Here is a 72089-nt window from a genome sequence, read left to right as displayed (position 1 = left end):
CCGCTTGCGGTACTAGTTATTAGGGTTCGAGCAACTTGGTTGCAAGAACCCTATTGTAATTGTAAAGATTATTCTTCTTCTTCCTCTTCACCAAAGTAAATCGCGTTTTAGAGGCCCTGAACACGCTCCAAAACTCACCAATTTTTGCAAGCGCATCAGACCTGGTGTAAATTTACGTTTATTAGTGTTTCGGGAAATGTGCGTCAAAAAATGAAAGTGGGCGGGGCAAATAACTGCTCCACCCCCGAAAACGCGTAGGCCTGAGAAGCACGTTTAATGTACATGCACGAAACTTGGTACACGCGTTCCTTAGGTCGGGCTGGTCAAAAAAGTCAGCGTAGCCGAAGCTCTAAAACAAACAGGAAAGCCGCCATCTTGGAGTGAAAGTTCATTTTTTGATGATTTTGGCCATATCGCACCATCGGTATTTGAACGAACTTGTCCTAGAGCTTTCATGGGATCACCTTTAAACTTGCTGAGGTCACTATGGACAAGTTGAGGATCTAAAGTTCCTAAAAACTTTTTAATAAGTATCATGGCGTACGAGAAAGGGGCCGGCAAAGTTGATGAAAATTTTAATTTTTCGCCACAGGCAACAAAACTCTAATAACTTTGCGATAGAAGGTCACATCCCAACCAAATTACCTAGGGTTGATGATGGACTATTGCTGAAGAAGTCTGTGAAAAAAACGTACATTTTTAGCACAGCGCCTCCTTGTGGTAACAGAAAATACAAAAAGTACACAATTTCGGTAATAACTTTTACATAGTTAATCGTATCAAACCCAAAATTTGTGAAAACAGTCAAAACACATGATAGATGATGCGTGCTTAATATGATAACAAATCGTTCAACGGTGTTGCCATGGCAACACTGCAAAGTCAGATATTTGTGACAAATAAACAAACTGCTACAACTTTGCGAATCCGAGTCCAATCTGAACCAAACTTGCTAGGATTGATGATAGTCCAGCCCTGAAGACGCCTATATGAAAATATTCACTTTCAAAAACAGCGCCCCCTGGTGACAGCAGACACTATGACACCTGATATTTGAATGAACTTGTCCTAGAGTTTTTGTGCGATCACCTTGAAAGTTGGTTAGGTCACTGTGAACAAGTTGCCGAGCATAAGTTCCTGAAAGCTTTTTAAAATGTCGCTCGGTGTACGAGATGGGGGCGCCAAAGTTGGCGTTGATCCATATTTTTCACAACAAGAGGCGAAACTCTTACAACCCGTAAAACTTGTCCTCCTGAGGAGCACGTTGAATGTACATGCACGAAGCTTGGTACTCACGCGTTCCTTAGGGCCAGACGGTCAAAAAAGTCAGCGTAGCCGAAGCTCTAAAACTAACAGGAAAGCCGCCATCTTGGATTGAAAGTACATTTTTGGCAGATTTTGGCCATTTTGCACCAATGGTATGTGAACGCACTTGTCATAGAGCTTTTATGGGATCACCTTCAAACTAGGTGAGGTCACTGTGGACAAGTTGAGGATCTAAAGTTATTAAAAGTTTTTCAAAATGTCGCATGGTTTTCGAGATAGGGGGCGCCAAAGTTGGTGTTCATTCATATTTTTCTCAACAAAAGGCAAAACTCTTATAACCCCTAACACTTGTCCTCCTGAGGAGCACGTTGAATGTACATGCACTAAACCTGGTACTCACGCGTTCCTTAGGTCGGGACGGTCAAAAAATTCAAAGCAGCCTATGCTCTAAAACTAACAGGAAAGCCGCCATCTTGGATTGAAAGTAAATGTATTGCAGATTTTGGCCATTTCGCACCAATGGTATGTGAACGCACTTGTCATAGAGCTTTAATGGGATCACCTTCAAACTTTGTGAGGTCACTGTGGACAAGTTGAGGATCCAAAGGTATCAAAATCTTTTCATTAAGTATCACGGCGAACAAGAAGAAGGGCGGCAAAGTTGGCGAAAATCACGATTCCTCGCAACACACATCAATTTCTTATAACTTTGCCATGGAAGGTCATATATTAACCAAACTAGTGACAATCGATGATGGGCCCTTGCTAAAGATGTCTATGCAAAAACTGTAAATTTTGAAAACATCGCCTCCTGGTGGTAACAGAAAATACAACACATGTCACAATTTCAATCACAATTTCGCATATAACTTTTACATAATTTATTGTAGCAAACTCAAGATAGGTGAAAACATTTAAAACACATGGTAGATGATGTGTGCATAATATGATAACAAATCCTTCAACGGTGTTGCCATGTCAACACTGCAAAGGTTTTACTCAAAACTCTTATAACTTTGCGATAGAAGGTCCTTTTCCAACCAAATGTGCTAGGGGTTCAAGATGGACCATGGCTGACGAAGTCTATGCAAAAACTGTACATTTTAAAAACAGCGCCTCCTGGTAGTAACAGAAAATATAACAAATTCACAATTCCCTTATAACTTTTACAGACTTCTTTGTATCATACTCAAAATTTCTGAAAAAAAACAAAACACATTGTAGATGATGCGTGCCTAATATGAGAAGAAATCGTTTAACGGTGTTGCCATGGCAAAATGCAGTAGTTTTTTCATGCAATACCCTTTTTCGCCACATGATGGAGGCATTTGCCTACAAATCTGTCAAATCTAACATAAACAGTTTTTCAGTCAAATACAGGGGGGGGCCAAAAAAATTAAATGGTACAAGTGGAGGGCCGGGCTGGTTCTATGTTTATTAAAACTTGCAATTATTGCACATATTGAACCAATACCAATACCACAGCCTATATTGCACTTAATCATTAAATTAAATTAAGCAAAACATAAATAAAATCAGTTGCAATATTTTCTCAAGGCTCTTAACAAATTGAAAACATTTTTCCTTCTTCTTTTTTTTTTAACAGGTAAACAGCAAAATGTAATTTTCCTTCAAAGCTCAATGGCAAGATAAATGCACAAATGAAACAGCTTGCATTATAAAAACAAATCAATGTGCTGCTCTGATCCTCACCAATGTCTGTCTTTTACAATGTCCGATCCACATGAAACTTGATATGTGAGTCAAGGGACCTACCCTGAACAAGTTTACGGACACAGCTTTCACCCAACAGGAAGTTGGTCATTTTAAACAGGAAGTGCCCTTTTAACTGGGCTGTACAATGTCTGATCCGCACGAAACTTGATAAGTGAGTCGAGGGACCTTCCCTGAACACGTTTACGGACACGCCTTTCACCCAACAGGAAGTTGGCCATTTTAAACAGGAAGTGCCCTTTTAACTGGGCTGTACAATGTCCAATCCGCACGAAACTTGATATGTGAGTCGAGGGACCTTCCATGAACACGTTTACAGACACGCCTTTCACCCAACAGGAAGTTGGCTATTTAAACAGGAAGTGCCCTTTTAACTGGGCTGTACAATGTCCGATCCGCACGAAACTTGATATGTGAGTCAAGGGACCTACCCTGAACACGTTTACGGACACGCCTTTCACCCAACAGGAAGTTGGCCATTTTAAACAGGAAGTGCCCTTTAACTGGGCTGTACATTGTCCGATCCGCACGAAACTTGATGTGTGAGTCAAGGGACCTTCCATGAACACGTTTACGGACACAACTTTCACCCAACAGGAAGTTGGTCATTTTAAACAGGAAGTGCCCTTTTAATTGGGCTGTACAATGTCTGATCTGCACGAAACTTGATATGTGAGTCAAGGGACTTTCCATGAACAGTTTACGGACACGCTTTTCACCCAACAGGAAGTTGGCCATCTTAAACAGAAAGTGGCCTTTAACTGGGCTGTACATTGTCCAATCCGCACAAAACTTGCTATGTGAGTCAAGGGACCTTCCTTGAACACGTTTACGGCACACCTTTCACCCAACAGGAAGTGCTCTCTGACTTTGCTGGTGGGGACATTGAGCAAAGACTTAAGACTTTAGTACATCTGTTTGACATAACAGATTGTACAAAACTCATTTAATATAACGCTCTTATGATGAGTGTGCATAATTATCATGTATGAAATATGAATATAAAAACACTTTTGCAACACAAACATGCAGAACACTGATTTTGCTACACTTCAAGAAAATGTATGCATTAGGACAACTTTACAACTGCAGCTTACATGACATAGCCAAAAAAAAACAACCAGGAAATTGAAAGGAGTACAAACTTTTATTTAGATTGCCAAATAAAAACAGCCATAATTTCTGACATACTTAATACTTCAGTAAGTGTAATACACATAGTAGAGAATTCCAACAGTTCACACATTGAGCAACAGTGGAGAGAACTCCACTGTTTAAAAAGTTGAAGAACTTTTAAAAACACGAAGATATCTCAGATAGAACCAGAAACAAACATATGTAGCCATCTGCCTTGAATGGTTGGGGTGGAAAAGTGAAAGAGGTTACAGGGGAGAAGTGGGGGGGCAAAAAGAGGGGAAGACAAAGTTATAATGGAGGAGCAGGGTAGAAAGAAGAGAGATAGACATAGACATACATAGACAAACAGCAAATGCATGACAGTGTTGGACATACATGTCATTTATTCAAACAGTAACATAATTGTTTTATTACATTGTCTTCATGATGTGACATAAATACAAATTTAAATACATTTATACACAAACACAACCTACAACCCTGAATACACAGGAATCTGCACAGCAAAACAAATAGGTAATTTACACTAACAACAATATCATTACATAACAACAATATAATTACACTAACAACAATATCAATACAACACAACAACACATCTCATACAAAAGCAATTTCATAGTGTATTAACACATTTTATACAAAAAACACAACAGCAATTCATGTATAGCAATAACACATTTCATACCACAAATACAACAGCAATTTCATAAACAGCAATGACACACTACATACAACAAATACAACAGCAATTTCATATACAGCCATAACATATCTCATACATTTCACACATTTAAATTCATAATGTAGCAACACATGCCCACAAACTATTCATCAAAGAGACTGAAAACAACTAAAACATTGATTATTCCAGTTGTCATGTTGAGTCAAGCAACCACAATGTGGAGGGATAAACTGCAATCACTTCAATAAACATAAGACTGCCTCATGATCACTAAAGTATGTAGGCAGCACTAATGATTCTGCCCCATTATCTGCTCTTTTAACATAAATGTGATCAATTAAAGTGCCCTTCTCTGTTGTAGCTTTTGTTACAATTTGCAAATATCCTTTTGCTGTTAAAAGTGGACAAGTTGCTGATGATTTCAAAATATCATCATTAAAGTCTCCCATGACTGCAATGGTTCCATTTACTGAATCCAGCCAATCAAGAAAGTTGCCTAAATGTTTCTTAAATAATGTCATGGGATAACATGGTGGTCGATATATAACTGCAATAACTAGATTATGTGAAGTAAATTTGGACACTATGCACTCCAAATTAAAAGGAGGAACTTCTTTTATCTCAAATTCTGTGTTTGGTGCAATATAAATGCCAACACCACCATGTAGTTGATCTTTTAATGTAACAAGTCTGGGGTCATCACTACTGTAAGATGAACTGCGTGAACAACCATAAAAACTATAACCCTCAATATTTATTGATTCCATTGAAAAATCTGCTGCTAACCATGTCTCAGTGACAGCAATACAGTTCAGCTGTAACTGCTGTGTACACAACACCAAATCTGGCACATGTCGAGTCAATCCCTGCACATTCATCAAAAAAACACCAAACCTGCTTGCCCTCAATTGCTGCCCTAATAAACTATCAACTAAGAATGGAGACATTGTTTGGATTGCATCTTTAATGTCACCCCTACAATAAATCTTCTTCTCGTCAAACTGTTCAATGATCAAACCTGACAAACTCCTGACTCGACTTAGAGCAACATACGCCTGTCCAGCTGCAAATATCTTGTCAAAACAAACAACAACATTATTTACTGTGATGCCCTGAACTTTGTGTATTGTACACGCCCATGCTAACTTAAGTGGGTATTGACGTCTCAAACCACCTTTCTTACAAGCTCTCTCCTCCTCTGGAGCAATAGCTGTAGAACCTGCTAAATCAGCTGAAACACTTGGTGATTGTCGTCTCCTCTCTGCACCTACTTTCTCATCATCAAATTTAACATAAACCTTTATTGGAAACTGAACACCCTCTGATTTGACGATACGTGTTACAACACCACAAGCTCCATTCACCAGGCCATCACTCACATCAACATTTTGGCACAACATCACACGTGCACCCTCACCTAACAACAACTGTTCAGCCAAATAAGTATTCTTAGCTTTAGCATGATGGCCTTGAATTAACTCCAACTTCCCTGTTCTCCGGTTGTTCTGAAAATCCTGAGCTTCAATAGTGACATAGTCACGACACACATCATACAAACGCTGAATATTATGTGCATTGACTTGTTGATTTGTCGCATAAATGTGTAAAGCTAAGCTGACTTCACCAGTTTCACAATGTTTTAAAGTGTCAACATCACTTCTTAACATTGGTGTCCCTTTGCTATGAGTCCTGACCCTGTTCAACAATTCCGCAAACGCACTATCTTTCTGCCTGATTACTTTTGTTAAATGCACAACTGAAAACAAAGACCACAAGTCAATATTCAAATCCTCCACATACAGGGGTTTTCCTCTTACTGGAGGTAACTGGTAAAAATCTCCGACAGCAATGACACAAATGTTTCCAAATGGGAGGTTACCACTCTGTTTCATTTGCCGTAATCTACCGTGAATGTATGCCAAAAGATTGGGATTTACCATTGAGATTTCATCTATTATCAAAATTTGCAAATCAGTGAATTTTGCACGGAGAGAATTGATCTTTTCTTCACCTAGTGGACTGTACGGTAAGCGTACATCTACTCCAATACTGAATGTGTGGTGAATTGTTGCTGCATTCAGATTGTATGCAGCAATACCTGTTGGTGCAGTTATTAAAACACTCACATTGTCAGGATTACTGCACAACGGTGATAATAACCTCATTGACTCGTACTGAATAGCTTTGATTAAATGACTTTTACCAGTTCCAGCACCACCTGTAATAAAGACATGTAGAGGAGGTGGATTTTTCCCTGAACACTTATCTAAACACCACTGCCGAGTTTGATAAAAAACATGCATTTGTGTATCATTCAAAGACCTAACCAATGACAAGCCATCACTCCTACACATTACATTGTTCCTTTTTTCTAAATGTTGTACCTGTTCACGATCAACAGCTAAATCTGGAATATGCTCATGCTGATCGACCTCTGCTTCCTGTCTCTCTGCCATTTCCTCCACAGCCTCTAAACGTTCCAACTCCTGTTCTGGACACAACTGACACCACGCATCTTCTTCCACACCATCTAAATTAATCCTATTTTGAATATCGTCTAACATGTCTGCATCAACTTCAAACCTGCTCCTATTATCATCAACCACTGTTTTTACTTGATGTACAGATCCGTCACACAACACAACATTACCATTGTTATAAAACTGTTGGAACATTTCAAAACCCTCTGGTTTTAACTGATCATCAACACGATATGGCATGAACAACTGCAATCTACTCAAATGAAACAATTCTGGATTTTTTGTTACTGAGAACCGAGCATAACGCACGACAGCAGGTTCTGTTCTGACTCTCTTTGTAACAAAACCACAATTGTTGCTCAACGCAATTTTTGTTTTACAGTTTTCGTTTTTACTTAATACCCGATACTCTGAAGCAAATGTTGCAATACACATGTCATTAAATATGCTATCATTGGGCCTGTTCTTATACCTGTCAACCAAACTGGTCATCCACATCTCTTCTGTGTTAATATCATTTGTAGCTGCCCTTTGTTTTAACACATTTAAAGGCAAACTCATCTTAACTACATTCTCCCCTGTTGGTACAAACATGACCTTCCTAGAACACTCCTTCAAATGCATGTTAGTCAACCTATACACTGCTTCCTGAGCACACACATCCCTGTTGTGTAAATAAACACCACCTAGTTTTTTCAAAGCCTCTTTAGCACTAACATTACCATCTTTAGCTGCTTCCCTTTGGGCATTTGATAACAACAACCCCATTTCCTTTTCTGCCTTTGAAATGTATGAAATTATATACACAACACATGCATAGGCATCCACCACATACTGAATGTCCAAGTTTGCATTCCAACACTTCAAAAGTTGCTTACTGTACTGGTTAACCCAAGCCTCTTTCACCTGCCTCTTTAACACTACTTTGGTACCTGTAGTCGTCCGATTGAATGCATCTTCAAATGCTTCCTGAGTTATATTTAAATTTTCAAACAACTGCTCCACTGTATCAAAGCTCTGATTTTCATCTGACAGTGCTTCCTTAATTTTTTCCAAAATTTCATGAGCCCTTACTTTACGCGCCTTTCTTTCTTCAAAATCACGCTCTTTACATTTAAGGCACAAAGTCTCTGTTGAATCAATTTTTTCACAATTACATTCTACTATCTCCTCATCAACTTTAACACGACTAATAAATGTTTGTGCAGATGCTGGTCTCGGAAAATTAAAACGGCACACTGTGTTTTTCTTTTTACATGTTTTAGAGTGGCGCTTTGAATGCACCTGCACAGACGACACAATGTCCAATAATGTGTCATCATCAGAGGGTAGTTCACTTGTAACATATTGGTCAATAAACTCAACTACCTCTTCATCTGAGTTTTGGTCAATTAAGGGGGCATTCTCAATCCAAAACAGGCAATGTACATGTGGAGACCCGCGCTGCTGAAATTCAACACGATAAAAATAGTCCTTAATTTTACCTATAGGGTTTGAAGGAGACATAAGGACTTCCCTCAAAAAACAATGCCATCGAAAATCAAACATTCTAGCTGCAGTTACAGGATTACGACGCAACAACTCACATTTTTCTGCCCACTCTAACTCCTCAGCTGTCTGTTTTCTCCCTTCCTGTTTCAAAATACTACCAAGTAAGTTAGTCCAGCGCATGTCCGCTGCAGAAAATGAACAGAACCAAGTGGGTACACCAAGCTGACGCACACACGCAAGTAGATCCCGCTGTGCTGCCTGCCAAAATGAAGGAGTGCCTCTAATAGGCTTAAGGAAACGATAACCATCATCAAACTCTAACAACTTCCTTAAAGACTCCTCATTATTCACCACATCTCTAACTCTTTTAGGAACATGACTTCCTTTGCCTTTCCTCAAAGCTATGGACACATTCGACACAACCTGCTCCAACTCTGACATGTACTGTGCAAAAAAAATATACTCCACATTCTGGGCAAACCTGCCATCAGCATGAAGAATGCGGTTATTGAAATAGCGCGACAATGTCAACCGATGCTCTCTATTGTCATGAAACACAGAATGTCCCTGTGGAAACAACACTGGAAAACATTTAGCTTCATTTTCACGATTAGAAAGCAATTTCACAGGATTATTACCTTCTGCTGGAGCCACATTAAAAACACCCTCAACATACTGATCAAGCGTTTCCTGACCAATATCTACAGGCATGAGACAAGTGTCTTGGAACATACAATGTTGCTGCCTGTCATGCAACAGTTCATCCTCACCATCATCCACCTCAGCAGGTGTTCCATCCCTTTCCACACTACCATCACCTCCCTGTACTACACTGTCATTGTCTTGTTCCCGACAAAACTCATTCAACCATTCCTCATTAAAAACAACATCTTTATAGTACATGTTATTCTGTTTTAAATACGACAAAGCCTGCCTTATGTGCATTGTGTCAACAAACTGATACTCATAATGTCCTTTATACGTTAACTTACGCTTCAGTTTAACACGCAACAAAGACCCCTCCATATTGGAACGAGGAAGCAAATTATTGGTCTCCACAATATTTGCAGGCACACACGTCACTGGTCCATGAACACCATTTTGTCCTCCTTTAGGCAATGCCAACACTTTCATAAAGGGAATGTGCAATGCAATCAAATGTTGCTCTAAACTATTTAAACAAGCCAATTCAGGCGGAACAGGATGAACACTTAAATTATTAACAACACATTCAGCAGGAATCATTTTTCTCTTTATCTTGGAATTGCAATTGTAACAAATCCACAAGTGTCCTCTAGGTGAATCCAACAACTGACATGAACTTGCACAATTGTCATTACATTTATGTAAATACTCCTCTGAAATACATTTTGCTGCAATTAAAGTCATGTCTGCACTCTTGTTATAGTGACTTTTATTACAGTTTAACACCTGATATTTAAACAACAACCTTTGACAAACACAACACACAAAATCTGGTCCATCTTTCACTTTAGACAAGAACTGCTCCATGACAAAATCAAAATCTACTGCCTTGTCTTTCAATAGCTGTTTTTTCAATTTGTTCCCTGCTCTAACACTCTCCTGAAAATCTGGATTACTATTGTACTTTCTTACACTACTCCTTCTTTTATTCTGTCTGTAGCTCACATTTAAACAGTACCTATTTTTGCTCATCTGTTTCTTTTTATCTCTATGGCTGACATCTTGTGTATACTTAACTTTATTTAAATGCTTCTTTTTTTCTCTATAACTAACATCTTGTGTGTACTTTACTTTATTTGAATTCTTCTTCTTCTCTCTAAGGCTGACATCTTCTGTATATTTTAATTTACTTAAGTCATTCTTTTTCCTTCTATAGGTGAAATCTTGCATGTATTTTACATTAGACCATTCCCGACGTTTCAACTTCTCTAGCATATTTTCTCTATAATGAATTTTCTTTTTGAAAACATATGTACTTTTCAGATATTTGGAAAACTGATAGTTTACATTAGAAGTACACATCTTGCCTGTTGCCTGTGCCTGTACTTCACTGTGCGGTCTAAGATTGTAGCCTGTTGTAGTCTCACCTACTTTGCAGTAACCATAACAAAACTGTGACTGTGGCTGATGAACACAAACAACAGTCTCATAGTGGTTACCATTGACATGTTCTAAGTACACTGCCTGACTGGAAAATTGGCTATTCTTACAACTATATTCAAGCCAGCGATCACCCATGTAAGTGAAAATAGAAACTCCTAAACAATCTGCTGCTGCTTGAATCTCAACCTCTGTCGCCCAACTGCCGACATAACGCATCCTTGACTTAATGACATAATCTGACACTGACGAGAACTCACTTCTCAAAATGCTCTCATAAGCTACAGCATTACCTTCTAATTGTTTAACTACAGCTAATCTAATTTTCCTGTGATTCTTTTGTGAACCACACACAGCTTGACTGACTGATCTAAAAAAACAGTTGCCATCACCAACTATTGTGTCCTTTTTGCACGGAGCCCCCAACACACCAACTATTGAAAACACATCATCGACTTTCTCTGACTCAACATGTAATTTGTCACATAAAGTTCGAGCTACATCATTGCGAACAGGGTTAAACACCAACTCCTTAACTGTAACCTCACTAACAAATGCTACATCTGAATCAATTGGATCACTCCTTTTAACCCTCTTTGAAGTACGAGTAGGCATTGTAGTAGCCTTGCGCTTTGCACCAATCTTACATGAAGATGACTGGCTAGCACCACCATCTACTTTGACAGTGACACGAACACCAGCAATCTCAAACAACTTCTGTGTCCCTCTGAATCCTGCAGCAAAACAGCTAACATGCTGAATCAAGTGTTCAAGACTACTAAAATACACAACAACACTCTTTCCGTTGGGATGCACCATCCCATCTGCACTGCATGCATGAGAGTCAACAACAGCAAACTGTTCTCCTTCCCTAATAATCCCACAAGTACGGGATAACAATGTGAAAAAGCATGTGTCATATTCCATACACATCTTTTTCAAACCGTCCTTGAGAGTTGTGCACACACCTGCATCAATAAACTCTCCCTCAACCACATTGACATCCCCAGTCACAAAGTCACCATACTCAAACTCATAACTATGGCCACGTCTATCTAACTGCTTTGGTAACTCTGGAATACATGGGATATTGTGCCCACCACAAATCAAGTTATTGTCACGCAAAGATGTGTAGATCTTGTCACCACAAACAACAGCATCGTCCAGATGTCTCGTATGCCAAGAAAACACACTCTTGGTCTTATGCATTGCCATGGCAGCCAAACTTACTGCCATACACTGTACACCTCTATATTTAAAACGCTGATCCCCCTGATGAAAGGATCCCCTCACAGAACGCACCCCAAAACTTCGCGGCACAGTATCAAGGCACCCAAAAGAAATGGAACCCTCACTGTCTGTATCAGAGATCACTGTGACCTCATCTATACCTGCCCCAACAGACCGTGAACCTTGCGCTAATGGCAATGTATCAGTCCACCCAAAAGAAATGGAACCCTCACTGTCTGTATCAGAGACCACTATGATCTCCTCTTCACCTGAACTAACAGACCCAGCATCAAACGTTACCGGCAAAGTATCAACATTAGCAGCAACCTTACTTTGGATGAGGTCTGGGGAGCTGTGCATAGGGGGACAGTCTTCAATGGTCACAGGTGATGGTCCACTCATCACCTCCACAACATCTGCAGCTGCAACCTGCTACAAAACACACTGAATGTTAGACTCACCATGACTTCACAATAACTTCATCACTATGTTACAGCTGCCACAATGTTTGAGCACTATCAACACTAACTAAATTCTTTATAAAATCATAATCTAAATAATGACAAACCTGCTGAGAAGTACACCTCTTCTTGAAGACAATGCGTCTGCGGGGACGCTCCACAGGGACCTCCTGATGAAAAAAAAAAAAAAAAATCTTGTTACACATTGTAACACAGCTGTATCTGTACATTTATAACAGCCCGGACTTGTGATACTTTTCAGGGAATCAAATATTGGAAAATTCAACATTTGCATATGCAAGTCAATCTTGACCATCAACTACTAATATAAACAGTGACATTTGTTTAACAGAATACATTTATATACATTCACACAATCTGCCCTTACCTCCACAGCCTTGGGCACTCCAGGCCAATCCCCCACCTCCACCTGAGACAAAAACAAAAAAGAACACAGCAAACACATTAACTGCATGCTCTTCCACAATTTACTGCCCAACACCAGAAATAAAATGTAACACGCTCAACCAGCTGGTTCCCACAGCCCTTCCAATTTACAGTATGAATAAAATAACAAGGTGTTGCATAATCCATTCATAAAATTATACAACTTTCACACAATGTGCATTTACCGACACAGCCTTGGGAAGTTCAGGCCACTCCTCCACCTTGACCTTAGAAAAAAAAACAGCAAACAAATTACTTCCATGTTCTTACACAATTTACTGCCAAACACTAGAAAACAAATACAACGTCTCAAACCTTCTGTTTCCCACAGCTCTTCTTTGAAGCAAAAGGGCTCCTAGGACGCTTGACCCCCTAAAAGAATAATAACAAAATGCTTAAATTGCAACAACTTCAAATAATGACATCAGTCTTGACAGTTCATTTTTCCAAATTGAATCATTGGCTAATAAACACTCTTGCATGCACATTACCGTTGGTCCCTTGGCAGAAGTACTGGGCTCCTTCTGATCAAGATTGCCCGGACGGACACTGTCCATCATCTCCAACATTGGTGGGCTGAACCACACAGGAGTGAGAGGGATGTAACAATCCTTGTGAGACAAAAAAGAAAGAATTTTAGTCACAACTTCCGTTGAGAAAACATACAGATAGATACATCAATCAATAAACATAGATATCAAAAGGTGAATTAAAAAACAAAACATACCCTGAGCTGAACCTTCCCTCCCTTAGGGGGCGAGCTGCTCCCCTGTAATGAAAAATATAATTTTATACATGTACATTTTGACCATTTGTGCAGTGAATTGCTTGGAAATGTTTCTGTTTCTCCTAAAACACAAAGTGTGCAACTCATTTACCGTCCTGCGTGGTTCAACCACCTTCCAATCCAATGGGTTGTGCAACGGACGTGGAGAGCGGGCCTCTCCAACCACAACCAACCTCGGAGCCAGACGAGGAGCAGGAGCAGGAACAGCTGGCAACATGCTACGCGACTCCTCCTGTGCAACAGCCATCGCTAGCTCCAGACTGGATTTGTCGCATAGCAATGTCACCAGCGTCCTCATCCCAGATCCATCACTCAGGTGCACCTGCAAAAATATGAGATCAAACTCAAATTAACAGCACTGTCAATACTGTTGCTAATCTGCAAAACAAACTTTGTCTGATCAACTTATTAATAATGATGATAATAATAATAACACATTTCATTTATACAGTGCTTTAACAAACTCTGAAAAAAAAAATAGTATATATGTAAAGGTAAGAAAGGACAATAAACAAATAATTTCCACTTACCCCATCCCAACTCCACAGGTCACGCTGGCTGAGAGGAAAGAACTCTGCAATAGAGTAGTACCTCACACCTAAACAAACAAATATAATGTTTGTTTAAATAAAATAAAATCTGTTTGCATCATATTAATTTAAAAACATTCTGAATGTGACAGAAATGATCTTTCTCCATATGCCATAAAAGCCAATGACACGTACAACTTGAATTAGACTGAACTAAATATTTTTGGTCCATACCCTTGCGTGCAGCCACACGGTGAAACTCCTGGCGAAAAAGTTCCTGCAAGTCCTGATCCACGTTCCGGCGCGGAGGGAAGTCCAGGACAAACAACTATAACAACACATAACATTATTTAAAAACAAGCAATATAATAATCACAAACATGCATTGAAATAAAAAGAAATTATCTACAACAGCCTATAAAGCCACATTAATTATGATTGGAAAGACGTGAACATATTAAAATAATCTTGCCTTCGGCCACCGAGACAAGGCACTGGTGAGAAGCTCCTCAAAGTCCACTGCAGCCTGATCCAAAGTCCCCTTAGTCAAGTTGTTGCTGGGCGCAAGAACACAAACAAGGTCAGGTGTCCTGGGAAGGACTGCACTCACCATCTCAGTCCTCAGGTCCTTGGCGTCAGCCCCTGGCGTTGACATGAGACCAAAAGAAAGCTGCTTGTGCGAAATCTTCACATGGCCATCAACAATGGCGCGCAGGTGGGAATCACCGACAAAAAGAACAAACTATAACAATAGAAAAGATTTATTTAAGAACATTAATAACTACGCCTCACATAAATAATTATGTTTGTAAATTCAAAATCAATACCTTCTTGTCAGGTGACTCGGCTGGGATGATCATCTTGTGACTCCTGCCAGTCAGGGGTGAAACTGGCCAGGTGCTCACACGGTGGCGACGACCAGTACCATGACCTAGATAAAAAGACAAAACATTAAAATAGAAGAACACATCACCCAAATACATTGTGCACGTACAAAATACATTAAAGACACTGACCACATGCACTCTCCAAAGAATTTAAAGAAAACAGGTGAACACATACGTGAGGGACCACGTGTTGGTGGTGGGAAGCAAGTGGTGGGGACCAGAGGCACAGATGCCACCACTGCTGCCAGGCGTTCCTCCATGCTCTTCTTGGCCGCGATGGAACGGTTGTGCTTCTTCAGGCGAGGCATCTTCACCTAACCAATAGAAATACAAAAACTCACACAGAAACAGTAAAATATATACCAGAAAACAGTTGTATTAAATGAACGAAATAATTTAAACCAATTCCTGTTCCTCTGTAACTTTGTGACGTCCCTGGAAATTCAATCCACTGTAAAAAAAACAAAAAAACACATACAATTGTAAAAAGCACAATTACAACATCACTCCCTTTACTCCCTTTTGTGAGATTCCCATACAAGCACTCAAACACACAGTTACAGACTGTTACACTTCCAGCATGTTGTTATTGTTCCTCATAATATGATCATAACTGTGTTGGATTACTATGTCAAGTGTACTTTAATAATAATTTATGGTTATAAAGCTTAGTATAAATATAGGACTTAATAACAATTACTTTTAACTGGCTACTGCCTAGGTGCAGTACCCAGAGTGAGTGTTTCCAGGGATTCCAAAATGTTTTTCTCATGCTGTAATAAGCCACTGTGTGTTTTCAGAACGTTATGTGACTACATTATTATTAGCTAGGTAACTCAGTATTGTTGTTTTAAAAAGCAAATGTTACACATATCCAAACCTGTATTCAATCAGAAGCTCGTATTATAAGCTGTAAGGGGAGCAATATGAATAACAAACCAGCCTGATGTGCAGGTCAATTGCTAAGCTGTTAAGGTCCTTAAGCATAATTGGTCAAGGTAAAGGGAACAATGACAAAGCTGATGTGCTTTAATAATGTGCGAATGACGCAGCTTTGTCTATGAAGCATTGACTGTGATGCTAATAATTTGGTAACTCCCTGAACACATCATCCTCATTCAGTTCAACAAGCGGAACCTATCTCTACACACACCATTTAAAGGTAGACAAGCTTTGTCTACTTTTGAGGCAATTCCCAACACTTACCTGACACCCCCCCCAAACACAGTCAGTACAGTTTTGCGAAATTCTCACACAAACAATCAAACAACCACAGTCCCACACTGTATCACCTTGTACACGTTCTTATTGTTCCTAATAATATGATCATGAATCTGCTGGTTTACTGTACCAACTGTACTTACTAATTTACAGCCATAATATACTATTTTTAATAAACTTAGTATAAATTTAGGACTAAACAACAGTTACAGCCAGAGTGAGTGTTTTCACACATACTGGTGGTATACAGTAATATGTTGTTTTGATTTCTGGTCGTTGTTTTCACCCTGATCCACAAACACCACAGCACTGGCAGAACTTCATGTTTCCAGGACAACTAACCCGGAAAAAACACACGTGACATCATGATTACATGACCACCGATTGTCAAAATAAGTTTCAGACGTAATGCTACGCCTTAAAAACAGATTGTCACCCACGAGATCCTCGCTCGTGGGCTATGGAAAAGTCTACAGCTGTGGAATGGAATAACTAGTTCTTTTGGTGTGTGACTGTGGTGGACTCAAATGAAACTTGGGCATGATGATGGGTAACATCACTGCCCCTGCCCAAGGGCTATGCTCTATGCAGAGCATAAAATACATCCATGCGACACCGCAAAAATATTGTTCAAACATAAAAACTGAAACAAAAACCGACAAAAACACACATCCCACAAACGGTATTTGTGATACAAATAATGAGACTTATATAAATTACTCCCATCTGCTTTGAACCGTGTATAAAGACAAACTGCATCTAACATGTTAACCATTTCTAAAGCCATGCTAGATGCAAACAAAGACAAGGTCACCGGAAAGCAAAAACAGTGATTACATTCTTTTAAATTAATCTATTCATTGGCATCGTTCTCTCTGGCCATGTAAACAAAGAGCTATTTGAACTGATATGCCAACAGCACTTACCTAAAATTATCCGCTGGTTCTGCTGATGAAGTCCAGGACACACAAAGAAGAAAGACCTTTTAACCGTTAAAGAGACTTTGAAAAAGATGAAATTCGCTCAAGTGCAGTCCACTGAAAGCCAAGGCCAAGTAGAACCACGTGCTGTGTAGAAACTACACAACTGAAGGGCACTGTCCTAACAGAGCTGAGTTTTACCTGACAGACGTGGTTATAGACGAATCACAGACAAGTTAGGGGAAAAGAGGCGTGGTTTAAAATGCACCAATCAAAAACTGGTTATAAGAATTGAACACAAGTGTAAGTCATTTCCAGTCTGTAGCATTTATTGTCATGACTTTTTTTCCTCCAAATGTGAAAATAAGAAAATCATTTTCCAATTCCTTTACTTTAGCATGGTTTTCATTTGTGACCGGCCAAAACAAAACCAGTAACTACTTGATGATCAGACTCCTATGGTTATCTATAAAACAAAACAAACTATACTCATTCTCACTTCATTGCTTAATATTTGTATATTGTTTCCATTTCCAGATTGTCTACTTGATTATTGTATTATTTTATTTAATATTTTATTTCATTCCATCTCATTGCCTATTTACCTGTTTATTTATATCCTTATCTTATGCCTTGTTTCCACTGCTGTATAACTATTTTTCTTTGCATGGAGCATTTAGACGACAAAAAAAAATTCACCCAAGGAAAATAAAGTGTTCTGATTCTGATTGGCCCACAAAAAGTTGGGGTTTTATCATGCTGGACACTGTATTTAATAGTCCACTGTGCGTTTCGAAACATTATGGCTACATTATTATTAGCAAGCTCAGTATTGTTGTTTTAAAACAAGGTTACACACATTGAAACTTGTGTTCAGTCAGAACACTGCATTACAACCTGTAACAGGAGCATGTGAGCATCTGCTGTTCATATGAATAACAAACCAACCTGATGTGCAGGGCGGCTCACAGGTAAAGGGAACAATGGCAAAGCTGATGTGCTTGAATAATGTGTGAAAAACACAGCTTTGTATATAAAGCATTGACTGTGATGCTAATGATTCAGAAACTCTCTGAACACATCATCCTCAATCAGCTCATTCAGCAACAGACTGAACCAGCACACCAACAATGACACACTTTAATGTATTTTTTATGATATTAGAAATGTGTATCTAAATTTGATCCTTCTAACTATGATTATACTACATATCTTGTTTCCCATTTTTATGACAAATATACTCATGTTTTATTTCACTTTAGTTTTTTCTCTGAAAATCCTCTGGGGTCTCTTCATAGAACCATTGGGATCCCAAGACCGTCAGGACGAACAAGGTTAGGTGAAGGGTGCCAATGGTGAGGGGTTAAGATTGTGTGTTGTAGGCGTTGGTGGCAGATATTGACGCCGTCAGAACAAAGGTAGGGGGATGACATCTTTGAAATAGTCAAATGTGACTCGCGTAGCGACGTGGACGCACGGACACTCGCGAGCCCTCAAGCTCGAACCCGTTCATTACCGCTTGCGGTACTAGTTATTATTATTATTCCTCTAAATGAATCGCCTTTTTGAGGCCTTTCCCATACACGAAAACTCACCAATTTTTGCAAGTGCATCAAACCTGGTGTAAATTTACGTCTGAAAGTAGTTCGGGCACAGTGCGTACAAAATTGGAAGAGGGCGGGGCTTACGAAAATGAAAAACAGCTTTCATCAGGCCGATTTTTCTCGTGTTTCACGTACATGCACGAAAGTTGGTACACATGTTAAGCATGTCAGGACGGTCCAAAAATGTCGTGCTGGCGCCGCTGTAAGTCCTACAGGAAGGCCGCCATCTTGGGTTGAACAGCCATTTTTGGCCTATTTTGGCCATTACGCACCATCGGTATTTGAACGAACTTGTCCCAGAGCTTACATGGGATCACGTTCAAACTTGGTGAGGTCACTGTGGACAAGTTGAGGATCTGAAGTTCCTGAAAACTTTTTAATAAGTATCATGGCGTACGAGAAAGTGGGCGTCAAAGTTGGTGAAAATTCACGATTTTCGCCACACGCAACAAAACTCTTATAACTTTGCGATAGAAGGTTTGATCTTAACCAAACTTGTGGCGATAGATGATGGGCCCTTGCTGAAGAGGCCTATGCAAAAACTGTCACGTTTGTAAACATCGCCTCCTGGTGGTGGCAGAAAATCTAAAAAAAAAAGTTACTTTTACAATTTCGGGAATAACTTTTACAGAAATGATTGTATCAAACTCAAAATTGGTTAAAAGATTCTAAACACAAGGTAGACAATGCGTGCTCAATATGATGGCGTATCGTTACATGATGTTGCAATGGTAATGATGCAAAGTCGGATTTTTGCGACAAAAAAACAAACTGCTACCACTTTGCGAATCCTAGTCCAATCTGAACCAAACTTGCTAGGATTGATGATACGCCGGCCCTGAAGACACCTATATGAAAATATTCACTTTCAAAAACAGCACCCCCTGGTGACGGAGACAATATGACCTCTGGTATTTGAATGAATTAATCCTAGAGTTCTTGTGCGATCACCTTTAAACTTGGTCAGGTCACTGTGAACCAGTTGAGGAACTTAAGTTATCAAAAGTTTTTTAAAATGTCTCATGGTGTACGAGATAGGGGGCGCCAAAGTGGGTGTAAATTCCTATTTTTCACAACAAAAAGCGAAACTCTAATAACTTTGCGATGGAAGATCCAATCCCAACCAAACTTCCTATGATTGATAATGGGTAGTTGCTGAAGGCGACTATATTGCCGAAAACAATACATTTTGAAAACAGCGCCTCCTGGTGGTGGTAGAAAATACAAAAAAAAAAAAACTGTCACAACTTTGCCAATCCTGGTCCAATCTGAACCAAACTTGCTAGGATTGTTGATAGTCTGGCCCTGAACAAACCTATGTGAAAATATTTCAAGTCAAAATCAGCGCCCCCTGGTGAAAGTGGACGGGCCAAAAACCTGCTCCACCCCCTAAAACTTGTGGTCCTGAGGAGCACGTTTAATGTACATGCACGAAACTTGGTACACGTGTTCCTTAGGTCGGGCCGGTCAAAAAAGTCAGCGTAGCCTATGCTCTAAAACTAACAGGAAAGCCGCCATCTTGGATTGAAAGTAAATGCTTTGCTGATTTTGGCCATTTCACACCAATGATATTTGAACAGATTTGTCCTAGATCTTTCATGGGATCACCTTCAAACTTGGTGAGGTCACTTTGGACAAGTTGAGGATCCAAAGGTATCAAAATCTTTTCAATAGGTATTATGGCGTAAGAGTAAGGGGCCGGCAAAGTTGGTGAACATTTTAATGTTTCGCCACAGGCAACAAAACTCTTATAACTTTGCGATAGAAGGTCACATCCCAACCAAATTACCTAGGGTTGAATATGGACCATTGCTGAAGAAGTGTGTGAAAAAAACGTAAATTTTGAGCACAGTGCCTCCTTGTGGTAACAGAAAATCCAAAAAATTAACATTTCGGTAATAACTTTTACAGAGTTAATCGTATCAAACTCAAAAATTGGGTTAACATTCAAAACACATGTTCGATGATGCGTGCCTAATATGATAACAAATCGTTCAACGGTGTTGCCACAGCAACACTGCAAAGTCAGATATTTGTGACAAAATACAAACTGCTACAACTTTACGAATCCAAGTCCGATCTGAACCAAACTTGCTTGAATTGATGATAGTCTGGCCCTGAAGACGCCTATATGAAAATATTCACTTTCAAAAACAGCGCCCCCTGGTGACAATAGACACTATGACACCTGATATTTGAATGAACAAATCCTAGAGTTTTTGTGCGATCACCTTGAAAATTGGTGAGGTCACTGTGAACAAGTTGCCGAGCATAAGTTCCTGAAAGCTTTTTAAAATGTCGCTCGGTGTACGAGATAGGGGGCGCCAAAGTTGGCGTTCATTCATATTTCTCACAACAAAAGGCAAAACTCTTACAACCCGTAAAACTTGTCCTCCTGAGGAGCACGTTGAATGTACATGCATGAAACTTGGTACTCACGCGTTCCTTAGGTCCAGACGGTCAAAAAAGTCAGCGTAGCCGAAGCTCTAAAACGAACAGGAAAGCCGCCATCTTGGATTGAAAGTAAATTTTTTGGAGATTTTGGCCATTTCGCATCAATGGTATGTGAACGCACTTGTCATAGAGCTTTAATGGGATCACCTTCAAACTTTGTGAGGTCACTGTGGACAAGTTGAGGATCCAAAGGTATCAAAATCTTTTCATTAAGTATCACGGCGAACAAGAAGAAGGGCGGCAAAGTTGGCGAAAATCACGATTCCTCGCAACACACATCAATTTCTTATAACTTTGCCATGGAAGGTCAGATATTGACCAAACTAGTGACAATCGATGATGGGCCCTTGCTAAAGATGTCTATGCAAAAATTGTAAATTTTGAAAACATCGCCTCCTGGTGGTAACAGAAAATACAACACATGTCACAATTTCAATCACAATTTCGCATATAACTTTTACAGAATTTATTGTAGCAAACTCAAGATAGGTGAAAAAATTTAAAACACATGGTAGATGATGTGTGCATAATATGATAACAAATCCTTCAACGGAGTGGCCATGTCAACACTGCAAAGGTTTTACTCAAAACTCTTATAACTTTGCGATAGAAGGTCCTTTTCCAACCAAATGTGCTAGGGGTTCAAGATGGACCATGGCTGACGAAGTCTATGCAAAAACTGTACATTTTAAAAACAGCGCCTCCTGGTAGTAACAGAAAATACAACAAATTCACAATTCCCTTATAACTTTTACAGACTTCTTTGTATCATACTCAAAATTTATGAAAAAAAACAAAACACATTGTAGATGATGCGTGCCTAATATGAGAAGAAATCGTTTAACGTGTTGCCTGGCAAAAATGCAAAGGATTACCTAAACTGAGCGATTCAATTATGCAATACCATTTTTCGCCACATGATGGAGGCATTTGCCTACAAATCTATCAAATCTAACATTTACAGTTTCTCATGCTGTTTTAACAGGGATTGGTGTATCCACTTGAAACTTGATATGTGAGACCTCAGACCCGTCAGGAACATGTCTATAAAGCAGTAATGCCAAAGTCAAATACACGGGGGGCAAAAATAAAAAAAAGTGGAGGGCTGGGCTGGTTCATTGTTTATTAAAACTTGCAATTATTGCACATATTGAACCAATACCAATACCAATACCACAGCCTATATTGCACTTAATCATTAAATTAAATTAAATTAAATTAAATTAAATTAAATTAAATTAAATTAAATTAAATTAAATTAAATTAAGCAAAACATAAATAAAATCAGTTGCAATATTTTCTCAAGGCTCTTTCAGTAACAAATTGAAAACATTTTTCCTTCTTTTTAACAGGTAAACAGCAAAATGTTATTTTCCTTCAAAGCTCAATGGCAAGATAAATGCAAAAATGAAACAGCATGTGTTACAAAACAAATCAGTGTGCTGCTCTGATCCTCACCAATGTCTGTCTAATAAAATTAGAAGTTAGTGCAAACTTGAAAAAGTGCAAAACAGTTACATGTTTCATAGTGCCTTCTTAAGTTATATTCTTTCATAACGACACACTGTCTCCACACACAAGACACACAGGCTTTCCATTTACTTCGGTGAACATTATTCTGCCTCCCACCTGTCTTGAAACCCCATGTTTTCAGCGTCTACCTTTCTATTTGCCTATTTGGGGGAGAGGGAGATGAAAATTGACGGCGATGTTTAGTCCTCCACTGTGACTGTGATGCTGTTCATGAAGGATGACACGGGATCGCGCTCGCTTGCGGGCACTCGCAGTGCATCTTGGGATTTGTAGTATGATGGTGCTGAGGGCACATAATACTGAAAGCCGGTTTTAATAGTAATTAAATATCATCCCGCGAGCCAGAGATAACTCATTCACGGGCCTTGATTCTGACATATGTGCTGTACAGGATAACCTCCCTACAGGAAGTAGAACTCCCGAAACAGGAAGTCAAGTCTAACATTGTCCAATCTTCACAAAACTTGATATGTGAGTCAAAGGAACGTCCCTGAACTGAACACGTTTACGGACACACCTTTCACAAAACAGGAAGTCAGCCATTTTAAACAGGAAGTGCCCTCTAACTTAGCACATGGACGCTGAAAATAGTCCAAGCTGAAAATAACTACTACCGCAAGCAATTAATGAACGGAAGATGAGCTAGAGGACTCGCACGGCGACGTGGGCGCAGGGAAACCCGCGAGCCGTCAAGCTCGAACCCGTTGATTACCGCTTGCGGTACTAGTTAGGGTTCGAGCAACTTGGTTGCAAGAACCCTATTGTAATCGCTAGAGTTATTCTTCTTCTTCTTCTTCTTCTTCTTCTTCCGCCCGCCAAATGAATCGCGTTTTTGAGGCCCTGAACATGCCCCAAAACTCACCAATTTTTGCAACCGCATCAGACCTGGTGTAAATTTACGTTTATTAGTGTTTCGGGGAATGTGCGTTAAAAAATGAAAGTGGGCGGGGCAAATAACTGCTCCACCCCCTAAAACGCGTAGGCCTGAGAAGCACGTTTAATGCACATGCACGAAACTTGGTACACGCGTTCCTTAGGTCGGGACGGTCAAAAAAGTCAGCGTAGCCTATGCTCTAAAACGAACAGGAAAGCCGCCATCTTGGATTGAAAGTTCATTTTTTGTTGATTTTGGCCATTTTGCACCATCGGTATTTGAACGAACTTGTCCTAGAGCTTACATGGGATCACGTTCAAACTTGGTGAGGTCACTGTGGACAAGTTCAGGAGCTTACGATGCTTATGGTTAGTTCAAATGTCGCATGGCGTACGAGAAAGGGGCCGGCAAAGTTGATGAAAATTTAAATTTTTCGCCACAGGCAACAAAACTCTTATAACTTTGTGATAGAAGGTCACATCCCAACCAAATTACCTAGGGTTGATGATTGCCCATTGCTGAAGAAGTCTGTGAAAAAACCGTACATTTTTAGGACAGCGCCTCCTTGTGGTAACAGAAAATACAAAAAGTACACAATTTCGGTAATAACTTTTACATAGTTAATCGTATCAAACCCAAAATTTGTGAAAACAATCAAAACACATGATAGATGATGCGTGCTTAATATGATAACAAATCGTTCAACGGTGTTGCCATGGTAACACTGCAAAGTCAGATATTTGTGACAAAAAAACAAACTGCTACAACTTTGCGAATCTGAGTCCAATCTGAACCAAACTTGCTAGGATTGATGATAGTCCGCCCGTGAAGACGCCTATATGAAAATATTCACTTTCAAAAACAGCGCCTCCTGGTGACAGCAGACACTATGACACCTGATATTTGAATGAACTAGTCCTAGAGTTTTTGTGCGATCACCTTGAAAGTTGGTGAGGTCACTGTGAACAAGTTGCCGAGCATAAGTTCCTGAAAGCTTTTTAAAATGTCGCTCGGTGTACGAGATAGGGGGCGCCAAAGTTGGCGTTCATCAATATTTTTTACAACAAGTGGCGAAACTCTTACAACCCGTAAAACTTGTCCTCCTGAGGAGCACGTTGAATGTACATGCACAAAGCTTGGTACTCACGCGTTCCTTAGGTCCAGACGGTCAAAAAAGTCAGCGTAGCCAAACCTCTAAAGCGAACAGGAAAGCCGCCATCTTGGATTGAAAGTACATTTTTGGCAGATTTTGGCCATTTCGCACCAATGGTATGTGAACGCACTTGTCATAGAGCTTTAATGGGATCCCCTTCAAACTTTGTGAGGTCACTGTGGACAAGTTGAGGATCTAAAGATATTAAAAGTTTTTCAAAATGTCGCATGGTTTTTGAGATAGGGGGCGCCAAAGTTGGCGTTCATTCATATTCTTCACAACAAAAGGCAAAACTCTTATAACCCCTAACACTTGTCCTCCTGAGGAGCACGTTTAATGTACATGCACTAAACTTGGTACTCACGCGTTCCTTAGGTCGGGACGGTCAAAAAATTCAAAGCAGCCTAAGCTCTAAAACGAACAAGAAAGCCGCCATCTTGGATTGAAAGTACATTTTTAGCAGATTTTGGCCATTTCGCACCTATGGTATGTGAACGCACTTGTCATAGAGCTTTGATGGGATCACCTTCAAACTTTGTGAGGTCACTGTGGACAAGTTGAGGATCCAAAGGTATCAAAATCTTTTCATTAAGTATCATGGCGAACAAGAAGAAGGGCGGCAAAGTTGGCGAAAATCACGATTCATCGCAACACACAACAATCTCTTATAACTTTGCCATGGAAGGTCAGATATTAACCAAACTAGTGACAATCGATGATGGGCCCCTTGCTAAAGATGTTTATGCAAAAACTGTACATTTTGAAAACATCGCCTCCTGGTGGTAACAGAAAATACAACACATTTCACAATTTCAATCACAATTTCGCATATAACTTTTACAGAATTTATTGTAGCAAACTCAAGATAGGAGAAAAAATTTAAAACACGTGGTAGAAGATGTGTGCAGAATATGATAACAAATCCTTCAACGGTGTTGCCATGACAACACTGCAAAGGTTTCAGTCAAAACTCTTATAACTTTGCGATAGAAGGTCCTTTTCCAACCAAATGTGCTAGGGTCTCAAGATGGACCATGGCTGATGAAGTCTATGCAAAAACTGTACATTTTAAAAACAGCGCCTCCTGGTAGAAACAGAAAATACAACAAATTCACAATTCCCTTATAACTTTTACACACTTCTTCACATCATACTCAAAATTTGTGAACAAAAACAAAACACATTGTAGATGATGCGTGCCTAATATGAGAAGAAATTGTTTAAAGGTGTAGCCTGGCAAAAATGCAAAGGATTACCTAAACTGAGCGATTCAATTATGCAATACCATTTTTCGCCACATGATGGAGGCATTTGCCTACAAATCTATCAAATCTAACATTTACAGTTTCTCATGCTGTTCTAACAGGGATTGGTGTATCCACTTGAAACTTGATATGTGAGACCTCAGACCCGTCAGGAACATGTCTATAAAGCAGTAATGCCAAAGTCAAATACACGGGGGGCAAAAATAACAAAGGGGAGGGCTGGGCTGGTTCAATGTTTATTAAAACTTGCAATTATTGCACATATTGAACCAATACCAATACCAATACCACAGCCTATATTGCACTTAATCATTAAATTAAATTAAATTAAATTAAATTAAATTAAATTAAGAAACAGGAAGTAAAGTCTGACATTCTCCGATCCACACGAAACTTGTTATGTAAGTCAAGGTACCTTCCCTAAACACGTTTACGGACACGCCTTTCACCCAACAGGAAGACGGCCATTTTAAAAGGACACGCCTGACATTGCGCGGGGATGCAGCTGAAAATAACCAGTACCACAAGCGGTGAATGAGCGGAAGATGAGGAAGAGGACTCGCGCTGCGACGTGGACGCACGGGGACTCGCGAGCCGTCAAGCTCGAACCCGTCAATTACCGCTTGCGGTACTAGTTAGGGTTCGAGCAACTTGGTTGCGCAAGAACCCTATTGTAATCGCTAAGATTATTCTTATTCTTATTATTATTATTCCCATAAATGAATCGCGTTTTTGAGGCCTTTCCCATGCCCCAAAACTCACCAAATTTTGCAACCCCATCAGACCTGGTGTAAAATTACGTATATCAGTGTTTCAAGAAATGTGCGTCAAAAAATGGAAGAGGGCGGGGCTAAAAACTGACGCAAAAAACTTCTATTAGGTCATCTGCTCTTGGGTTTAACGTACATGAACGAAACTTGGCACACATGTTCATGAGGTGGGGACGGTCAAAAAAGTCGATGACAACTTCCCTGTGAATCCTACAGGAAGGCCGCCATCTTGGATTGCACGCCAAAACAGAGGCGATTTTGGCCATTTCACACCATCGGTATTTGAACGAACTTGTCCCAGAGCTTACATGGGATCACGTTCAAATTTGGTGAGGTCACTGTGGACAAGTTGAGGATCTAAAGTTCCTGAAAACTTTTTTATAAGTATCATGGCGTACGAGAAAGGGGGCGTCAAAGTTGGTGAAAATTTAAGATTTTCGCCACAGGCAACAAAACTCTTATAACTTTGCGATAGAAGGTCCGATCTTAACCAAACTTGTGGCGATAGATGATGGGCCCTTGCTGAAGAGGCCTATGCAAAAACTGTCAAGTTTGTAAACATCGCCTCCTGGTGGTGGCAGAAAATGAAAAAAAAAAATTACTTTTACAATTTCGGGAATAACTTTTACAGAGATTATCGTATCAAACTCAAAATTGGTAAAAATCCCCCTAAACACAAGGTAGATGATGCATGCTCAATATGATGGCGTAGAGTTACATGATGTTGCCATGGTAACGATGCGAAGTCGGATTTTTGCGACAAAAAAACAAACTGCTACCACTTTGCGAATCCTAGTCCAATCTGAACCAAACTTGCTAGGATTGATGATAGTCCGGCCCTGAAGACACCTATATGAAAATATTCACTTTCAAAAACAGCACCCCCTGGTGACGGAGACAATATGACCTCTGGTATTTGAATGAATTAATCCTAGAGTTCTTGTGCGATCACCTTTAAACTTGGTCAGGTCACTGTGAACCAGTTGAGGAACTTAAGTTATCAAAAGTTTTTTAAAATGTCTCATGGTGTACGAGATAGGGGGCGCCAAAGTGGGTGTAAATTCCTATTTTTCACTACAAAAAGCGAAACTCTTATAACTTTGCGATGGAAGATCCAATCCCAACCAAACTTCCTATGATTGATAATGGGTAGTTGCTAAAGGCGACTATATTGCCGAAAACAATAAATTTTGAAAACAGCGCCTCCTGGTGGTGGTAGAAAATACAAAAAAAAAGAAACTGTCACAACTTTGCCAATCCTGGTCCAATCTGAGCCAAACTTGCTAGGATTGTTGATAGTCTGGCCCTGAACAAACCTATGTGAAAATATTTCAAGTCAAAATCAGCGCCCCCTGGTGAAAGTGGATGGGCCAAAAACCTGCTCCACCCCCTAAAACTTGTGGTCCTGAGGAGCACGTTTAATGAACATGCACGAAACTTGGTACACGTGTTCCTTAGGTCGGGCCGGTCAAAAAAGTCAGCGTAGCCTATGCTCTAAAACTAACAGGAAAGCCGCCATCTTGGATTGAAAGTAAATGCTTTGCTGATTTTGGCCATTTCACACCAATGATATTTGAACAGATTTGTCCTAGATCTTTCATGGGATCACCTTCAAACTTGGTGAGGTCACATTGGACAAGTTGAGGATCCAAAGGTATCAAAATCTTTTCAATAGGTATTATGGCGTAAGAGTAAGGGGCCGGCAAAGTTGGTGAGAATTTTAATGTTTCGCCACAGGCAACAAAACTCTTATAACTTTGCGATAGAAGGTCACATCCCAACCAAATTACCTAGGGTTGATGATGGACCATTGCTGAAGAAGTCTGTGAAAAAAACGTAAATTTTGAGCACAGTGCCTCCTTGTGGTAACAAAATATACAAAAAAAAACAATTTCGGTAATAACTTTTATAGAGTTAATCGTATCAAACTCAAAATTTGGGAAAACATTTAAAACACATGTTCGATGATGCGTGCTTAATATGATAACAAATCGTTCAACGGTGTTGCCACAGCAACACTGCAAAGTCAGATATTTGTGACAAAAAACAAACTGCTACAACTTTACGAATCCGAGTCCGATCTGAACCAAACTTGCTTGGATTGATGATAGTCTGGCCCTGAAGACGCCTATATGAAAATATTCACTTTAAAAAACAGCGCCCCCTGGTGACAGCAGACACTATGACGCCTGGTATTTGAATGAACTCGTCCTAGAGCTTTTGTGCGATCACCTTTAAACTTTGTGAGGTCACTGTGGACAAGTTGAGGATCTAAAGTTATTAAAAGTTTTTCAAAATGTCGCATGGTTTTCGAGATAGGGGGCGCCAAAGTTGGCGTTCATTCATATTTCTCACAACAAAAGGCAAAACTCTTACAACCCGTAAAACTTGTCCTCCTGAGGATCACGTTGAATGTACATGCATGAAACTTGGTACTCACGCGTTCCTTAGGTCCAGACGGTCAAAAAAGTCAGCGTAGCCGAAGCTCTAAAACGAACAGGAAAGCCGCCATCTTGGATTGAAAGTACATTTTTGGCAGATTTTGGCCATTTCGCACCAATGGTATGTGAACGCACTTGTCATAGAGCTTTTATGGGATCACCTTCAAACTAGGTGAGGTCACTGTGGACAAGTTGAGGATCTAAAGTTATTAAAAGTTTTTCAAAATGTCGCATGGTTTTCGAGATAGGGGGCGCCAAAGTTGGTGTTCATTCATATTTTTCTCAACAAAAGGCAAAACTCTTATAACCCCAAAAACTTGTCCTCCTGAGGAGCACGTTGAATGTACATGCACTAAACCTGGTACTCACGCGTTCCTTAGGTCGGGACGGTCAAAAAATTCAAAGCAGCCTATGCTCTAAAACTAACAGGAAAGCCGCCATCTTGGATTGAAAGTAAATGTATTGCAGATTTTGGCCATTTCACACCAATGGTATGTGAACGCACTTGTCATAGAGCTTTAATGGGATCACCTTCAAACTTTGTGAGGTCACTGTGGACAAGTTGAGGATCCAAAGGTATCAAAATCTTTTCATTAAGTATCACGGCGAACAAGAAGAAGGGCGGCAAAGTTGGCGAAAATCACGATTCCTCGCAACACACATCAATTTCTTATAACTTTGCCATGGAAGGTCAGATATTGACCAAACTAGTGACAATCGATGATGGGCCCTTGCTAAAGATGTCTATGCAAAAACTGTAAATTTTGAAAACATCGCCTCTTGGTGGTGGCAAACACTAGGAAGTCTGGTATTTCGCAACACACAACAAACTCTTATAACTTTGCGATTGAAGGTCAGATCTTAACCAAATTTGTGATGATCGATGATGGGCTTTTGCTGAAGATGCCTATGCAAAAACTGTAAATTTGGAAACAGTGCCACCTCGTGGTAACAGAAAGTACAAGTTCACAATTTCCCTTATAACTTTAACAAATTTCATTGTATCAAACTCAAAATTTGGGAAAACATTCAAAACACATGGTAGATGATGCGTGCCTAATATGATAACAAATTGTTCAACAGTGTTGCAATGACAACACTGCAAAGTCAGATATTTGCGACAAAAAACAAACTGCTACCACTTTGCGAATGCTATTCCAATCTGAACCAAACTTGCTAGGATTGATGATAGTCAATCCCTGAAGATGCCTATATGAAAATATTCACTTTCAAAAACAGTGCCCCCTGTTGACGGCAGACAATATGACGTCTGGTATTTCGCTACAACAACAAACTCTTATAACTTTGCGATGGAAGGTCAGATCTTAACCAAACTAGTGACGATCGATGATGGGATCTTGCTGAAGATGCTTATGCAAAAACTGTACATTTTGAAAACAGCGCCTTCTGGTGGTAACAGAAAATACAAGTTCACAATTTCCCTTATAACTTTAACAAATTTCATTGTATCATACTCAAAATGAATGAAAACATGTAAAACACATGGTAGATGATGCTTGCTGAATATGATAACAAATCGTTCAATGGTGTTGACATAAGAACACTACACAGGATCCACTCTACTGAGTAGTTCGTCAGTGCAGTAACCTTTGTTCGCCACATGATGGAGGCATTTGCCTACAAATCTATCAAATCTAACATTTACAGTTTCTCATGCTGCTCTGAAAGGGAAAGATGGGGCAAAAGGTACTGCAAGAGGGGCCAAGGAAAAAAAAAACAGGGAAAATGGGAAGAGAGAAAAAGTAACAGAGGGAAAAAAGAGAAAATGCACCCTAAATTCTTATACCATCAGATGTTCTATCACAAAAATAACTAGTTATTTCTAAAATTCAGCTTCAATTCTGATACCATCAGTTGTTTTTCACAAAAATAACAACTTATAGACGAAATCACACTGTTAGACCTCAGACCTCAGACCCGCCCTGAACATGTCTGTAAAGGATGACCTCCTTACAGGAAGTACAACTCCCGAAACAGGAAGTAAAGTCTGACATTCTCCGATCCACACGAAACTTGTTCTGTAAGTCAAGGTACCTTCCCTAAACACGTTTACGGACACGCCTTTCACCCAACAGGAAGACGGCCATTTTAAAAGGACACACCTGACATTGCGCGGGGATGCAGCTGAAAATAACCAGTACCACAAGCGGTGAATGAACGGAAGATGAGGAAGAGGACTCGCGCTGCGACGTGGACGCACGGGGACTCGCGAGCCGTCAAGCTCGAACCCGTCAATTACCGCTTGCGGTACTAGTTCTTCTTATTAGGGTTCGAGCAACTGGTTGCAAGAACCCTATTGTAATCGCTAAGATTATTAGGGTTCGAGCAACTTGGTTGCAAGAACCCTATTGTAATCGCTAGAATTATTAGGGTTCGAGCAACTTGGTTGCAAGAACCCTATTGAAATCGTTAGAGTTATTCTTCTTCTTATTATTATTATTCCGCCTACCAAATGAATCGCCTTTTTGAGGCCCTGAACATGCCCCAAAACTCACCAATTTTTGCAAGCGCATCAGACCTGGTGTAAATTTACGTTTATTAGTGTTTCGGGGAATGTGCGTAAAAAAATGAAAGTGGGCGGGACAAATAACTGCTCCACCCCCTAAATATTGTGGGCCTGAGGAGCATGTTTAATGTACATGCACGAAACTTGGTACACGCGTTCCTTAGGTCGGGACGGTCAAAAAAGTCAGCGTAGCCTATGCTCTAAAACGAACAGGAAAGCCGCCATCTTGGATTGAAAGTTCATTTTTTGTTGATTTTGGCCATTTCGCACCATCGGTATTTGAACGAACTTGTCCTAGAGCTTACATGGGATCACATTCAAACTTGGTGAGGTCACTGTGGACAAGTTCAGGAGCTTACGATGCTTATGGTTAGTTCAAATGTCGCATGGCGTACGAGAAAGGGGCCGGCAAAGTTGATGAAAATTTAAATTTTTCGCCACAGGCAACAAAACTCTTATAACTTTGCGATAGAAGGTCACATCCCAACCAAATTACCTAGGGTTGATGATTGCCCATTGCTGAAGAAGTCTGTGAAAAAACCGTACATTTTTAGGACAGCGCCTCCTTGTGGTAACAGAAAATACAAAAAGTACACAATTTCGGTAATCACTTTTACATAGTTAATCGTATCAAACCCAAAATTTGTGAAAACAATCAAAACACATGATAGATGATGCGTGCTTAATATGATAACAAATCGTTCAACGGTGTTGCCATGGTAACACTGCAAAGTCAGATATTTGTGACAAAAAAACAAACTGCTACAACTTTGCGAATCTGAGTCCAATCTGAACCAAACTTGCTAGGATTGATGATAGTCCGCCCGTGAAGACGCCTATATGAAAATATTCACTTTCAAAAACAGCACCTCCTGGTGACAGCAGACACTATGACACCTGATATTTGAATGAACTAGTCCTAGAGTTTTTGTGCGATCACCTTGAAAGTTGGTGAGGTCACTGTGAACAAGTTGCCGAGCATAAGTTCCTGAAAGCTTTTTAAAATGTCGCTCGGTGTACGAGATAGGGGGCGCCAAAGTTGGTGTTCATCAATATTTTTTACAACAAGAGGCGAAACTCTTACAACCCGTAAAACTTGTCCTCCTGAGGAGCACGTTGAATGTACATGCACAAAGCTTGGTACTCACGCGTTCCTTAGGTCCAGACGGTCAAAAAAGTCAGCGTAGCCAAACCTCTAAAGCGAACAGGAAAGCCGCCATCTTGGATTGAATGTACATTTTTGGCAGATTTTGGCCATTTCGCACCAATGGTATGTGAACGCACTTGTCATAGAGCTTTAATGGGATCCCCTTCAAACTTTGTGAGGTCACTGTGGACAAGTTGAGGATCTAAAGATATTAAAAGTTTTTCAAAATGTCGCATGGTTTTTGAGATAGGGGGCGCCAAAGTTGGCGTTCATTCATATTCTTCACAACAAAAGGCAAAACTCTTATAACCCCTAACACTTGTCCTCCTGAGGAGCACGTTTAATGTACATGCACTAAACTTGGTACTCACGCGTTCCTTAGGTCAGGACGGTCAAAAAATTCAAAGCAGCCTAAGCTCTAAAACGAACAAGAAAGCCGCCATCTTGGATTGAAAGTACATTTTTAGCAGATTTTGGCCATTTCGCACCTATGGTATGTGAACGCACTTGTCATAGAGCTTTGATGGGATCACCTTCAAACTTTGTGAGGTCACTGTGGACAAGTTGAGGATCCAAAGGTATCAAAATCTTTTCATTAAGTATCATGGCGAACAAGAAGAAGGGCGGCAAAGTTGGCGAAAATCACGATTCATCGCAACACACAACAATCTCTTATAACTTTGCCATGGAAGGTCAGATATTAACCAAACTAGTGACAATCGATGATGGGCCCCTTGCTAAAGATGTCTATGCAAAAACTGTACATTTTGAAAACATCGCCTCCTGGTGGTAACAGAAAATACAACACATTTCACAATTTCAATCACAATTTCGCATATAACTTTTACAGAATTTATTGTAGCAAACTCAAGATAGGAGAAAAAATTTAAAACACATGGTAGATGATGTGTGCAGAATATGATAACAAATCCTTCAACGGTGTTGCCATGACAACACTGCAAAGGTTTCACTCAAAACTCTTATAACTTTGCGATAGAAGGTCCTTTTCCAACCAAATGTGCTAGGGTCTCAAGATGGACCATGGCTGATGAAGTCTATGCAAAAACTGTACATTTTAAAAACAGCGCCTCCTGGTAGAAACAGAAAATACAACAAATTCACAATTCCCTTATAACTTTTACACACTTCTTCACATCATACTCAAAATTTGTGAACAAAAACAAAACACATTGTAGATGATGCGTGCCTAATATGAGAAGAAATCGTTTAACGGTGTTGCCTGGCAAAAATGCAAAGGATTACCTAAACTGAGCGATTCAATTATGCAATACCATTTTTCGCCACATGATGGAGGCATTTGCCTACAAATCTATCAAATCTAACATTTACAGTTTCTCATGCTGTTCTAACAGGGATTGGTGTATCCACTTGAAACTTGATATGTGAGACCTCAGACCCGTCAGGAACATGTCTATAAAGCAGTAATGCCAAAGTCAAATACAAGGGGGGCAAAAATAAAAAAAGTGGAGGGCTGGGCTGGTTCAATGTTTATTAAAACTTGCAATTATTGCACATATTGAACCAATACCAATACCACAGCCTATATTGCACTTAATCATTAAATTAAATTAAGCAAAACATAAATAAAATCAGTTGCAATATTTCTCAAGGCTCTTAACAAATTGAAAACGTTTTTCCTTCTTCTTTTTTTTTAACAGGTAAACAGCAAAATGTAATTTTCCTTCAAAGCTCAATGGCAAGATAAATGCACAAATGAAACAGCATGCATTATAAGAACAAACAATGTGCTGCTCTGATCCTCACCAATGTCTGTCTTTTACAATGTCCGATCCGCACGAAACTTGATATGTGAGTCAAGGGACCTTCCATGAACACGTTTACGCACACGCTTTTCACCCAACAAGAAGTTGGCCATCTTAAACAGGAAGTGGCCTTTAACTGGGCTGTACATTGTCCTATCCCCACAAAACTTGATATGTGAGTCAAGGGACCTTCCATGAACACGTTTACGCACACGCTTTTCACCCAACAGGAAGTTGGCCATCTTAAACAGGAAGTGGCCTTTAACTGGGCTGTACATTGTCCTATCCCCACAGGACTTGATATGTGAGTCGAGGGACCTTCCCTGAACACGTTTACGGACACGCCTTTCACCCAACAGGAAGTTGGCCATTTTAAACAGGAAGTGCCCTTTTAACTGGGCTGTACAATGTCCGATCCGCACGAAACTTGATATGTGAGTCAAGGGAACTACCCTGAACACGTTTATGGACACGCCTTTCACCCAACAGGAAGTTGGCCATTTTAAACAGGAAGTGCCCTTTTAACTGGGCTGTACAATGTCCGATCCGCACAAAACTTGATATGTGAGTCAAGGGAACTACCCTGAACACGTTTATGGACACGCCTTTCACCCAACAGGAAGTTGGCCATTTTAAACAGGAAGCGCCCTTTTAACTGGGCTGTACAATGTCCCATCCGCACGAAACTTGATATGTGAGTCAAGGGACCGTCCATGAACACGTTTACGGACACACCTTCTACCCAACAGGAAGTCGGCCATTTTAAACAGGAAGTGCCCTTTTAACTGGGCTGTACAATGTCCGATACGCACGAAACTTGATATTTGAGTCAAGGGACCTTCCCTGAACACGTTTACGGACATGCCTTCCACCCAACAGGAAGTAGGTCATTTTAAACAGGAAGTGCCCTTTAATTTGGCCATACATTGTCCAATTAGCACCAAATTTGATATGTGACACCTCAGACCCACCCTGAACATGTCTGTAAAAACGTGACCACTCCACAGGAAGTGGACACACCTGAAACAGAAAGTAAAGTCTAACATTGTCTGATGTGCACCAAACTTGATATGTGAGTCAAATATTCATTTACATACACAGCGCCACCTGGTTGCTGGAAATAAAAATACATTTCATACCTTCTCATGTGTCAAAACAGGAATTGTTGTATTCACCTAACATGTGACATGCAAGACCACAGAACATGTCTTCAAAACACATGGAATAGGAAAATGAATGTTCAAAACAGGAAATAATATGCTTTGATGATGGCAAAATATAACTTTGCCATCATCATCTGTGTTCTTGGTTGCACCTCTGGATTAATTGTCATTATGTATATTTATATATAACAAGTAAACAAATATAGAAAATGCCTAAAATAATCTGTGTATTGTGGAGAACCAAATTCACTCAATTTGTACTTGTAGTGCCAAACAAAGGTCACAGCTCCACCTGCTGGTGACATAGAGCATATCCATTGTAAGTGATTTAAATTGAATGTGACGCACTTTCAAACTTTGATCAATTTGTTTGACATGACTAATTCTGCACAACCTATGTGAATCACCATATTTTTCTTGGTGACATTGAGGAAAAACTTTATAACCATTTTAAATTGAATGGGATTTATTACTTCAGTCTTCAGTACATTTGACAGACTATACAAAACTCATGTAAAATAATATAACATCCTTAATAGTATTCATAATTATGCCATAACAATAAAAATACACATTAAGACAAGATTAAAACTGCGGTTTTACATGACATTTGGAAAAAACTACAGGACAGTGAAAGGATTATAATATGACAAACTTTTATTAACAGTTGTTATTTATATATTTTTTGCTTTTTCCTCATGATGTCAGATAAATGCAAATTCAAATAAATTCATAACAATCACAACTTCATATGGAACCTGCAGCCCAAGACACAGGTATCTGCACAGCAAGGACAAATTGGTAATTTAACATAATGACAATATTAATACAACACAACATCATCACATCACATACAACAAATACAACAGCAAATTCATATAGAGCAATAACACATTACATACAACAAATACAACAGCAATTACATATTGAGCAATAACACATTTCATAATACAACTAATACAATTCATTTACATATGGAGTAATACAACATTTGATAATACTACAAATACAATAGCAATTTCATATGGAGCTATAACACATTTTAGAATACAACAAATACAATGGCAAATTAATATGGAGCAATGACACATTTCACACATTTAAATTCACTATTTAGTAACAGATATCCAGGAACAAATTAACCATCAGAGACTCAAATAACTACACAAACATTGATTATTACAGTTGTCATGTTGGATCAAGCAGCCACAATGTGGTGACATAAACTGCCATCACTTAAATAAACACAGGACTGCCTCATGATCACTAAAGTATGTAGGCAGCACTAGTGATTCTGCTCCATTATCTGCTTGTTTAATGTAAATGTGATCAATTAAAGTACCCTTCTCTGTTGTTGCTTCAGTTACAATTTGAACAAAACCTTTTTCTGTTAAAAGTGTACATGTTGTGGATGATTTGAAAATATCATCATTAAAATCACCCATGACTGCAATGGTTTCATTTGGTGAATCTAGCCAGTCAAGAAATGTGCCTAAATGTTCTTTAAATAAGGTCATGGGATAACATGGTGGTCGATATAACACTGCAATAACTAGCTGGTGTGTAGCAAATTTGGATACTATGCACTCCAAATTAAACGGAGGGACTTCTATTATCTCACATCCTGTGTTTGGTGTAATATAAACACCTACACCACCATGTTGTTGATCTTTTAATGCAACCAATCTGGGGTCATCACTACTGTAGCATGAACTGCGTGAACAACCATGAAAACTATAACCCTCAATGTTTACTGATTCAACAGAAGACGATGCAGCTAACCAAGTCTCAGTTACAGCAATACAGTTAAGCTGTAACTGCTGTGTACACAACACCAAATCTGGCACATGTCGAGTCAAACCATGCACATTCAGCAAATAAACACTAAACTTGCATGCCCTCAATCGCTGCTGTGTCAAACTATCAACTAAGAATGGAGACATTGTCTGAATGGCATCATTAATGTCACCCCTACAATAAATCTTCTTCTCGTCAAACTTTTCAATGATCAAGCCTGACAAACTCCTGACCCGACTTAAAGCAACATATGCCTGTCCAGCTGCAAATATCTTCTCAAAACACACAACAACATCATCTACTGTGATGCCCTGAACTTTGTGGATTGTACACGCCCATGCTAATTTAAGTGGATATTGACGTCTCAGGCCGCCTTTTCTACAAGCTCTCTCCTCCTCTGGAGCAATAGCTGTTGAACCCACTAAATCAGCTGCAACACTTGGTGACTGTCTCCTCCTATCTGCACCTACATTCTCATCATCAAATTTCACATAAACCATTTTTGGAAACTTAACACCCTCTGATTGTACTATCTGTGTTACAACACCACATGCTCCATTCACCAGGCCATCACTCACATCAACATTTTGACACAACATCACACGTGCACCCTCACCTAACAACAATCGTTCAGACAAATACGTATTTTTAGCTTTAGCATGATGGCCATCAATTAACTTTAGTTTTCCTGTTCTCCTATCGTTTTGAAAATCCTGAGCTTCAATAGTGACATAGTCAGGACACACAGCATACAACCTCTGAATATTGTGCTCATTTACTTGTTGATTTGTTGCATATATGTGTAAAGCTGAGCTGACTTCACCAGTTTCACAACATTTCAAAATCTCAACATCACTTTTTAACATCGGTGTCCCTTTTCTATGAATCCTAACCCTGTTCAACAACTTTGAAAACACACTGTCTTTCTGCCTGACTACTTCTGTTAAATGCACAACTGAAAACAAAGACCACAAGTCAATATTCAAATCCTCGACATACAGGGGTTTTCCTTTTACTGGGGGTAACTGGTAAAAATCTCCAACAGCAATAACACAAATGTTTCCAAATGGCTGGTTGCCACTTTGTTTCATTTGACGTAATCTGCCGTGAATATATGCCAAAAGATTGGGATTTACCATTGAAATTTCATCTATTATCAAAATGTGCAGATCACTGAATTTAGCCCGAAGAGAATTAATTTTTTCCTCACCCAGTGGACTGTACGGTAAGCGTATATCTACTCCAATACTGAATGTGTGGTGAATTGTTGCTGCATTCAGATTGTATGCAGCGATGCCTGTTGGTGCAGTTATTAAAACACTGACATTGTCAGGATTACTGCACAATGGTGATAACAACCGAATGGACTCGTACTGAATGGCTTTAATCAAATGACTTTTACCAGTTCCAGCACCACCTGTAACAAAAACATGTAGTGGAGGTGGATTTTTCCCTGAGACCTTGTTTAAACACCACTGCCGAATCTGATAAAAAACATGCATCTGTGTATCATTTAAAGATCTAACCAACAACAAACCATCACTCCTACACATTACGTTATTCCTTTTCTCCAAATGTTGTACCTGCTCACGATTAACAGCTAAATCTGGAATATGATCCTGGTGTTCAGCCACTGCTTCCTGTCTCTCTGCCATTTCCTCCACAGCCTCTAAACGTTCCAACTCCTGCTCTGGACACAACTGACACCATGCATCTTCCGCCACACCATCTGCATTAATCCTATTCTGGATGTTTTCCAACATGTCTGCGTCAACTTCAAATCGGCTCCTATTCAAATCAACTACTGACTTTACTGTATGTACAGATCCATCACAAAACAAAACATTACCATTGTCATAAAACTGTTGGAACGTTTCAAAACCCTCTGGTTTTAACTGATCATCAACACGATACGGCATGAACAACTGCAATCTACTCAAATGAAACAATTCTGGATTTTTTGTTTCAGAGAACCGAGCATAACGCACTACAGCAGGTTGTGTTCTGACTCTCTTTGTGACAAAACCACAATTGTTGCTCAATGCAATTTTAGTTTTGCAGTTTTCATTTTTACTTACGACACGATACTCAGAAGCAAATGTTACAATACACATGTCATTAAACGTACTGTCATTGGGCCTGTTCTTATACCGGTCAACTAAACTGGTCATCCACATCTCTTCTGTGTTAATGTCATCTGTAGTTGCCCTTTGTTTTAACACATTTAAAGGCAAACTCATCTTTACTATATTCTCCCCTGTTGGTACAAACATGACCTTTCTGGAACACTCCTTCAAATGCATGTTAGTCAACCTATACACTGCTTCCTGAGCACACACATCCCTGTTATGCAAATATACACCACCAAGTTTTTTCAAAGCCTCTTTAGCACTAACATTACCATCTTTAGCTGCTTCCCTTTGGGCATTTGATAACAACAACCCCATTTCCTTTTCTGCCTTTGAAATGTATGAAATTATATACACCACACATGCATAGGCATCCACCACATACTGGATGTCCAAGTTTGCATTCCAACACTTCAAAAGCTGCTTATTATACTGATTAACCCAAGCCTCTTTCACCTGCCTCTTTAACACTACTTTTGTACCTGTAGTTGTTCGATTGAATGCATCTTCAAATGCTTCCTGAGTTACATTTAAACTTTCAAACAACTGTTCCACTGTATCAAAGCTCTGATTTTCATCAGAGAGTGCTTTCTTAATTGCTTCCAAAATGTCATGAGCCCTTACTTTACGCGCCTTTCTTTCTTTAAAATCACGCTCTTTACAATTGAAACACACAGTCTCTGTTGAATCTGTTTTTTTACAATTACATTCTACTATCTCCTCGTCTACTTTAAGACGACTTATAAATGTTTGTGCAGATGCTGGTCTTGGAAAATTGAAACGACAAACTGTGTTTTTCTTTTTACATGTTTTTGAGTGGCGCTTTGAATGCACCTGCACAGATGACACAATGTCCAATAATGTCTCATCATCAGAGGGTAGTTCACATGTAACATATTTGTCAATAAACTCAACTACCTCTTCATCTGTGTTTTTGTCAATTAAGGGAGCATTCTCAATCCAAAACAGGCAATGAACATGTGGAGACCCGCGCTGCTGAAATTCAACACGATAAAAATAGTCCTTGATTTTACCTATAGGGTTTAAGGGAGACATAAGGACCTCCTTCAAAAAACAATGCCACCGAAAATCAAACATTCTCGCCGCAGTTACAGGATTACGACGCAACAACTCGCATTTGTCTGCCCACTCTAACTCCTCAGCTGTCTGTTCTCTCCCTTCCTGTTTCAAAATACTACCAAGTAAGTTAGTCCAACGCATGTCTGCAGCAGAAAATGAACAAAACCAAGTGGGTACACCCAGCTGACGCACACAAGCAAGTAAATCACGCTGAGCTGCCTGCCAAAATGAAGGGGTACCTCTAATAGGCTTAAGGAAACGATAACCATCATCAAACTCTAACAACTTCCTTAAAGACTCCTCATTATTCACCAAATCCTTAACTCTCTTACAAACCTGACTTCCTTTGCCTTTCCTCAAAGCTATGGACACATTCGACACAACCTGCTCCAATTCTGACATGTACTGTGCGAAAAAAATATACTCCACATTCTGAGCAAACCTGCCATCAGCATGGAGAATCCGATTATTAAAATAACGCGACAATGTCAAACGTTGCTCTCTATTGTCATGAAACACAGAATGTCCCTGTGGAAACAACACTGGAAAACACTTCGCTTCATTTTCACGATTAGAAAGTAACTTCACAGGGTTGTTACCTTGTGCTGGAGCCACATTCAAAACACCCTCAAAATACTGATCTAGCGCTTCCTGACCAATATCTACAGGCATAAGACAAGTGTCCTGAAACATACAGTGTTGCTGCCTGTCATGCAACAGCTCATCCTCACCTTCATCCACCTCAGTAGGTGTTTCATTCTTTTCTAAATTACCATCACTTTCCTGTACTAAACTTTCAAGCTCTTGTTCCCGACAAAACTCATTCAACCAGTCTTCATTAAAATCTACATCTTTATAATACATGTTATTCTGTTTTAAATACAACAAAGCCTGCCTTATGCGCATTGGGTCAACAAACTGATACTCATAATGTCCTTTGTATGTTAGCTTTCGCTTCAGTTTGACACGCAACAAAGACCCCTCCATATTGGAACGAGGAAGCAAATTATTTGTCTCTACAATATTTGCTGGAACACACGTCACCGGTCCATGAACACCATTTTGTCCTCCTTTAGGCAATGCCAAAACCTTCATAAATGGGATATGCAACGCAATCAAATGTTGCTCTAAACTATTTAAACAAGCCAATTCAGGAGGCACAGCATGGACACCTAAATTATTGACTACACACTCAGGAGGAAACTCTTTTCTATTTATCTTAGAATTACAATTATAACAAATCCACAAGTGTCCTCTAGGGGAATCCAACAACTGACATGAAGTTGCACAGTTCTCATTACATTTATGTAAATACTCCTCTGAAATACATTTCTTTGCAATTAACGCCATGTCTGCACTCTTGTTATAATGACTTATTTTACAATTCAAAACCTGCTTTTTAAACAACAACCTTTGACAAACAGAACACACAAAATGTGGTCCATCTGTCACTTTAGACAGAAACTGCTCCATCACATAATCAAAATCTACTGCCTGGTCTTTCAATAGCTGCCTTTTCACTTTGCTCCCTGCTCTAACACTCTCCTTAAACTGTGGATTACTTTGGTACTTCCTTACACTATTAATTTTTTTCTTCTGTCTGTAGCTGACATTTAAACAGTACTTATTTGTGCTCATCTGTTTCTTTTTCTCTCTATAGTTGACATCTTGTGTATACTTTACTTTACTTAATTTTTTAATTTTCTCTCTATAGTTGACATCTTGTGTATACTTTACTTTACTTAATTCTTTCATTTTCTCTCTATAGCTAACATCTTGTGTATACTTTACTTTAATTAACAACTTCATTTTCTCTCTATAGCTAACATCTTGTGTATACTTTACTTTAATTAACTCCTTCATTTTCTCTCGATAGCTAACATCTTGTGTATACTTTACTTTAATTAACTCCTTCATTTTCTCTTTATAGCTAACATCTTGTGTATACTTTACTTTATTTGACCCTTTCTTTTTCTCTCTATAGCTGACATCTTGCATGTATTTTACTTTAGAACGTTTCTGATGTTCCAACTTCTCTAACACATTGTCTCTACATTGAATTTTATTTTTGAGCCACTTTTTCCTTTTCAAATAATTAGAAAAACTATAGTTTACATTAGAAGTATACATTCTAGCTGTTGCCTGTACCTCTACTTTACTGTGCTGTCTAAGATTGTAGCCTTTTGTACCCTCACCTACTTTGCAGTAACCATAACAAAAATGTGACTGTGGCTGATGAACACAAACAACAGTCTCATAGTGGTTACCATTGACATGTTCTAAGTACACTGCCTGACTGGAACACTGGCTATTCTTACAACTATATTCAAGCCAGCGATCACCCGTGTAAGTGAAAATAGAAACTCCTAAACAATCTGCTGCTGCTTGAATCTCAACCTCTGTCGCCCAACTGCCGACATAACGCATCCTTGACTTAATGACATATTCTGAAACTGACGAGAACTCACTTCTCAAAATGCTCTCATAAGCTACAGCATTATCTTCTAATTGTTTAACTACAGCTAATCTAATTTTCCTGTGATTCTTTTGTGAACCACACACAGCTTGACTGACTGATCTAAAAAAACAGTTGCCATCACCAACTATTGTGTCCTTTTTGCACGGAGCCCCCAACACACCAACTATTGAAAACACATTGTCGACTTTCTCTGACTCAACATGTAATTTGTCACATAAAGTTCGAGCTACATCATTACGAACAGGGTTAAACACCAACTCCTTAACTGTAACCTCACTAACAAATGCTACATCTGAATCAATTGGGTCACTCCTTTTAACCCTCTTTGAAGTACGAGAAGGCATTGTAGTAGCCTTGCGCTTTGCACCAATCTTCCCTGAAGATGACTGGCTAGCACCACCATCTACTTTGACAGTGACACGAACACCAGCAATCTCAAACAACTTCTGTGTCCCTCTGAATCCTGCAGCAAAACAGCTAACATGCTGAATCAAGTGTTCAAGACTACTAAAATACACAACAACACTCTTTCCTTTGGGATGCACCATCCCATCTGCACTGCGTGCATGAGAGTCAACAACAGCAAACTGTTCTCCTTCCCTAATAATCCCACAAGTACGGGATAAAAATGTGAAAAAGCATGTGTCATATTCCATACACATCTTTTTCAAACCGTCCTTCAGAGTTGTGCACACACCTGCATCAATAAACTCTCCATCAACCACATTGACATCCCCAGTCACAAAGTCACCATACGCAAACTCATAACTATGGCCACGTCTATCTAACTGCTTTGGTAACTCTGGAATACATGGGATAGTGTGCCCACCACAAATCAAGTTATTGTCACGCAAAGATGTGTAGATCTTGTCACCACAAACAACAGCATCGTCCAGATGTCTCGTTTGCCAAGAAAACACACTCTTGGTCTTATGCATTGCCATGGCAGCCAAACTTACTGCCATACACTGTACACCTCTATATTTAAAACGCTGATCCCCCTGATGAAAGGATCCCCTCACAGAACGCACCCCAAAACTTTGCGGCACAGTATCAAAGCACCCAAAAGAAATGGAACCCTCACTGTCTGTATCAGAGATCACTGTGACCTCATCTACACCTGCACCAACAGACCCTGAACCTTGGGCTAGTGGCAAAGTATCAGTCCACCCAAAAGAAATGGAACCCTCACTGTCTGTATCAGAGACCACTATGATCTCCTCTTCCCCTGAACTAACAGACCCAGCATCAAACGTTACCGGCAAAGCATCAAAAACAGCGACCTTACTTTGGATGAGGTCTGGGGAGCTGTGCAGAGGGGGACAGTCTTCAATGGTCACAGGTGATGGTCCACTCATCACCTCCACAACATCTGCAGCTGCCCCCTGCTACAAAACACACTGAATGTTAGACTCACACATGACTTCACAATAACTTCATCACAAAGTTACAACTGCCACAATGTTTGAGCACTATTAACACTAACTAAATTCTTTATAAGATCATAATCTAAATAATGACAAACCTGCTGAGAAGTACGCCTCTTCTTGAAGACAATGCGTCTGCGGGGACGCTCCACAGGGACCTCCTGATGAAAAAAAAACACAAATCAATCTTATTACACATTGTAACACAGCTGTATTTGTACATTTATAACAGTCTGGACTTGTGATACTTTTATGGGAATCAAATATTGGAAAATTCAACATTTGCATATGCAAGTCAATCTTGACCATCAACTACTAATATAAACAGTGAAATTTGTTTAACAGAATACATTTATATACATTCACACAATCTGCCCTTACCTCCACAGCCTTGGGCACTCCAGGCCAATCCCCCACCTCCACCTTAGACAAAAACAAAAAAGAACACAGCAAACACATTAACTGCATGCTCTTCCACAATTTACTGCCCAACACCAGAAATAAAATGTAACACGCTCAACCAGCTGGTTCCCACAGCCCTTCCAACTTACAGTATGAATAAAATAACAAGGTGTTGCATAATCCATTCATAAAATTATACAACTTTCACACAATGTGCACTTACCGACACAGCCTTGGGAAGTTCAGGCCACTCCTCCACCTTCACCTTAGAAAAAAAACAGCAAACAAATTAATTCCATGTTCTTACACAATTTACTGCCAAACACTAGAAAACAAATACAACTTCTCAAACCTTCTGTTTCCCACAGCTCTTCTTTGGAGCAAAAGGGCTCCTAGGACGCTTGACCCCCTAAAAGAATAATAACAAAATGCTTAAATTGCAACAACTTCAAATAATGACATCAGTCTTGACAGTTCATTTTTCCAAATTGAATCATTGGCTAATAAACACTCTTTGCATGCACATTACCATTGGTCCCTTGGCAGAAGTACTGGGCTCCTTCTGATCAAGATTGCCCGGACGGACACTGTCCATCATCTCCAACATTGGTGGGCTGAACCACACAGGAGTGAGAGGGATGGAACAATCCTTGTGAGACAAAAAAGAAAGAATTTTAGTAACAACTTCCGTTGAGAAAACATACAGATAGATACATCAATCAATAAACATAGATATCAAAAGGTGAATTAAAAAACAAAACATACCCTGAGCTGAACCTTCCCTCCCTTAGGGGGCGAGCTGCTCCCCTGTAATGAAAAATATAATTTTATACATGTACATTTTGACCATTTGTGCAGTGAATTGCTTGGAAATGTTTCTGTTTCTCCTAAAACACAAAGTGTGCAACTCATTTACCGTCCTGCGTGGTTCAACCACCTTCCAATCCAATGGGTTGTGCAACGGACGTGGAGAGCGGGCCTCTCCAACCACAACCAACCTCGGAGCCAGACGAGGAGCAGGAGCAGGAACAGCTGGCAACATGCTACGCGACTCCTCCTGTGCAACAGCCATCGCTAGCTCCAGACTGGATTTGTCGCATAGCAATGTCACCAGCGTCCTCATCCCAGATCCATCACTCAGGTGCACCTGCAAAAAAATGAGATCAAACTCAAATTAACAGCACTGTCAATACTGTTGCTAATCTGCAAAACAAACTTTGTCAGATCAACTTATTAATAATAATGATGATAATAATAATAACACATTTCATTTATACAGTGCTTTAACAAACTCTGAAAAAAAACTAGTATATATGTAAAGGTAAGAAAGGACAATAAACAAATCATTTCCACTTACCCCATCCCAACTCCACAGGTCACGCTGGCTGAGAGGAAAGAACTCTGCAATAGAGTAGTACCTCACACCTAAACAAACAAATATAATGTTTGTCATCATATTAATTTAAAAACATTCTGAATGTGACAGAAATGATCTTTCTCCATATGCCATAAAAGCCAATGACATGTACAACTTGAATTAGACTGAACTAAATATTTTTGGGCCATACCCTTGCGTGCAGCCACACGGTGAAACTCCTGGCGAAAAAGTTCCTGCAAGTCCTGATCCACGTTCCGGCGCGGAGGGAAGTCCAGGACAAACAACTATAACAACACATAACATTATTTAAAAACAAGCAATATAATAATCACAAACATGCATTGAAATAAAAAGAAATTATCTACAACAGCCTATAAAGCCACATTCATTATGATTGGAAAGACGTGAACATATTAAAATAATCTTGCCTTCGGCCACCGAGACAAGGCACTGGTGAGAAGCTCCTCAAAGTCCACTGCAGCCTGATCCAAAGTCCCCTTAGTCAAGTTGTTGCTGGGCGCAAGAACACAAACAAGGTCAGGTGTCCTGGGAAGGACTGCACTCACCATCTCAGTCCTCAGGTCCTTGGCGTCAGCCCCTGGCGTTGACATGAGACCAAAAGAAAGCTGCTTGTGCGAAATCTTCACATGGCCATCAACAATGGCGCGCAGGTGGGAATCACCGACAAAAAGAACAAACTATAACAATAGAAAAGATTTATTTAAGAACATTAATAACTACGCCTCACATAAATAATTATGTTTGTAAATTCAAAATCAATACCTTCTTGTCAGGTGACTCGGCTGGGATGATCATCTTGTGACTCCTGCCAGTCAGGGGTGAAACTGGCCAGGTGCTCACACGGTGGCGACGACCAGTACCACGACCTAGATAAAAAGACAAAACATTAAAATAGAAGAACACATCACCCAAATACATTGTGCACGTACAAAATACATTAAAGACACTGACCACATGCACTCTCCAAAGAATTTAAAGAAAACAGGTGAATACATACGTGAGGGACCACGTGTTGGTGGTGGGAAGCAAGTGGTGGGGACCAGAGGCGCAGATGCCACCACTGCTGCCAGGCGTTCCTCCATGCTCTTCTTGGCCGCGATGGAACGGTTGTGCTTCTTCAGGCGAGGCATCTTCACCTAACCAATAGAAATACAAAAACTCACACAGAAACAGTAAAATATATACCAGAAAACAGTTGTATTAAATGAACGAAATAATTTAAACCAATTCCTGTTCCTCTGTAACTTTGTGACGTCCCTGGAAATTCAATCCACTGTAAAAAAAACAAAAAAACACATACAATTGTAAAAAGCACAATTACAACATCACTCCCTTTACTCCCTTTTGTGAGATTCCCATACAAGCACTCAAACACACAGTTACAGACTGTAACACTTCCAGCATGTTGTTATTGTTCCTCATAATATGATCATAACTGTGTTGGATTACTATGTCGACTGTACTTTAATAATAATTTATGGTTATAAAGCTTAGTATAAATATAGGACTTAATAACAATTACTTTTAACTGGCTACTGCCTAGGTGCAGTACCCAGAGTGAGTGTTTCCAGGGATTCCAAAATGTTTTTCTCATGCTGTAATAAGCCACTGTGTGTTTTCAGAACGTTATGTGACTACATTATTATTAGCTAGGTAACTCAGTATTGTTGTTTTAAAAAGCAAATGTTACACATATCCAAACCTGTATTCAATCAGAAGCTCGTATTATAAGCTGTAAGGGGAGCAATATGAATAACAAACCAGCCTGATGTGCAGGTCAATTGCTAAGCTGTTAAGGGCCTTAAGCATAATTGGTCAAGGTAAAGGGAACAATGACAAAGCTGATGTGCTTTAATAATGTGCGAATGACGCAGCTTTGTCTATGAAGCATTGACTGTGATGCTAATAATTTGGTAACTCCCTGAACACATCATCCTCATTCAGTTCAACAAGCAGAACCTATCTCTACACACACCATTTAAAGGTAGACAAGCTTTGTCTACTTTTGAGGCAATTCCCAACACTTACCTGACACCCCCCCCAAACACAGTCAGTACAGTTTTGCGAAATTCTCACACAAACAATCAAACAACCACAGTCCCACACTGTTTCACCTTGTACACGTTCTTATTGTTCCTAATAATATGATCATGAATCTGCTGGTTTACTGTACCAACTGTACTTACTAATTTACAGCCATAATATACTATTTTTAATAAACTTAGGATAAATTTAGGACTAAACAACAGTTACAGCCAGAGTGAGTGTTTTCACACATACTGGTGGTATACAGTAATATGTTGTTTTGATTTCTGGTCGTTGTTTTCACCCTGATCCACAAACACCACAGCACTGGCAGAACTTCATGTTTCCAGGACAACTAACCCGGAAAAAACACACGTGACATCATGATTACATGACCACCGATTGTCAAAATAAGTTTCAGACGTAATGCTACGCCTTAAAAACAGATTGTCACCCACGAGATCCTCGCTCGTGGGCTATGGAAAAGTCTACAGCTGTGGAATGGAATAACTAGTTCTTTTGGTGTGTGACTGTGGTGGACTCAAATGAAACTTGGGCATGATGGGTAACATCACTGCCCCTGCCCAAGGGCTATGCTCTATGCAGAGCATAAAATACATCCATGCGACACCGCAAAAATTTTGTTCAAACATAAAAACTGAAACAAAAAACGACAAAAACACACATCCCACAAACTGTATTTGTGATACAAATAATGAGACTTATTGAAATTACTCCCGTCTGCTTTGAACCATGTATAAAGACAAACCGCATCTAACATGTTAACCATTTGTACAGCCATGCTAGATGCAAACAAAGACATGGTCACCAGAAAGCAAAAACAGTGATTACATTCTTTTAAATTAATCTGTTCATTGGCATCGTTCTCTCTGGCCATGAAAACAGAGAGCTATGTGAACTGATATGCCAACAGCACTTACCTAAAATTATCCGCTGGTTCTGCTGATGAAGTCCAGTACACACAAAGAAGAAAGACCTTTTAACCGTTGAAGAGACTTTGAAAAAGATGAAATTCGCTCAAGTGCAGTCCACTGAAAGCCAAGGCCAAGTAGAACCACGTGCTGTGTAGAAACTACACAACTGAAGGGCACAGTCCTAACAGAGCTGAGTTTTACCTGACAGACGTGGTAATAGACCAATCACAGACAAGTTAGGGGAAAAGAGGCGTGGTTTAAAATGCACCAATCAAAAACTGGTTATAAGAATTGAACACAAGTGTAAGTCATTTCCAGTCTGTAGCATTTATTGTCATTACTTTTTTTCCTCCAAATGTGAAAATAAGAAAATCATTTTCCAATTCCTTTACTTTAGCATGGTTTTCATTTGTGACCGGCCAAAACAAAACCAGCAACTACTTGATGATCAGACTCCTATGGTTATCTATAAAACAAAACTATACACATTCTCACTTCATTGCTTAATATTTGTATATTGTTTCCATTTCCAGATTGTCTACTTGATTATTGTATTATTTTATTTAATATTTTATTTCATTCCATCTCATTGCCTATTTACCTGTTTATTTATATCCTTATCTTATGCCTTGTTTCCACGGCTGTATAACAATTTTTCTTTGCATGGAGCATTTAGACGACAAAAAAAATTCACCCAAGGAAAATAAAGTGTTCTGATTCTGATTGGCCCACAAGAAGTTGGGGTTATTTCATGGTGGACACTGTATTTAATAGTCCACTGTGCGTTTCGAAACATTATGGCTACATTATTATTAGCAAGCTCAGTGTTGTTGTTTTAAAACAATGTTACACACATTGAAACTTGTGTTCAGTCAGAACACTGCATTACAACCTGTAACAGGAGCATGTGAGCATCTGCTGTTCATATGAATAACAAACCAACCTGATGTGCAGGGCAGCTCACAGGTAAAGGGAACAATGGCAAAGCTGATGTGCTTGAATAATGTGTGAAAAACACAGCTTTGTATATAAAGCATTGACTGTGATGCTAATGATTCAGAAACTCTCTGAACACATCATCCTCAATCAGCTCATTCAGCAACAGACTGAACCAGCACACCAACAATGACACACTTTAATGTATTTTTTATGATATTAGAAATGTGTATCTATATTTGATCCTTCTAACTATGATTATACTACATATCTTGTTTCCCATTTTTATGACAAATATACTCATGTTTTATTTCACTTTAGTTTTTTCTCTGAAAATCCTCTCTTCATAGAACCATTGGGATCCCAAGACCGTCAGGACGAACAAGGTTAGGTGAAGGGTGCCAATGGTGAGGGGTTAAGATTGTGTGTTGTAGGCGTTGGTGGCAGATATTGACGCCTTCAGAACAAAGGTAGGGGGATGACATCTTTGAAATAGTCAAATGTGACTCGCGTAGCGACGTGGACGCACGGACACTCGCGAGCCCTCAAGCTCGAACCCGTTCATTACCGCTTGCGGTACTAGTTCTTATTAGGGTTCGAGCAACTTGGTTGCAAGAACCCTATTGTAATTGTAAAGATTATTCTTCTTCTTCCTCTTCACCAAAGTAAATCGCGTTTTAGAGGCCCTGAACACGCTCCAAAACTCACCAATTTTTGCAAGCGCATCAGACCTGGTGTAAATTTACGTTTATTAGTGTTTCGGGAAATGTGCGTCAAAAAATGAAAGTGGGCGGGGCAAATAACTGCTCCACCCCCGAAAACGCGTAGGCCTGAGAAGCACGTTTAATGTACATGCACGAAACTTGGTACACGCGTTCCTTAGGTCGGGCTGGTCAAAAAAGTCAGCGTAGCCGAAGCTCTAAAACAAACAGGAAAGCCGCCATCTTGGAGTGAAAGTTCATTTTTTGATGATTTTGGCCATATCGCACCATCGGTATTTGAACGAACTTGTCCTAGAGCTTTCATGGGATCACCTTTAAACTTGCTGAGGTCACTATGGACAAGTTGAGGATCTAAAGTTCCTAAAAACTTTTTAATAAGTATCATGGCGTACGAGAAAGGGGCCGGCAAAGTTGATGAAAATTTTAATTTTTCGCCACAGGCAACAAAACTCTAATAACTTTGCGATAGAAGGTCACATCCCAACCAAATTACCTAGGGTTGATGATGGACTATTGCTGAAGAAGTCTGTGAAAAAAACGTACATTTTTAGCACAGCGCCTCCTTGTGGTAACAGAAAATACAAAAAGTACACAATTTCGGTAATAACTTTTACATAGTTAATCGTATCAAACCCAAAATTTGTGAAAACAGTCAAAACACATGATAGATGATGCGTGCTTAATATGATAACAAATCGTTCAACGGTGTTGCCATGGCAACACTGCAAAGTCAGATATTTGTGACAAATAAACAAACTGCTACAACTTTGCGAATCCGAGTCCAATCTGAACCAAACTTGCTAGGATTGATGATAGTCCAGCCCTGAAGACGCCTATATGAAAATATTCACTTTCAAAAACAGCGCCCCCTGGTGACAGCAGACACTATGACACCTGATATTTGAATGAACTTGTCCTAGAGTTTTTGTGCGATCACCTTGAAAGTTGGTTAGGTCACTGTGAACAAGTTGCCGAGCATAAGTTCCTGAAAGCTTTTTAAAATGTCGCTCGGTGTACGAGATGGGGGCGCCAAAGTTGGCGTTGATCCATATTTTTCACAACAAGAGGCGAAACTCTTACAACCCGTAAAACTTGTCCTCCTGAGGAGCACGTTGAATGTACATGCACGAAGCTTGGTACTCACGCGTTCCTTAGGGCCAGACGGTCAAAAAAGTCAGCGTAGCCGAAGCTCTAAAACTAACAGGAAAGCCGCCATCTTGGATTGAAAGTACATTTTTGGCAGATTTTGGCCATTTTGCACCAATGGTATGTGAACGCACTTGTCATAGAGCTTTTATGGGATCACCTTCAAACTAGGTGAGGTCACTGTGGACAAGTTGAGGATCTAAAGTTATTAAAAGTTTTTCAAAATGTCGCATGGTTTTCGAGATAGGGGGCGCCAAAGTTGGTGTTCATTCATATTTTTCTCAACAAAAGGCAAAACTCTTATAACCCCTAACACTTGTCCTCCTGAGGAGCACGTTGAATGTACATGCACTAAACCTGGTACTCACGCGTTCCTTAGGTCGGGACGGTCAAAAAATTCAAAGCAGCCTATGCTCTAAAACTAACAGGAAAGCCGCCATCTTGGATTGAAAGTAAATGTATTGCAGATTTTGGCCATTTCGCACCAATGGTATGTGAACGCACTTGTCATAGAGCTTTAATGGGATCACCTTCAAACTTTGTGAGGTCACTGTGGACAAGTTGAGGATCCAAAGGTATCAAAATCTTTTCATTAAGTATCACGGCGAACAAGAAGAAGGGCGGCAAAGTTGGCGAAAATCACGATTCCTCGCAACACACATCAATTTCTTATAACTTTGCCATGGAAGGTCATATATTAACCAAACTAGTGACAATCGATGATGGGCCCTTGCTAAAGATGTCTATGCAAAAACTGTAAATTTTGAAAACATCGCCTCCTGGTGGTAACAGAAAATACAACACATGTCACAATTTCAATCACAATTTCGCATATAACTTTTACATAATTTATTGTAGCAAACTCAAGATAGGTGAAAACATTTAAAACACATGGTAGATGATGTGTGCATAATATGATAACAAATCCTTCAACGGTGTTGCCATGTCAACACTGCAAAGGTTTTACTCAAAACTCTTATAACTTTGCGATAGAAGGTCCTTTTCCAACCAAATGTGCTAGGGGTTCAAGATGGACCATGGCTGACGAAGTCTATGCAAAAACTGTACATTTTAAAAACAGCGCCTCCTGGTAGTAACAGAAAATATAACAAATTCACAATTCCCTTATAACTTTTACAGACTTCTTTGTATCATACTCAAAATTTCTGAAAAAAAACAAAACACATTGTAGATGATGCGTGCCTAATATGAGAAGAAATCGTTTAACGGTGTTGCCATGGCAAAATGCAGTAGTTTTTTCATGCAATACCCTTTTTCGCCACATGATGGAGGCATTTGCCTACAAATCTGTCAAATCTAACATAAACAGTTTTTCAGTCAAATACAGGGGGGGGCCAAAAAAATTAAATGGTACAAGTGGAGGGCCGGGCTGGTTCTATGTTTATTAAAACTTGCAATTATTGCACATATTGAACCAATACCAATACCACAGCCTATATTGCACTTAATCATTAAATTAAATTAAGCAAAACATAAATAAAATCAGTTGCAATATTTTCTCAAGGCTCTTAACAAATTGAAAACATTTTTCCTTCTTCTTTTTTTTTTAACAGGTAAACAGCAAAATGTAATTTTCCTTCAAAGCTCAATGGCAAGATAAATGCACAAATGAAACAGCTTGCATTATAAAAACAAATCAATGTGCTGCTCTGATCCTCACCAATGTCTGTCTTTTACAATGTCCGATCCACATGAAACTTGATATGTGAGTCAAGGGACCTACCCTGAACAAGTTTACGGACACAGCTTTCACCCAACAGGAAGTTGGTCATTTTAAACAGGAAGTGCCCTTTTAACTGGGCTGTACAATGTCTGATCCGCACGAAACTTGATAAGTGAGTCGAGGGACCTTCCCTGAACACGTTTACGGACACGCCTTTCACCCAACAGGAAGTTGGCCATTTTAAACAGGAAGTGCCCTTTTAACTGGGCTGTACAATGTCCAATCCGCACGAAACTTGATATGTGAGTCGAGGGACCTTCCATGAACACGTTTACAGACACGCCTTTCACCCAACAGGAAGTTGGCTATTTAAACAGGAAGTGCCCTTTTAACTGGGCTGTACAATGTCCGATCCGCACGAAACTTGATATGTGAGTCAAGGGACCTACCCTGAACACGTTTACGGACACGCCTTTCACCCAACAGGAAGTTGGCCATTTTAAACAGGAAGTGCCCTTTAACTGGGCTGTACATTGTCCGATCCGCACGAAACTTGATGTGTGAGTCAAGGGACCTTCCATGAACACGTTTACGGACACAACTTTCACCCAACAGGAAGTTGGTCATTTTAAACAGGAAGTGCCCTTTTAATTGGGCTGTACAATGTCTGATCTGCACGAAACTTGATATGTGAGTCAAGGGACTTTCCATGAACAGTTTACGGACACGCTTTTCACCCAACAGGAAGTTGGCCATCTTAAACAGAAAGTGGCCTTTAACTGGGCTGTACATTGTCCAATCCGCACAAAACTTGCTATGTGAGTCAAGGGACCTTCCTTGAACACGTTTACGGCACACCTTTCACCCAACAGGAAGTGCTCTCTGACTTTGCTGGTGGGGACATTGAGCAAAGACTTAAGACTTTAGTACATCTGTTTGACATAACAGATTGTACAAAACTCATTTAATATAACGCTCTTATGATGAGTGTGCATAATTATCATGTATGAAATATGAATATAAAAACACTTTTGCAACACAAACATGCAGAACACTGATTTTGCTACACTTCAAGAAAATGTATGCATTAGGACAACTTTACAACTGCAGCTTACATGACATAGCCAAAAAAAAACAACCAGGAAATTGAAAGGAGTACAAACTTTTATTTAGATTGCCAAATAAAAACAGCCATAATTTCTGACATACTTAATACTTCAGTAAGTGTAATACACATAGTAGAGAATTCCAACAGTTCACACATTGAGCAACAGTGGAGAGAACTCCACTGTTTAAAAAGTTGAAGAACTTTTAAAAACACGAAGATATCTCAGATAGAACCAGAAACAAACATATGTAGCCATCTGCCTTGAATGGTTGGGGTGGAAAAGTGAAAGAGGTTACAGGGGAGAAGTGGGGGGGCAAAAAGAGGGGAAGACAAAGTTATAATGGAGGAGCAGGGTAGAAAGAAGAGAGATAGACATAGACATACATAGACAAACAGCAAATGCATGACAGTGTTGGACATACATGTCATTTATTCAAACAGTAACATAATTGTTTTATTACATTGTCTTCATGATGTGACATAAATACAAATTTAAATACATTTATACACAAACACAACCTACAACCCTGAATACACAGGAATCTGCACAGCAAAACAAATAGGTAATTTACACTAACAACAATATCATTACATAACAACAATATAATTACACTAACAACAATATCAATACAACACAACAACACATCTCATACAAAAGCAATTTCATAGTGTATTAACACATTTTATACAAAAAACACAACAGCAATTCATGTATAGCAATAACACATTTCATACCACAAATACAACAGCAATTTCATAAACAGCAATGACACACTACATACAACAAATACAACAGCAATTTCATATACAGCCATAACATATCTCATACATTTCACACATTTAAATTCATAATGTAGCAACACATGCCCACAAACTATTCATCAAAGAGACTGAAAACAACTAAAACATTGATTATTCCAGTTGTCATGTTGAGTCAAGCAACCACAATGTGGAGGGATAAACTGCAATCACTTCAATAAACATAAGACTGCCTCATGATCACTAAAGTATGTAGGCAGCACTAATGATTCTGCCCCATTATCTGCTCTTTTAACATAAATGTGATCAATTAAAGTGCCCTTCTCTGTTGTAGCTTTTGTTACAATTTGCAAATATCCTTTTGCTGTTAAAAGTGGACAAGTTGCTGATGATTTCAAAATATCATCATTAAAGTCTCCCATGACTGCAATGGTTCCATTTACTGAATCCAGCCAATCAAGAAAGTTGCCTAAATGTTTCTTAAATAATGTCATGGGATAACATGGTGGTCGATATATAACTGCAATAACTAGATTATGTGAAGTAAATTTGGACACTATGCACTCCAAATTAAAAGGAGGAACTTCTTTTATCTCAAATTCTGTGTTTGGTGCAATATAAATGCCAACACCACCATGTAGTTGATCTTTTAATGTAACAAGTCTGGGGTCATCACTACTGTAAGATGAACTGCGTGAACAACCATAAAAACTATAACCCTCAATATTTATTGATTCCATTGAAAAATCTGCTGCTAACCATGTCTCAGTGACAGCAATACAGTTCAGCTGTAACTGCTGTGTACACAACACCAAATCTGGCACATGTCGAGTCAATCCCTGCACATTCATCAAAAAAACACCAAACCTGCTTGCCCTCAATTGCTGCCCTAATAAACTATCAACTAAGAATGGAGACATTGTTTGGATTGCATCTTTAATGTCACCCCTACAATAAATCTTCTTCTCGTCAAACTGTTCAATGATCAAACCTGACAAACTCCTGACTCGACTTAGAGCAACATACGCCTGTCCAGCTGCAAATATCTTGTCAAAACAAACAACAACATTATTTACTGTGATGCCCTGAACTTTGTGTATTGTACACGCCCATGCTAACTTAAGTGGGTATTGACGTCTCAAACCACCTTTCTTACAAGCTCTCTCCTCCTCTGGAGCAATAGCTGTAGAACCTGCTAAATCAGCTGAAACACTTGGTGATTGTCGTCTCCTCTCTGCACCTACTTTCTCATCATCAAATTTAACATAAACCTTTATTGGAAACTGAACACCCTCTGATTTGACGATACGTGTTACAACACCACAAGCTCCATTCACCAGGCCATCACTCACATCAACATTTTGGCACAACATCACACGTGCACCCTCACCTAACAACAACTGTTCAGCCAAATAAGTATTCTTAGCTTTAGCATGATGGCCTTGAATTAACTCCAACTTCCCTGTTCTCCGGTTGTTCTGAAAATCCTGAGCTTCAATAGTGACATAGTCACGACACACATCATACAAACGCTGAATATTATGTGCATTGACTTGTTGATTTGTCGCATAAATGTGTAAAGCTAAGCTGACTTCACCAGTTTCACAATGTTTTAAAGTGTCAACATCACTTCTTAACATTGGTGTCCCTTTGCTATGAGTCCTGACCCTGTTCAACAATTCCGCAAACGCACTATCTTTCTGCCTGATTACTTTTGTTAAATGCACAACTGAAAACAAAGACCACAAGTCAATATTCAAATCCTCCACATACAGGGGTTTTCCTCTTACTGGAGGTAACTGGTAAAAATCTCCGACAGCAATGACACAAATGTTTCCAAATGGGAGGTTACCACTCTGTTTCATTTGCCGTAATCTACCGTGAATGTATGCCAAAAGATTGGGATTTACCATTGAGATTTCATCTATTATCAAAATTTGCAAATCAGTGAATTTTGCACGGAGAGAATTGATCTTTTCTTCACCTAGTGGACTGTACGGTAAGCGTACATCTACTCCAATACTGAATGTGTGGTGAATTGTTGCTGCATTCAGATTGTATGCAGCAATACCTGTTGGTGCAGTTATTAAAACACTCACATTGTCAGGATTACTGCACAACGGTGATAATAACCTCATTGACTCGTACTGAATAGCTTTGATTAAATGACTTTTACCAGTTCCAGCACCACCTGTAATAAAGACATGTAGAGGAGGTGGATTTTTCCCTGAACACTTATCTAAACACCACTGCCGAGTTTGATAAAAAACATGCATTTGTGTATCATTCAAAGACCTAACCAATGACAAGCCATCACTCCTACACATTACATTGTTCCTTTTTTCTAAATGTTGTACCTGTTCACGATCAACAGCTAAATCTGGAATATGCTCATGCTGATCGACCTCTGCTTCCTGTCTCTCTGCCATTTCCTCCACAGCCTCTAAACGTTCCAACTCCTGTTCTGGACACAACTGACACCACGCATCTTCTTCCACACCATCTAAATTAATCCTATTTTGAATATCGTCTAACATGTCTGCATCAACTTCAAACCTGCTCCTATTATCATCAACCACTGTTTTTACTTGATGTACAGATCCGTCACACAACACAACATTACCATTGTTATAAAACTGTTGGAACATTTCAAAACCCTCTGGTTTTAACTGATCATCAACACGATATGGCATGAACAACTGCAATCTACTCAAATGAAACAATTCTGGATTTTTTGTTACTGAGAACCGAGCATAACGCACGACAGCAGGTTCTGTTCTGACTCTCTTTGTAACAAAACCACAATTGTTGCTCAACGCAATTTTTGTTTTACAGTTTTCGTTTTTACTTAATACCCGATACTCTGAAGCAAATGTTGCAATACACATGTCATTAAATATGCTATCATTGGGCCTGTTCTTATACCTGTCAACCAAACTGGTCATCCACATCTCTTCTGTGTTAATATCATTTGTAGCTGCCCTTTGTTTTAACACATTTAAAGGCAAACTCATCTTAACTACATTCTCCCCTGTTGGTACAAACATGACCTTCCTAGAACACTCCTTCAAATGCATGTTAGTCAACCTATACACTGCTTCCTGAGCACACACATCCCTGTTGTGTAAATAAACACCACCTAGTTTTTTCAAAGCCTCTTTAGCACTAACATTACCATCTTTAGCTGCTTCCCTTTGGGCATTTGATAACAACAACCCCATTTCCTTTTCTGCCTTTGAAATGTATGAAATTATATACACAACACATGCATAGGCATCCACCACATACTGAATGTCCAAGTTTGCATTCCAACACTTCAAAAGTTGCTTACTGTACTGGTTAACCCAAGCCTCTTTCACCTGCCTCTTTAACACTACTTTGGTACCTGTAGTCGTCCGATTGAATGCATCTTCAAATGCTTCCTGAGTTATATTTAAATTTTCAAACAACTGCTCCACTGTATCAAAGCTCTGATTTTCATCTGACAGTGCTTCCTTAATTTTTTCCAAAATTTCATGAGCCCTTACTTTACGCGCCTTTCTTTCTTCAAAATCACGCTCTTTACATTTAAGGCACAAAGTCTCTGTTGAATCAATTTTTTCACAATTACATTCTACTATCTCCTCATCAACTTTAACACGACTAATAAATGTTTGTGCAGATGCTGGTCTCGGAAAATTAAAACGGCACACTGTGTTTTTCTTTTTACATGTTTTAGAGTGGCGCTTTGAATGCACCTGCACAGACGACACAATGTCCAATAATGTGTCATCATCAGAGGGTAGTTCACTTGTAACATATTGGTCAATAAACTCAACTACCTCTTCATCTGAGTTTTGGTCAATTAAGGGGGCATTCTCAATCCAAAACAGGCAATGTACATGTGGAGACCCGCGCTGCTGAAATTCAACACGATAAAAATAGTCCTTAATTTTACCTATAGGGTTTGAAGGAGACATAAGGACTTCCCTCAAAAAACAATGCCATCGAAAATCAAACATTCTAGCTGCAGTTACAGGATTACGACGCAACAACTCACATTTTTCTGCCCACTCTAACTCCTCAGCTGTCTGTTTTCTCCCTTCCTGTTTCAAAATACTACCAAGTAAGTTAGTCCAGCGCATGTCCGCTGCAGAAAATGAACAGAACCAAGTGGGTACACCAAGCTGACGCACACACGCAAGTAGATCCCGCTGTGCTGCCTGCCAAAATGAAGGAGTGCCTCTAATAGGCTTAAGGAAACGATAACCATCATCAAACTCTAACAACTTCCTTAAAGACTCCTCATTATTCACCACATCTCTAACTCTTTTAGGAACATGACTTCCTTTGCCTTTCCTCAAAGCTATGGACACATTCGACACAACCTGCTCCAACTCTGACATGTACTGTGCAAAAAAAATATACTCCACATTCTGGGCAAACCTGCCATCAGCATGAAGAATGCGGTTATTGAAATAGCGCGACAATGTCAACCGATGCTCTCTATTGTCATGAAACACAGAATGTCCCTGTGGAAACAACACTGGAAAACATTTAGCTTCATTTTCACGATTAGAAAGCAATTTCACAGGATTATTACCTTCTGCTGGAGCCACATTAAAAACACCCTCAACATACTGATCAAGCGTTTCCTGACCAATATCTACAGGCATGAGACAAGTGTCTTGGAACATACAATGTTGCTGCCTGTCATGCAACAGTTCATCCTCACCATCATCCACCTCAGCAGGTGTTCCATCCCTTTCCACACTACCATCACCTCCCTGTACTACACTGTCATTGTCTTGTTCCCGACAAAACTCATTCAACCATTCCTCATTAAAAACAACATCTTTATAGTACATGTTATTCTGTTTTAAATACGACAAAGCCTGCCTTATGTGCATTGTGTCAACAAACTGATACTCATAATGTCCTTTATACGTTAACTTACGCTTCAGTTTAACACGCAACAAAGACCCCTCCATATTGGAACGAGGAAGCAAATTATTGGTCTCCACAATATTTGCAGGCACACACGTCACTGGTCCATGAACACCATTTTGTCCTCCTTTAGGCAATGCCAACACTTTCATAAAGGGAATGTGCAATGCAATCAAATGTTGCTCTAAACTATTTAAACAAGCCAATTCAGGCGGAACAGGATGAACACTTAAATTATTAACAACACATTCAGCAGGAATCATTTTTCTCTTTATCTTGGAATTGCAATTGTAACAAATCCACAAGTGTCCTCTAGGTGAATCCAACAACTGACATGAACTTGCACAATTGTCATTACATTTATGTAAATACTCCTCTGAAATACATTTTGCTGCAATTAAAGTCATGTCTGCACTCTTGTTATAGTGACTTTTATTACAGTTTAACACCTGATATTTAAACAACAACCTTTGACAAACACAACACACAAAATCTGGTCCATCTTTCACTTTAGACAAGAACTGCTCCATGACAAAATCAAAATCTACTGCCTTGTCTTTCAATAGCTGTTTTTTCAATTTGTTCCCTGCTCTAACACTCTCCTGAAAATCTGGATTACTATTGTACTTTCTTACACTACTCCTTCTTTTATTCTGTCTGTAGCTCACATTTAAACAGTACCTATTTTTGCTCATCTGTTTCTTTTTATCTCTATGGCTGACATCTTGTGTATACTTAACTTTATTTAAATGCTTCTTTTTTTCTCTATAACTAACATCTTGTGTGTACTTTACTTTATTTGAATTCTTCTTCTTCTCTCTAAGGCTGACATCTTCTGTATATTTTAATTTACTTAAGTCATTCTTTTTCCTTCTATAGGTGAAATCTTGCATGTATTTTACATTAGACCATTCCCGACGTTTCAACTTCTCTAGCATATTTTCTCTATAATGAATTTTCTTTTTGAAAACATATGTACTTTTCAGATATTTGGAAAACTGATAGTTTACATTAGAAGTACACATCTTGCCTGTTGCCTGTGCCTGTACTTCACTGTGCGGTCTAAGATTGTAGCCTGTTGTAGTCTCACCTACTTTGCAGTAACCATAACAAAACTGTGACTGTGGCTGATGAACACAAACAACAGTCTCATAGTGGTTACCATTGACATGTTCTAAGTACACTGCCTGACTGGAAAATTGGCTATTCTTACAACTATATTCAAGCCAGCGATCACCCATGTAAGTGAAAATAGAAACTCCTAAACAATCTGCTGCTGCTTGAATCTCAACCTCTGTCGCCCAACTGCCGACATAACGCATCCTTGACTTAATGACATAATCTGACACTGACGAGAACTCACTTCTCAAAATGCTCTCATAAGCTACAGCATTACCTTCTAATTGTTTAACTACAGCTAATCTAATTTTCCTGTGATTCTTTTGTGAACCACACACAGCTTGACTGACTGATCTAAAAAAACAGTTGCCATCACCAACTATTGTGTCCTTTTTGCACGGAGCCCCCAACACACCAACTATTGAAAACACATCATCGACTTTCTCTGACTCAACATGTAATTTGTCACATAAAGTTCGAGCTACATCATTGCGAACAGGGTTAAACACCAACTCCTTAACTGTAACCTCACTAACAAATGCTACATCTGAATCAATTGGATCACTCCTTTTAACCCTCTTTGAAGTACGAGTAGGCATTGTAGTAGCCTTGCGCTTTGCACCAATCTTACATGAAGATGACTGGCTAGCACCACCATCTACTTTGACAGTGACACGAACACCAGCAATCTCAAACAACTTCTGTGTCCCTCTGAATCCTGCAGCAAAACAGCTAACATGCTGAATCAAGTGTTCAAGACTACTAAAATACACAACAACACTCTTTCCGTTGGGATGCACCATCCCATCTGCACTGCATGCATGAGAGTCAACAACAGCAAACTGTTCTCCTTCCCTAATAATCCCACAAGTACGGGATAACAATGTGAAAAAGCATGTGTCATATTCCATACACATCTTTTTCAAACCGTCCTTGAGAGTTGTGCACACACCTGCATCAATAAACTCTCCCTCAACCACATTGACATCCCCAGTCACAAAGTCACCATACTCAAACTCATAACTATGGCCACGTCTATCTAACTGCTTTGGTAACTCTGGAATACATGGGATATTGTGCCCACCACAAATCAAGTTATTGTCACGCAAAGATGTGTAGATCTTGTCACCACAAACAACAGCATCGTCCAGATGTCTCGTATGCCAAGAAAACACACTCTTGGTCTTATGCATTGCCATGGCAGCCAAACTTACTGCCATACACTGTACACCTCTATATTTAAAACGCTGATCCCCCTGATGAAAGGATCCCCTCACAGAACGCACCCCAAAACTTCGCGGCACAGTATCAAGGCACCCAAAAGAAATGGAACCCTCACTGTCTGTATCAGAGATCACTGTGACCTCATCTATACCTGCCCCAACAGACCGTGAACCTTGCGCTAATGGCAATGTATCAGTCCACCCAAAAGAAATGGAACCCTCACTGTCTGTATCAGAGACCACTATGATCTCCTCTTCACCTGAACTAACAGACCCAGCATCAAACGTTACCGGCAAAGTATCAACATTAGCAGCAACCTTACTTTGGATGAGGTCTGGGGAGCTGTGCATAGGGGGACAGTCTTCAATGGTCACAGGTGATGGTCCACTCATCACCTCCACAACATCTGCAGCTGCAACCTGCTACAAAACACACTGAATGTTAGACTCACCATGACTTCACAATAACTTCATCACTATGTTACAGCTGCCACAATGTTTGAGCACTATCAACACTAACTAAATTCTTTATAAAATCATAATCTAAATAATGACAAACCTGCTGAGAAGTACACCTCTTCTTGAAGACAATGCGTCTGCGGGGACGCTCCACAGGGACCTCCTGATGAAAAAAAAAAAAAAAAATCTTGTTACACATTGTAACACAGCTGTATCTGTACATTTATAACAGCCCGGACTTGTGATACTTTTCAGGGAATCAAATATTGGAAAATTCAACATTTGCATATGCAAGTCAATCTTGACCATCAACTACTAATATAAACAGTGACATTTGTTTAACAGAATACATTTATATACATTCACACAATCTGCCCTTACCTCCACAGCCTTGGGCACTCCAGGCCAATCCCCCACCTCCACCTGAGACAAAAACAAAAAAGAACACAGCAAACACATTAACTGCATGCTCTTCCACAATTTACTGCCCAACACCAGAAATAAAATGTAACACGCTCAACCAGCTGGTTCCCACAGCCCTTCCAATTTACAGTATGAATAAAATAACAAGGTGTTGCATAATCCATTCATAAAATTATACAACTTTCACACAATGTGCATTTACCGACACAGCCTTGGGAAGTTCAGGCCACTCCTCCACCTTGACCTTAGAAAAAAAAACAGCAAACAAATTACTTCCATGTTCTTACACAATTTACTGCCAAACACTAGAAAACAAATACAACGTCTCAAACCTTCTGTTTCCCACAGCTCTTCTTTGAAGCAAAAGGGCTCCTAGGACGCTTGACCCCCTAAAAGAATAATAACAAAATGCTTAAATTGCAACAACTTCAAATAATGACATCAGTCTTGACAGTTCATTTTTCCAAATTGAATCATTGGCTAATAAACACTCTTGCATGCACATTACCGTTGGTCCCTTGGCAGAAGTACTGGGCTCCTTCTGATCAAGATTGCCCGGACGGACACTGTCCATCATCTCCAACATTGGTGGGCTGAACCACACAGGAGTGAGAGGGATGTAACAATCCTTGTGAGACAAAAAAGAAAGAATTTTAGTCACAACTTCCGTTGAGAAAACATACAGATAGATACATCAATCAATAAACATAGATATCAAAAGGTGAATTAAAAAACAAAACATACCCTGAGCTGAACCTTCCCTCCCTTAGGGGGCGAGCTGCTCCCCTGTAATGAAAAATATAATTTTATACATGTACATTTTGACCATTTGTGCAGTGAATTGCTTGGAAATGTTTCTGTTTCTCCTAAAACACAAAGTGTGCAACTCATTTACCGTCCTGCGTGGTTCAACCACCTTCCAATCCAATGGGTTGTGCAACGGACGTGGAGAGCGGGCCTCTCCAACCACAACCAACCTCGGAGCCAGACGAGGAGCAGGAGCAGGAACAGCTGGCAACATGCTACGCGACTCCTCCTGTGCAACAGCCATCGCTAGCTCCAGACTGGATTTGTCGCATAGCAATGTCACCAGCGTCCTCATCCCAGATCCATCACTCAGGTGCACCTGCAAAAATATGAGATCAAACTCAAATTAACAGCACTGTCAATACTGTTGCTAATCTGCAAAACAAACTTTGTCTGATCAACTTATTAATAATGATGATAATAATAATAACACATTTCATTTATACAGTGCTTTAACAAACTCTGAAAAAAAAAATAGTATATATGTAAAGGTAAGAAAGGACAATAAACAAATAATTTCCACTTACCCCATCCCAACTCCACAGGTCACGCTGGCTGAGAGGAAAGAACTCTGCAATAGAGTAGTACCTCACACCTAAACAAACAAATATAATGTTTGTTTAAATAAAATAAAATCTGTTTGCATCATATTAATTTAAAAACATTCTGAATGTGACAGAAATGATCTTTCTCCATATGCCATAAAAGCCAATGACACGTACAACTTGAATTAGACTGAACTAAATATTTTTGGTCCATACCCTTGCGTGCAGCCACACGGTGAAACTCCTGGCGAAAAAGTTCCTGCAAGTCCTGATCCACGTTCCGGCGCGGAGGGAAGTCCAGGACAAACAACTATAACAACACATAACATTATTTAAAAACAAGCAATATAATAATCACAAACATGCATTGAAATAAAAAGAAATTATCTACAACAGCCTATAAAGCCACATTAATTATGATTGGAAAGACGTGAACATATTAAAATAATCTTGCCTTCGGCCACCGAGACAAGGCACTGGTGAGAAGCTCCTCAAAGTCCACTGCAGCCTGATCCAAAGTCCCCTTAGTCAAGTTGTTGCTGGGCGCAAGAACACAAACAAGGTCAGGTGTCCTGGGAAGGACTGCACTCACCATCTCAGTCCTCAGGTCCTTGGCGTCAGCCCCTGGCGTTGACATGAGACCAAAAGAAAGCTGCTTGTGCGAAATCTTCACATGGCCATCAACAATGGCGCGCAGGTGGGAATCACCGACAAAAAGAACAAACTATAACAATAGAAAAGATTTATTTAAGAACATTAATAACTACGCCTCACATAAATAATTATGTTTGTAAATTCAAAATCAATACCTTCTTGTCAGGTGACTCGGCTGGGATGATCATCTTGTGACTCCTGCCAGTCAGGGGTGAAACTGGCCAGGTGCTCACACGGTGGCGACGACCAGTACCATGACCTAGATAAAAAGACAAAACATTAAAATAGAAGAACACATCACCCAAATACATTGTGCACGTACAAAATACATTAAAGACACTGACCACATGCACTCTCCAAAGAATTTAAAGAAAACAGGTGAACACATACGTGAGGGACCACGTGTTGGTGGTGGGAAGCAAGTGGTGGGGACCAGAGGCACAGATGCCACCACTGCTGCCAGGCGTTCCTCCATGCTCTTCTTGGCCGCGATGGAACGGTTGTGCTTCTTCAGGCGAGGCATCTTCACCTAACCAATAGAAATACAAAAACTCACACAGAAACAGTAAAATATATACCAGAAAACAGTTGTATTAAATGAACGAAATAATTTAAACCAATTCCTGTTCCTCTGTAACTTTGTGACGTCCCTGGAAATTCAATCCACTGTAAAAAAAACAAAAAAACACATACAATTGTAAAAAGCACAATTACAACATCACTCCCTTTACTCCCTTTTGTGAGATTCCCATACAAGCACTCAAACACACAGTTACAGACTGTTACACTTCCAGCATGTTGTTATTGTTCCTCATAATATGATCATAACTGTGTTGGATTACTATGTCAAGTGTACTTTAATAATAATTTATGGTTATAAAGCTTAGTATAAATATAGGACTTAATAACAATTACTTTTAACTGGCTACTGCCTAGGTGCAGTACCCAGAGTGAGTGTTTCCAGGGATTCCAAAATGTTTTTCTCATGCTGTAATAAGCCACTGTGTGTTTTCAGAACGTTATGTGACTACATTATTATTAGCTAGGTAACTCAGTATTGTTGTTTTAAAAAGCAAATGTTACACATATCCAAACCTGTATTCAATCAGAAGCTCGTATTATAAGCTGTAAGGGGAGCAATATGAATAACAAACCAGCCTGATGTGCAGGTCAATTGCTAAGCTGTTAAGGTCCTTAAGCATAATTGGTCAAGGTAAAGGGAACAATGACAAAGCTGATGTGCTTTAATAATGTGCGAATGACGCAGCTTTGTCTATGAAGCATTGACTGTGATGCTAATAATTTGGTAACTCCCTGAACACATCATCCTCATTCAGTTCAACAAGCGGAACCTATCTCTACACACACCATTTAAAGGTAGACAAGCTTTGTCTACTTTTGAGGCAATTCCCAACACTTACCTGACACCCCCCCCAAACACAGTCAGTACAGTTTTGCGAAATTCTCACACAAACAATCAAACAACCACAGTCCCACACTGTATCACCTTGTACACGTTCTTATTGTTCCTAATAATATGATCATGAATCTGCTGGTTTACTGTACCAACTGTACTTACTAATTTACAGCCATAATATACTATTTTTAATAAACTTAGTATAAATTTAGGACTAAACAACAGTTACAGCCAGAGTGAGTGTTTTCACACATACTGGTGGTATACAGTAATATGTTGTTTTGATTTCTGGTCGTTGTTTTCACCCTGATCCACAAACACCACAGCACTGGCAGAACTTCATGTTTCCAGGACAACTAACCCGGAAAAAACACACGTGACATCATGATTACATGACCACCGATTGTCAAAATAAGTTTCAGACGTAATGCTACGCCTTAAAAACAGATTGTCACCCACGAGATCCTCGCTCGTGGGCTATGGAAAAGTCTACAGCTGTGGAATGGAATAACTAGTTCTTTTGGTGTGTGACTGTGGTGGACTCAAATGAAACTTGGGCATGATGATGGGTAACATCACTGCCCCTGCCCAAGGGCTATGCTCTATGCAGAGCATAAAATACATCCATGCGACACCGCAAAAATATTGTTCAAACATAAAAACTGAAACAAAAACCGACAAAAACACACATCCCACAAACGGTATTTGTGATACAAATAATGAGACTTATATAAATTACTCCCATCTGCTTTGAACCGTGTATAAAGACAAACTGCATCTAACATGTTAACCATTTCTAAAGCCATGCTAGATGCAAACAAAGACAAGGTCACCGGAAAGCAAAAACAGTGATTACATTCTTTTAAATTAATCTATTCATTGGCATCGTTCTCTCTGGCCATGTAAACAAAGAGCTATTTGAACTGATATGCCAACAGCACTTACCTAAAATTATCCGCTGGTTCTGCTGATGAAGTCCAGGACACACAAAGAAGAAAGACCTTTTAACCGTTAAAGAGACTTTGAAAAAGATGAAATTCGCTCAAGTGCAGTCCACTGAAAGCCAAGGCCAAGTAGAACCACGTGCTGTGTAGAAACTACACAACTGAAGGGCACTGTCCTAACAGAGCTGAGTTTTACCTGACAGACGTGGTTATAGACGAATCACAGACAAGTTAGGGGAAAAGAGGCGTGGTTTAAAATGCACCAATCAAAAACTGGTTATAAGAATTGAACACAAGTGTAAGTCATTTCCAGTCTGTAGCATTTATTGTCATGACTTTTTTTCCTCCAAATGTGAAAATAAGAAAATCATTTTCCAATTCCTTTACTTTAGCATGGTTTTCATTTGTGACCGGCCAAAACAAAACCAGTAACTACTTGATGATCAGACTCCTATGGTTATCTATAAAACAAAACAAACTATACTCATTCTCACTTCATTGCTTAATATTTGTATATTGTTTCCATTTCCAGATTGTCTACTTGATTATTGTATTATTTTATTTAATATTTTATTTCATTCCATCTCATTGCCTATTTACCTGTTTATTTATATCCTTATCTTATGCCTTGTTTCCACTGCTGTATAACTATTTTTCTTTGCATGGAGCATTTAGACGACAAAAAAAAATTCACCCAAGGAAAATAAAGTGTTCTGATTCTGATTGGCCCACAAAAAGTTGGGGTTTTATCATGCTGGACACTGTATTTAATAGTCCACTGTGCGTTTCGAAACATTATGGCTACATTATTATTAGCAAGCTCAGTATTGTTGTTTTAAAACAAGGTTACACACATTGAAACTTGTGTTCAGTCAGAACACTGCATTACAACCTGTAACAGGAGCATGTGAGCATCTGCTGTTCATATGAATAACAAACCAACCTGATGTGCAGGGCGGCTCACAGGTAAAGGGAACAATGGCAAAGCTGATGTGCTTGAATAATGTGTGAAAAACACAGCTTTGTATATAAAGCATTGACTGTGATGCTAATGATTCAGAAACTCTCTGAACACATCATCCTCAATCAGCTCATTCAGCAACAGACTGAACCAGCACACCAACAATGACACACTTTAATGTATTTTTTATGATATTAGAAATGTGTATCTAAATTTGATCCTTCTAACTATGATTATACTACATATCTTGTTTCCCATTTTTATGACAAATATACTCATGTTTTATTTCACTTTAGTTTTTTCTCTGAAAATCCTCTGGGGTCTCTTCATAGAACCATTGGGATCCCAAGACCGTCAGGACGAACAAGGTTAGGTGAAGGGTGCCAATGGTGAGGGGTTAAGATTGTGTGTTGTAGGCGTTGGTGGCAGATATTGACGCCGTCAGAACAAAGGTAGGGGGATGACATCTTTGAAATAGTCAAATGTGACTCGCGTAGCGACGTGGACGCACGGACACTCGCGAGCCCTCAAGCTCGAACCCGTTCATTACCGCTTGCGGTACTAGTTCTTATTATTATTCCTCCAAATGAATCGCGTTTTTGAGGCCTTTCCCATGCCCCAAAACTCACCAATTTTTGCAAGCTCATCAGACCTGGTGTAAATTTACGTTTATTAGTGTTTCGGGAAATGTGCGTCAAAAAATGAAAGTGGGCGGGGCAAATAACTGTTTTAGCCCCTAAAACTTGTGGGCCTGAGGAGCACGTTTAATGTACATGCACGAAACTTGGTACACACGTTCCTTGGATCGGGACGGTCAAAAAACCTAGGGAAGCCTAAGCTCTAAAACGAACAGGAAAGCCGCCATCTTGGATTGAAAGTTCATTTTTGGCTGATTTTGGCCATTTCACACCATCGGTATTTGAACGAACTTGTCCTAGAGCTTTCATGGGATCCCCTTTAAACTTGCTGAGGTCACTGTGGACAAGTTGAGGATCTAAAGTTGCTAAAAACTTTTTAATAAGTATCATGGCGTACGAGAAAGGGGCCGGCAAAGTTGGTGAACATTTTAATTTTTCGCCACAGGCAACAAAACTCTTATAACTTTGCGATAGAAGGTCACATCCCAACCAAATTACCTAGGGTTGATGATTGCCCATTGCTGAAGAAGTCTGTGAAAAAAACGTACATTTTTAGCACAGCGCCTCCTTGTGGTAACAGAAAATACAAAAAGTACACAATTTCGGTAATAACTTTTACATAGTTAATCGTATCAAACCCAAAATTTGTGAAAACAATCAAAACACATGATAGATGATGCGTGCTTAATATGATAACAAATCGTTCAACGGTGTTGCCATGGTAACACTGCAAAGTCAGATATATGTGACAAAAAAACAAACTGCTACAACTTTGCGAATCTGAGTCCAATCTGAACCAAACTGGCTAGGATTGATGATAGTCCAGCCCTGAAGACGCCTATATGAAAATATTCACTTTCAAAAACAGCGCCTCCTGGTGACAGCAGACACTATGACACCTGATATTTGAATGAACTAGTCCTAGAGTTTTTGTGCGATCACCTTGAAAGTTGGTGAGGTCACTGTGAACAAGTTGCCGAGCAAAAGTTCCTGAAAGCTTTTTAAAATGTCGCTCGGTGTACGAGATAGGGGGCGCCAAAGTTGGCGTTCATCAATATTTTTTACAACAAGAGGCGAAACTCTTACAACCCGTAAAACTTGTCCTCCTGAGGAGCACGTTGAATGTACATGCACAAAGCTTGGTACTCACGCGTTCCTTAGGTCCAGACGGTCAAAAAAGTCAGCGTAGCCAAACCTCTAAAGCGAACAGGAAAGCCGCCATCTTGGATTGAAAGTACATTTTTGGCAGATTTTGGCCATTTCGCACCAATGGTATGTGAACGCACTTGTCATAGAGCTTTAATGGGATCACCTTCAAACTTTGTGAGGTCACTGTGGACAAGTTGAGGATCTAAAGATATTAAAAGTTTTTCAAAATGTCACATAGTTTTTGAGATAGGGGGCGCCAAAGTTGGCGTTCATTCATATTCTTCACAACAAAAGGCAAAACTCTTATAAACCCTAACACTTGTCCTCCTGAGGAGCACGTTTAATGTACATGCACTAAACTTGGTACTCAAGCGTTCCTTAGGTCGGGACGGTCAAAAAATTCAAAGCAGCCTAAGCTCTAAAACAAACAGGAAAGCCGCCATCTTGGATTGAAAGTACATTTTTAGCAGATTTTGGCCATTTCGCACCAATGTTATGTGAACGCACTTGTCATAGAGCTTTAATGGGATCACCTTCAAACTTTGTGAGGTCACTGTGGACAAGTTGAGGATCCAAAGGTATCAAAATCTTTTCATTAAGTATCACGGCGAACAAGAAGAAGGGCGGCAAAGTTGGCGAAAATCACGATTCCTCGCAACACACATCAATTTCTTATAACTTTGCCATGGAAGGTCAGATATTGACCAAACTAGTGACAAT

The 72089-nt window shown here is 39.5% G+C and overlaps 3 protein-coding genes and 2 long non-coding RNA genes across 5 annotated transcripts; all 5 read right to left on the bottom strand.

Annotated features, from left to right (window-relative positions):
* Positions 1-12697: 12697 nt before the first annotated feature.
* Positions 12698-13235, bottom strand: LOC131470681 (uncharacterized). Its single transcript, XR_009241912.1, has 3 exons — positions 13202-13235; positions 12958-12999; positions 12698-12739 (listed from the first exon to the last, which is right to left on the bottom strand). It is a non-coding gene; the product is annotated as an uncharacterized LOC131470681 (long non-coding RNA).
* A 90-nt stretch (positions 13236-13325) lies between these two features.
* LOC131469960 (uncharacterized) lies at positions 13326-15828 on the bottom strand. Its single transcript, XM_058645432.1, has 8 exons — positions 15161-15828; positions 14806-15075; positions 14568-14661; positions 14334-14401; positions 13895-14125; positions 13744-13785; positions 13508-13627; positions 13326-13388 (listed from the first exon to the last, which is right to left on the bottom strand). Exons 1-8 carry the CDS (start codon positions 15314-15316, stop codon positions 13326-13328), a joined length of 1044 nt encoding a protein of 347 aa, XP_058501415.1. The 5' UTR covers positions 15317-15828.
* On the bottom strand, positions 15371-50061 carry LOC131469959 (uncharacterized). Its single transcript, XM_058645430.1, has 16 exons — positions 49756-50061; positions 47787-48062; positions 47552-47655; positions 47197-47466; positions 46959-47052; positions 46748-46815; positions 46307-46537; positions 46156-46197; positions 45920-46039; positions 45743-45799; positions 45614-45655; positions 45370-45411; positions 45087-45149; positions 44754-44949; positions 43896-44024; positions 15371-15534 (listed from the first exon to the last, which is right to left on the bottom strand). Exons 2-16 carry the CDS (start codon positions 47917-47919, stop codon positions 15371-15373), a joined length of 1755 nt encoding a protein of 584 aa, XP_058501413.1. The 5' UTR covers positions 47920-48062; positions 49756-50061.
* A 13891-nt stretch (positions 50062-63952) lies between these two features.
* On the bottom strand, positions 63953-64490 carry LOC131470683 (uncharacterized). Its single transcript, XR_009241914.1, has 3 exons — positions 64457-64490; positions 64213-64254; positions 63953-63994 (listed from the first exon to the last, which is right to left on the bottom strand). It is a non-coding gene; the product is annotated as an uncharacterized LOC131470683 (long non-coding RNA).
* A 90-nt stretch (positions 64491-64580) lies between these two features.
* LOC131469958 (uncharacterized) lies at positions 64581-67083 on the bottom strand. The gene is made up of 8 exons (XM_058645429.1): positions 66416-67083; positions 66061-66330; positions 65823-65916; positions 65589-65656; positions 65150-65380; positions 64999-65040; positions 64763-64882; positions 64581-64643 (listed from the first exon to the last, which is right to left on the bottom strand). Exons 1-8 carry the CDS (start codon positions 66569-66571, stop codon positions 64581-64583), a joined length of 1044 nt encoding a protein of 347 aa, XP_058501412.1. The 5' UTR covers positions 66572-67083.
* Positions 67084-72089: the final 5006 nt, after the last annotated feature.

Source organism: Solea solea, chromosome 12 (assembly GCF_958295425.1).
Source record: "Solea solea chromosome 12, fSolSol10.1, whole genome shotgun sequence".
Taxonomy (NCBI): Eukaryota; Metazoa; Chordata; class Actinopteri; order Pleuronectiformes; family Soleidae; genus Solea; species Solea solea.
This window is presented reverse-complemented; position numbering and strand designations above follow the sequence as displayed.

Excerpts from the sequence above, each read along its gene's own strand:
- LOC131469960 (XM_058645432.1), bottom strand. The coding sequence starts at position 15,316 with ATGTATTTGGGTGATGTGTTCTTCTATTTTAATGTTTTGTCTTTTTAT. Across the intron at positions 13,786-13,894 it reads TGGTTGAACCACGCAGGACG|GGGAGCAGCTCGCCCCCTAA; the intron begins GTAAATGAGTTG and ends TTTTCATTACAG. Across the intron at positions 13,628-13,743 it reads GAGGGAAGGTTCAGCTCAGG|GATTGTTACATCCCTCTCAC; the intron begins GTATGTTTTGTT and ends TTGTCTCACAAG.
- LOC131469959 (XM_058645430.1), bottom strand. The coding sequence starts at position 47,919 with ATGCCTCGCCTGAAGAAGCACAACCGTTCCATCGCGGCCAAGAAGAGC. Across the intron at positions 46,040-46,155 it reads GAGGGAAGGTTCAGCTCAGG|GATTGTTCCATCCCTCTCAC; the intron begins GTATGTTTTGTT and ends TTGTCTCACAAG. Across the intron at positions 15,535-43,895 it reads GGCTACTACAATGCCTTCTC|GTGAAGATGCCTCGCCTGAA; the intron begins GTACTTCAAAGA and ends TCTATTGGTTAG.
- LOC131469958 (XM_058645429.1), bottom strand. The coding sequence starts at position 66,571 with ATGTATTTGGGTGATGTGTTCTTCTATTTTAATGTTTTGTCTTTTTAT. Across the intron at positions 65,381-65,588 it reads ACCTGTGGAGTTGGGATGGG|GTGCACCTGAGTGATGGATC; the intron begins GTAAGTGGAAAT and ends ATATTTTTGCAG. Across the intron at positions 64,644-64,762 it reads CTTCTGCCAAGGGACCAACG|GGGGTCAAGCGTCCTAGGAG; the intron begins GTAATGTGCATG and ends TTATTCTTTTAG.